Source organism: Camellia sinensis, chromosome 12 (genome assembly GCF_055761805.1).
Source record: "Camellia sinensis isolate YWXY chromosome 12, ASM5576180v1, whole genome shotgun sequence".
Taxonomy (NCBI): Eukaryota; Viridiplantae; Streptophyta; class Magnoliopsida; order Ericales; family Theaceae; genus Camellia; species Camellia sinensis.
The window spans coordinates 120,518,814-120,571,361 of NC_138972.1; the positions used below are offsets into that span (position 1 = coordinate 120,518,814).

General features: G+C 33.8%; 2 protein-coding genes and 1 pseudogene across 10 annotated transcripts; 1 reads left to right on the plus strand and 2 right to left on the minus strand.

Moving 5' to 3' along the window:
* Positions 1-253: 253 nt before the first annotated feature.
* LOC114302410 (putative pre-mRNA-splicing factor ATP-dependent RNA helicase DEAH2) lies at positions 254-18,462 on the plus strand (annotated as a pseudogene). Its single transcript, XR_014345571.1, has 9 exons — positions 254-399; positions 9,952-10,203; positions 10,828-10,988; positions 11,036-11,822; positions 12,226-12,350; positions 12,462-12,528; positions 16,196-16,368; positions 16,485-16,603; positions 17,934-18,462. The product of XR_014345571.1 is annotated as a putative pre-mRNA-splicing factor ATP-dependent RNA helicase DEAH2 (transcript).
* Positions 18,463-23,163: 4,701 nt separating this feature from the next.
* On the minus strand, positions 23,164-26,284 carry LOC114302408 (protein AGENET DOMAIN (AGD)-CONTAINING P1). Its single transcript, XM_028247423.2, has 2 exons — positions 25,619-26,284; positions 23,164-23,465 (listed from the first exon to the last, which is right to left on the minus strand). The coding sequence occupies exon 1, from the start codon at positions 26,107-26,109 to the stop codon at positions 25,645-25,647; it is 465 nt and encodes a 154-aa protein (XP_028103224.1). The 5' UTR covers positions 26,110-26,284; the 3' UTR covers positions 23,164-23,465; positions 25,619-25,644.
* Positions 26,285-34,109: 7,825 nt separating this feature from the next.
* LOC114302409 (DUF724 domain-containing protein 6) lies at positions 34,110-44,764 on the minus strand. Of its 8 annotated transcripts, none has more exons than XM_028247426.2 (9): positions 44,072-44,764; positions 40,954-41,370; positions 39,205-39,681; positions 37,979-38,099; positions 37,684-37,901; positions 36,375-36,471; positions 35,998-36,288; positions 35,715-35,849; positions 34,110-35,036 (listed from the first exon to the last, which is right to left on the minus strand). In XM_028247426.2, exons 1-9 carry the CDS (start codon positions 44,582-44,584, stop codon positions 34,348-34,350), a joined length of 2,958 nt encoding a protein of 985 aa, XP_028103227.2. In that variant the 5' UTR covers positions 44,585-44,764; the 3' UTR covers positions 34,110-34,347. The 8 variants fall into 8 exon arrangements, with proteins under 8 accessions (XP_028103227.2, XP_028103225.2, XP_082755851.1 ...); XM_028247424.2 differs by having other exon boundaries at positions 35,682-35,849; positions 44,072-44,763; XM_082899725.1 differs by having other exon boundaries at positions 35,998-36,225; positions 44,072-44,752.
* Positions 44,765-52,548: the final 7,784 nt, after the last annotated feature.

The window sequence follows — 52,548 nt, forward strand, 5'->3', positions numbered from 1 at the left end:
GAGGTGGTGGGATTTTTCCGTTTAAGAGAGAGAGAGAGAGAGAGAGTTAGGGTGGGCTTAGGGACTGAAATGAGACAGAGAGCTCTATTCTGTGAATAAGGAGAGAATGCATACATGCTTATACCATGTGCTTCCAATAAATATTGGAATTCAATTTTTTTAAAAATATTTTTTTATTTTTTTATATATTCTTATTTGGAAAAAGTATTCAAAAATTCCATTTCAGAAAATGTTGTTTCATTTAGTCAATTAAATGTACACAAGAGATTTCACAAAAGCTGTGGTGTATCATACCAATTTTGATTTGTTTAGTGCACCAGCTGCTAATAGGAGGGACACTTTCTATTGTCATATGGCTCCGAAACCTCCAAATCCAGAGGAATTGCCCCCTCCTTGCAGGTATGTTTTTAAAGGTTACTAGTACGGTTATAAATCGCAAGACATATAACGGTATTAGGATGGAAAATTAGCTGTTTAAATTGGCCATTATGCCCGAATTGACGGCTTTTTAATGGGATTTTTATTGATAAGTCCATTTTAGAAATGTTTTAACCCAAGAAGTCCATGAAGGAATTTTTTAACCCATTTAGTCCCATGTATGTATAGTTTTATTCCATAAAGTCCATTTTCTTGATTTACACTATTTTCTTGGACACTTATACCCTTATATTTAATTTTGATACCCTTATAAATATTTTTTCAACGATTAGCAATTTAATTATGTGAACATTCATATTTTAAAATTCACATTTGTAGGAATGTAAATTGGCCCGTGGGCGGCCCGAAACCCGCCCGCGAGCCAAGGCGGGCCGGGCCCGTTGACAATGTGAATATTCACATTGACATCTTAAAATTCACATTAAATGGAGTGTAAAATTGGCCCCCGTCCCATGGCGGCGCGAAACCCGCCCGCGGCCCATAGGCAGCCCGGGACGGGCCCGGTCCGGCCCGTTGACAATGTGAATATTCACATTGACATGTTAACATTCACATTGATAAGAGTATAAAATTGGGCCGCGGCCCATGGGCGGCCAAAAGCCCGCCTGCAGCTCGGGGCGGGCCCGGCCCGGCCCATTGTCGCGGCCCAAACCCGGCCCTATGGGTTTAGCACCGTAACCGGCCAGTAATCCGAGATTACCGAAGGCCTGCTGAACAGTAATACAGTAAAACAGAGTACAGGGCCTGGCGGAAGCCAAAACAGTAAATAAACAATGCCCAATGAGCTGCGACAGTCTATATGAAAAGATTTTTCATACATTTATACGTAAACAGTACAGAATGGTATGCACAATATTTACAATCATTCAGACTAGGGACTCAACCCTAGATAACAGTACGGTAAACATTCAGTCTAAACAAAACAGTGAAACAGTACAGAAGGGGGAATTGTAAAACACCCCTAAGCCCTAACACGTTAGGCTCGGAACCTCGCAGTGAGGCACAAAGGCTGGCTTGACAAAACTGGAGTAACCCTGACGCTCCTAACCGCGGTCTGGTGCCTGCACACCTACATATATATATGAGCAGTGAGCTAAAGCCCAGTGAATAACATAAAACGTAAAGGAGTTTAGAATGAAATGTCCTTACAGTATTGAAATCAATTCATTAAACAATACTTCAGTCGTTCAGTCAGAACAGTTATTCAGTCATATGTGGTACATCCATTAGCATAGCAGTAAACAGTAGGTCTTAAAGACCGAACAGTAATGATGGCCATCAGTCAGTAAACAGTGGTGGTCCCACGAGGGAACCGACAGAGATTTCTGTCACAGTAACAGTAAACAGTAGGTGCTAAGGATGCCACAATACAGTTCAGAATATAGGACATACATTCATTCAGTTAACAGTAATCAGTTCAGAAAACAGTACAGTTCAGTTGTTCAGAAGATAACCATTTGTGAACATATCGTTACACAATCGTTACTCACAGAGTTCGGGCTACAGTATGCTAGAGCGTGCCTCCCCAGTCGCCAACCCTACACAGTTAACAGATTGAACACACTAAGCTACACAGCTGGGAAAGATAATAACTTAACCCCTAATGCCTCGGTGTGTTCTACATCTATATCCTCAACAAGATGTCTACAACTAGGCCTAAGAATGCCTAGAATGAGATGAGGATGCAAAGATGCACATTTAAAAGCATTTTCAAAAAAACAGAGTTCCGCTCGAGCTCAGGTTTCCCCGCTTGAGCGGTAATGCAACAAAGGTACACGCTCGAGCGTAAACTTTCCCGCTCGAGCGTACTGTAAAAGTACTGGATGGGTGAAATCTCCGCTCGATGCCCGCTCGAGCTTGAGACCTGACTCTGCTCGAGCGCCCAATCCTCCGCTCGAGCAGACTGCAAAACAGTGCAGAGAGATGCTGGATGCTCGGATTCCACGCTCGAGCGCCACTTTCCCCGCTCGAGCTTAAGTGCAAAATCTGGGAATTCCAGATTGCACCTCCAAGCTCCCACTCACACTCAAATGCATCAAAACCGATCCTCTTGGGCCCATTTTCTGGAAAACCTTTATAAACACATAGTATAACATGGTTCAAAGCTCAATTTTGAGAAATCAAAGCCCAAGGGTGTTTAATTCAAACTCAATTTCAAATCATTTTCAAGAACAATCTTCAAACATGACATGCATGATCTTTAAATAACTTTCAAGCTTCAAAACATGCTCTAGTGAGCCAATTGATTCACAAACAAGATGAAAACATGGACCATTACAAAATTATGGACATGCATGTGACAATTTGCCATGAATTCAACTCAAAATCCAACAATTCAAACATGCATGCATGAATTATGTTCTATTTCAACATGTATGAACTAATACAAGACTTAGCTCCTCAATTTGACATGAATCATGCAAGAACAAGCTCAATTCATAAACAAGAGGGTAATTACTCTACCTTAGGTCTTGAATTAGAAGACTAGGAGCTCAATTTAGCAATCTACACTTCAATTCTCTTCAAATTCTAAGCAATATTGAGAGGAACTCAACTCCTCAAGTCTCTCTCTCTCTCTATGGTCGGCTAAGGGTCTCACACATAGGCTAAAAAAATGTTTGATTCAATGTATAAGGCTCAAGTGTGTGTGTGAGATAGTGGTCCACTAGGGGTAGTTCGGTAAATACGGCCAACTCTGCAATTGATCAATATTTAATCTAATTTAATCACACCTAATCAGTTTTCAGATACTTATACCATAAAATCATATTAATAATGACGATCATAATACACCAACCCATTTCCGGTTCGGCCGCTGATAAGGCCTTTAATTAATAGTTTAAACATAAAACACGAACAGATCAAACAAACAGTCAACAGATAAAATGCAATTCAAACAGATGTATTCATTCAATTCAGTTTCAATTTCGGTCAGGCAGTTCAGTACTTTAATTAGTTCAATTCTCAGTCAGTTATCAGTCATTATCAGTTCCGTTTAACAGTAATCGGTGATTATCGGTAATCAATCAGTCATTAATCAGTAAACAGTATGAGGGTTGTTACACCCGTTGACAATGTGAATATTCACATTGACATGTTAACATTCACATTGATAGGAGTGTAAAATTAGCCTGCGCCTCGTAGCTGTCCGAAACCCGTCCACGGCCCGTGGGCGGACCCAGCCCGGTCTGTTGACAATGTGAATGTTTACATTGACATGTTAACATTCATATTGATAAGATTATAAAACTAGACAGCAGCCCAGGGCGGGCCCGACTCGGCCCGGCCCAGCCCGTTGACAATGTGAATATTCACATTAACATGTTAACATTCACATTAATATGAGTGTAAAATTGGCCTCCGTCCCGTGGCGGCGCGAAACCCGCCCGCGGCCCATGGGCGGCCTGGGGCGGGCTCGGTCCGGCCCATTGACAATATGAATATTCACATTGACATGTTAACATTCACATTGATAAGAGTATAAAATTGGCCCGCGGTCCATAGACGGCCAAAAGCCTGCCCCGGGCGGGCTCGGCCCGGCCCGTTGACAATGTGAATATTCACATTGACATGTTAACATTCACATTGATAAGAGTGTAAAATTGGCCCGCAGCTCGTGGGCGGCCTGAAGCCCGATCGTAGCCCGAGGCGGGCTTGGCCCGACCCGTGACAATGTGAATATTCACATTGACATGTTAACATGCACATTGATAGGAGTGTAAAATTAGCCCGCGCTCCGTGGCTGCCTGAAACCCGTCCACGGCCCGTGGGCGGCCCGAGGCGGGCCCGGCCCGGCCTGTTGACAATGTGAATATTCACATTGACATGTTAATATTCACATTGATAAGAGTGTACAATTGGCCCGTGACCCGTGGGTAGCCCGAAGCCTGACCTCGGGCCAGGGCGGGCCCGGCCCGTTGGCAATGTGAATATTCACATTGACATGTTAACATTCACATTGATAGGAGTGTAAAATTGGCTCGCAGCCCGTGGGCAGCCCGAAACCCGATCGCAGCCCGAGATAGGCTTAGCCCAACCCTTGACAATGTGAATATTCACATTGACATGTTAACATTAACATTGATAGGAGTGTAAAACTTGTCCGCTGCCCGAAGCTCGCCCGCGGCCCGGGGTAGACCCAGACCCAAACCCGGGCCACCTCGGGCCGCCCATGGGACACGAGTCAATTTTACATTCTTATCAATGTGAATGTTAACATGTCAATGTGAATATTAACATGTCAATGTGAATATTCACATTGTCAATAGGCCGGGCCGGGCCCGCCTCGGGCCGCCCACGGGCCGTGGGCTTGTTTCGGGCAGCCACGGGGCACGGGCTAATGTTACACTCTTATCAATGTGAATGTTAACATGTCAATGTGAATATTCACGTTGTCAACGGGCCGGGCCCACGTCGGCCCAGGGCCGGGCTTCGGGCTGCCCACGGGTCACGGGCTAATTTTACACTCTTATCAATGTTAGTGTTAATATGTCAATGTGAATATTCACATTGTTAACGAGCCGGACCGGCCCCGCCCTGGGCAGCGGGCGGGCTTCGGGCCACCCACGGGCCACGGGTCAATTTTACACTCCTATCAATATGAATGTTAATATGTCAATATGAATATTCACATTGTCAACGGGCCGGACCGGGCTCGCCCCGGGCCGCCCATGGGACGCGAGTCAATTTTACACTCTTATCAATGTGAATGTTAATATGTCAATGTGAATATTTACATTGTCAACAGGCCGGGTCGGGCCCGCCCCGGGCCGCCTACGGGTCGTTGGCTAGTTTCGGGCAGCCACGGGGCGCGGGCTAATTTTATACTCTTATCAATGTGAATGTTAACATGTCAATGTGAATATTTGCATTATCAACGGGTCGGGCCGGGCCCGCCCAGGGCAGCCCACGAGCCGCAGGCGGGTTTCGGGCCGGCCACAGGTTGCGGGCTAATTTTACACTCCTATCAATATGAATGTTAACATGTCAATGTGAATATTCACATTGTCAACGGGCCAGGCCGGACCCGCCCCGACCCGGGCCTGGGCCGGGGCTTCGGGCTGCCCACGGGTCATGGGCCAATTTTACACTCTTGTCAATGTTAATGTTAATGTTAATATGTCAATGTGAATATTCATATTGTGAACGGGCCGGCCCGGGCCCGCTCCGGGCGACGAGCTGGTTTCGGGCCGCCCACGGGTCGCAGGCCAATTTTACACTCCTATCAATCTGAATGTTAACTTGTCAATGTGAATATTTATATTATCAACGGGCCGAGTCGGGCCTATTTTTTTTGGCTTGTGGGCCGGCCCGGCCCGGCCCGACTCGAATTTTTTCGGACACTCACGAAGATCGACCTGAGCTGGCCCCTACACATTAACGATATAAACATTTATATTGACGGTGTGAACATTCACATTAAGGGTATTTTGGTAATTATGTCACCCATAGGACTTATTGAAACATAAGAAAATAATGTGAATTAAATGGAACATAAGTAGATGAAAAGGGTATTTTGGTCTTCTTATCTCAAATTGGACCTAATGGAATAGTCAAAAAGAATATGGGTTGAATGGAATAAATCTCTAAGAAAATGGATTTATCAAAAAAGTTCCCGTTTTTAATTCTATGATTAAATTTCATAAATTATTTTTACTTCTTGTGACAATTAAGTTGGTCAATTCATGTTATGTTGGTGCCTCTCATTTCAAAAATTATAATTTTATTATTGCGTTTCATATCTACAAATAAAAATAATTTATGAGATTTGTATATATAGGATATTTTCTTATATATACTCAAACTGCGTATTATGGTTGTTATGGAGAGTCTCCATTAACAATTCTTAGTTGAAGGTTGGATCTCTATACCCAAACTTTTGTTCTCTTTCACACTCCTAATTGTGTGATATGATGAAAATATAAGGGAACAATTTTTCTCTAATATATGATCAGAGGACAATCATGCAAGAGAGTCTTAGCGTAAAAAAATTAAGTTTATCAAAAACCGATTAGTCATTTAATTGAATTGCATTAAAATATATATATATATATATATAGATAGATTATGTTCAAAATTATACTATCTAGCCATCCAAGAAGTTGCCCCCAAATAGATTATTTGTGAAATTTGGAAAATGTTGCCCTCTGAAAGTGAGGTGTACGCCGTGCGGTATAGATAATAAAAATAATTTGCTTTCTTGCTATGATGATTATGTTTTTTTTTTTTTTTTTTTTTTTTTTCAAGTAAAGAATTTGAGAGGAAGTGTTTACTTCAAGAAAATAGTTATGATAGGACCTATCTTTTCCTGCAACAACTGAACACAAGGATAGAAAATTAAAACGATTTTTGTTTTCCAGTTCCGGAACTGCAGGTGTTCCTCCAGTGTTGATTAGTATAGTTTTGTTGCAGAGATATTTATTTAGTCAATTAAATGTTTTTAATTTTTTACAAATAAAAAATTTTAAAATTTTGTTTAAGAAATTTTAAAAACAAAAATGATTCAGGCCTCGAATTTGAGGCTCGAATTTGCCTCGAAATCAAAATTTTTTTTTTTTTTCTTTTCTTTTCTTCCAAAGCTGTTTTAGTTGGTTTTTTTTTTTTTTAATTTTTTTTTTCTCTCTTTTCTTTATAGGGGTGATTATGTATAAGGATGTACTAAAAAATTAGACATTTTGTAAGTGAGTTGGGTTGGACTGATTGGATAATAAAATTGACTGATCAATTTTTTTTTAATTTAATTTAATTTTATTTGTTAGGTTGTGTTGGTTTTTTTTTTTTTAAAAGTGTTTATATGTAGGGGTGTGCCAAAAAACTAGACATCCTATTCTAACTCATCGTACAAAATTATATAGAATTAACGAATTTTAACCAACAGTCTAACTGATCAGTCAATTAAGTTGGATTGATTAAATGATAAAAATTAAAATTGACTGATTAGTTAAACTGTTGGTTAAATTTTGTTAATTTCATATAATTTTCTATGATGAGTTGGTGGAAAATGTATAATATTTTATATTAGACTTAAAAAAAAAAAAAAAAAAAAAAAAACTAACACAGAAGCCCCCAAAAAAAAACAAACAAACAAACAGCAGTCGAGCCAAATTCGAGGCCTCTATCACTATTGTTTTAAAAATGATCAAATCATAAGGAACAATATAAGATGCATTATTCTATAAATAAATAAATAATAAAAAAAAAACTCATAACTATATTATCAATTCACATATATCAAAAGAAATAATAACAATATAAAAAATACACAAACATCCACCAAAAAAAAAAAAAAACCTTCAAATCAACTCTCAAAACAAAGGTAGTTAACGTATATATATTTATTTTCAATTTAGTTGGAACTAGAAATACATTGGGAAAAAAAAGTCATGTAGAGAAAAAAAAAATACTCACACGAAAATATAAATTTGCAAAAAAAAAAAAAAAAATCACAAACAAACAAACAAAGTTGAAATAAATTTGGACTATTGGCAAAGAGAGAAAATAACCATTGCATCATTACATTTGGAGAGGAGTTGGCTGAGTTGGAAAAAAAATCAAATATTGAGTATTTTAAAGGGATAATAGTATTGAATTTCTAATTTGATTGGGTTTTTAAAATTTTAGATTTATATTATTTTCGGAAAAAGGTGACAGTGAGATTAAGGTGGCTTACCGTATTATTTTGAAGTTTGAAATTCAAAATCATAGATAATTAGCGTCTTTATTTATTTATTTTTATTTAATTGTTTTGATCAACATTGTTTTTGGAAAGAATAAATGTGACTTATCATATTGTTTTGAATTTTAAAATTCAAAATTGCAATTAGATCTTCTTTTTTTTTTTTGTTTTTGGATTTTTGACTTAAGGAATTAACCAATAGATTTTTTTTTATTTCTTTAAAAATTAATAAATTAACAAAATTAGTTTGGAAGTTTGGAACTTCTACAATCATTGTTCTTAAAAAGACCATTTTCCTTATATATATAGATTGGAAGTTTGAAGTTTTCACAATCATTGTTTTAAAAAAACCATTTTCCTTATATATATAGATTGGAAGTTTAGAGTTTCTACAATCATTGTTCTTAAAAAGGCTATTTTCCTTATAAACAAAAGAAATTATACAAAAAAATTGTACAAAATACGGTGATAAAAGTGCTTTTATTTAGTTCAAATCAAAAGATTCATTAAAAGGACTTACAATTTTTAAAATATTTCTATCACACCATTCTTATGAATTTTTTATTTGCAATTAATTTTCATTTAGTAAAATATGTTCTGCATGCTTTGTGTGGGAAATAAATTCAAAAATCAACATGCCTTTTGTAGAAAATTTGCAAAGATATGATTACAAGTTATTTAGGATGGTCTAAATAAGTGTAATTTTTTTATTTTTTTATAAAACAATGTGCAGAAAATTAAAAAGGTAATGCGATCTAAAAAAAGATAAAATGTTATGTTAAGTATCAATCAATCATTTTATTTCACAAAACTATTTATTAAACTAGATAAACATTTTAAGTAAATTAATTCTTTTCATCTCATAAAAAAATTAGACAATTAAAATATCACTAAAAAAATCAAATTTCCAAATGCACACTTAGGCCTCATTTATCAAAAATAAAAATAAAAAAGCCAAAACAATTTCAGCTCGTACAAAAAATATATATATTTCCATTTACTCTACCTCTTGTATTTTTTTTTGTGTAAAAAATTAAAAAGTTATTTTAAATATATTATTTTTTATCTCATATTTTAGTTTAAAAAAAAATATTTAAAAAAAAAATCATCTCCCAAAATAACCCTTTATAAAGTGTTTGGAATCACATAAAAAAGTCATATTATCTTTAGTAATTTTTTTTTTAGAAGAATGTCAAAAAAAAAAAAAAATTTTATATTCACCTCAAGTAAACGAACTCAAAAATTTTATTTTTTTATTTTTGAAAAGTTATATAAGAAAATTTTAAAAGTCAAAATAAGCCCCAAAAAATTCATTATTTTTATTTATATATTTTTTTTATAATAATTATTTAATTTTTTGATGTCTTTAAAAGGCTGATTTTTTATTAAAAAAAATTAAAAAGAAAATAACTTAAAGATGAAAATAAATCAAAAACAAAATCAAGTGAACCCCAACAAACATACAATTAGCATGGGCAACGCGAAACAAGTAAAATTGTTTTAAAAAGATAGTTAAAAATTAATTTTTTAATGTATTTTAAATATGTAAAAACATATGAGAAGCAATATAATCTAAATTAATTAAAAAATTAACCATAAATAATGTTCGAATAAACAATTAGAGAGAGAAAAGACATTTAGAAATGACAAAATTTATAAACTCACAGTACAATAATAACAAATAAAATTACCATCTAAAAAAAAAGAAAAAAAATAACTCGAAAATACAAAATTTATGAAGAAAAACAAGGACGGCGGAACGCGCAATCCGACGCCGTTCGCCGGTTTTTGTTTGGTTCGCTTTTGCATTTGCGATTCTTTTCCTTCTCGCAGTGTAGCCGACGGCGGAACCCTTCCGACGCCGTTCGCGATCTGCTATTGCTATTCTTTCCCTTCTCAGTGAGCGTGATCGATCGGAACGTGATCGATGACCTCATACCGGTCGGCGAGGACCCAGAAGAAGATTCCAAAGCAGACTCAGTTGAGAAGAATGAAGAATCAGAGTCGACGTTTGAAAACAGCACTATTGCTGTGACTTCGACAGCAGAAATTATGGAGGAACCCCCCAACAAGAAGACCCACATAGACAGGTCAGTGATGAGGGACAGGAGGAGCAAAAAAACCAAAAAGGACCATTTCCAATACATTGTCGTTTGAGAGAGAGAGAGAGAGAGTTGGGGTGGGCTTCTGACTTCGAGAGCAGAAATGCCAGACGACCCCCCCAACAACAACACCCACGTAGGGAGGTCAGTGACGAGGGACAGGAGGGCAAAAAAAATCAAAAGCAACGATTTCCAATACATTGTCGTTTGAGAGAGAGAGAGAGAGAGTTGGGAGGGACTGAAACGAGTTCCAATAGAGAGAGAGAGAGAGAGAGTTGGGATTGGGAGGGACTGAAACGAGTTCCAATAAATATTCGAGTTTGAGAAATTATTTCCATTTCACAAATTCGATATTCCTATTTGGACGTTTTCTTCCATAATATTATTGATCTGATCTTTAAATATAACAGCTAAACCCTTATGGCCCATGTCCAGTGGCCAGCCATCCAAGATTCCTAAATGCAATTACTGTGGTGGCCCTCGCTCGAGGGTTTGAATTCAAGGTATGAAATAATGTTCCTTCAATTTTTTATTTTTGTGTCATTGCTGCAGTCTTTCAATGTAATCTGTAGCACCATGTATCTGAAAATTTCCTTACATATATGAATGAAGAAAAATGAGGCTGTACATGAGTAACTGGCCAGAATGGGACACCAATCTTGAAGAGTCCAATGCACGATTTGAGAATGCTCAATCGATGAAAGATTCTGAATCTGCAACGTACAAGATGATTTATCCACTTGAATTCAAAGTGGAACCCAAGGAAGCATTTAGTCCCTCATCACTAGGATTAAATTACACCAATAAAATGTAGCTTAAGATCTTGGTATCATTCAGAAACGACAAAGTTTATGGAGAAAAACAAGCACGGGGTCTTCCGACAGACACCACGTATTTCTTACTGGAGAGGAGGAGATAGAAGATGCATGTAGGAAAATAACAAAAGAAAATGGAAATATGGGAGATGCCTGCGGGCCTGTGAAAGCAGTGCCGCTGTATTCTACGCTTCCTCCTGCTATGCAGCAGAAGATATTTGAACCTGCTCCTCCCCCCGACTGAGGGTGGCCCTCCTGAGAGGAAGATTGTAGTCTCAACAAACATTGCAGAAACCTCTTTGACCATAGATGGTATAGTTTATGTGATAGACCCTGCGTTTGCAAAACAACCTTGAATACGTGTTGAATCTTTGTTGGTCTCTCCGATATCAAAGGCCAGTGCTCACCAAAGATCAGGTCGTGCTGGAAGAACGCAACCAGGAAAATGTTTTAGACTCTACACTGACAAAAGTTTCAATAATGATCTTCAGCCACAGACATACCCAGAAATACTGCGATCAAACATTGCAAACACAGTTCTGACCTTGAAGAAACTAGGGATAGATGATCTGGTCCATTTTGATATTATGGATCCCTCTACCCCAGAGACATTGATGCGCCCACTGGAGGTTTTGAATTACTTGGGAGCGTTGGATGATGAAGGCAACTTGACCAAGCTGGGTGAGATCATGAGTGAGTTCCCCTTGGATCTGCAGATGTCAAAGATGCTTGTTGTCAGCCAGGAATTTAACTGTTCAAATGAGATTCTGTCTATTTTTGCCATGCTTTCAGGTTGTCGTCTGTTACCGGGTTTTCTTTGTGTCTGTGAGTCTAATTGTGGGTAGACCACGATGGACTGGGAATGCTGCTTCATTATTTGTGAATGCATGCCCATTTTGTATCATGTGCATAGACATGTATCTAGGCATATGATGTTACGTGTTTAATTGCATTTTTTGTACATGGTGTACATCTACATGCAGTTAAATGGGTGTCCACTTAGGTTCTCATCAGCAACTGTCTTGTCTGGGTTCCATGCCCCCTGTTGGCATGTACCATAGAATATCTAAGTAAGTGCTGATGCAGATAGTTGCAGTTTCTCAGTATTCTCTCATGAAGCACATGGTGTCGTCTCACCTCTATGCATCTGCTGACCTACCGTGGGCCTCCTCTGTGATAACCAATTTTTCTTTAGTACCCCATTGCTTTATCTGGCCTAAGGAGGCTCAAAAAGCAGCAGATGAAGCAAAGGCACGGTTTGGGCACATTGATGGGGATCACCTTACACTCTTGAATGTATACCATGCATACAAGCAGAATAGTAAGTATCTAACTGCATTCTCTATTTCTTTCCTTTTGCTTTGAGAATCAGAGAGGCTTTTATTAATGCCGTATGCATTTCTTATCCTGCTTACATGTGAATGGGTTTCAAACGAGGATCCATCTTGGTGTTACGAAAACTTTGTCAACCAAAGGGCATTGAAAGCTGCTGATAATGTGAGATGTTAACATATAATATACTTTCATATAATGCCTTAGTAGCTGTAAATGTACATCACAGTGCATTAGGAGCTGTAAAGCCAACACCCACTACCACTTTCAGCTTTAGATTCCACTTTGATATTATTGTAATATATTACCTTATGGCTTCGTACTCCATTGTATCCTTCTGCTCTCTATAAAGAGAGAGACCTAATTCTCTTGTAAACATAGAAATATATACAACAATCTTGTAACAACAAATCAATCAATAATACATATATTTTTACATGGTATCAGAGCCATAAGATTTAGGCCCATATTTTGTTTTCTCACCGGCGGGCAGCCGGCCGGCAACCTTGCCTTCGCTGCCCGCTGGAATTTGCTGCCCGCTGGAATTTGTTTACACATACCTTCAGTTTCCTTCCAACTCATCAACAAAAATCACCACCGCCTCTCTCGCTTCACACCACTCGAACCCCTGAGTTTCTCGGTCTCGACACCCAGATGGGTTTATGGGATGGTCCTCACACGGCGACCACAGCCGGAGGAGCCAATGTGGCTTTGGATGTACTTCAAATGCCTCAGGTCACATGTTCGAAGATTGGTAGAGAGAACAAAGGAAGGAAAGAGAACTCTTTGTCTCTCTCTCTACTCTGACTGAGAAGGATGCAGGCCATTACGGGGCACCAATCTTTGAAGCCCTCACCTGCGATTTCTTATCTCAAATCCATCTACCCTCTCTCTCATCATTACTATGGTGCTGATCATCCGCGGGACACCCACACACCGAAACAAGAGAGGGAAATGATCAAATCCAACTTCCAGAAAAATCAACAACGAAAAAGGGACGGAGAAGGAGGGTGCCTTCCCAGGAAAGTGGGACTCATTACATGAGCTTTTTTCGCAGCTTTTACAGACAATATGAAGAACATGTGCTTGAGCAGTGCCTTCTCTCTCTCCATAGACACACGCACACAGAACTCACACACACCCACGAGATTTCTGATGCCAACATTTTTTTTAATCATCACCACCCTCCACTTTCTCTTATTTTAACATATCTCTATATATATATATATATTTTATTACATTGACACACCCCTACTTTTCCATCTCTCCCCCACTCTCTAGTATATATATATTTATATAACTTCTGATTAAATTGCTCTTCTTTCTCTTCATAACTAGAAAGAGCCACAACTTCAACACTAAAAAATTCACACCACCACCCCCTGTTCCCCACTGTCTAGTATATATATATTTATATAAATAAAACCCACACTCTCTAGTATATATATATTTATATAAATAAAACCCATCTTGCACTGTCCATCTTGCACTGTGTGTGCGCACGCCAACCTTCGCCACTTTTTTATTTTATTATTATTTTTGTACAAACTCATATCTACTCATTTTTTTTTTTAAACGCATGCTGATTCATGCTACCTTTACTTTACCCACTTTACTTTTATTTATTTTATTTTATTTTATTTTTTCTTTAAAAAAAAAAAACAAAAAAAAAAACAAAAAAAAAAATCTTCTATTCATTCCATCTAATTTTTCTGCTCAGTTTTATCCCTTCAAACCATTCGGATTTGCACCATACATTCATTTTATTTCTATCGGGTCTTCGCCCTAATCACCATTTTACACCATAATAAAAAAAAAAAAAAAAAAAACATAAAACAATAAAAAAAAAAAAAAAAAAAACAACAAAAAAAACAACAAAAAAAAAACAAAAACACAACCAAACAAACACCAAACCACCACACCCACAGTGGGTTTTTTTCTTCTCTACTCTGCCGCCGGTCTCTTCTTCTTGCCTCCGTCCTGGACGGCCCTTGCCGGTGTTGCCTCCGTGTTTCCCACTCCACTGGGCACGATCACTCCACCATACTCCTCCACTGCAGCATTTGGTGGCCCTCCAAATCGGAACATCACGGTGGCCTTCCGCTTCAGCTCCTTGTTTTCTGCCCTTAGCACGCTTATCTCTGCTCGCGCATCCTTATACATGCGTTGGAGCAGAGCCAGCTGGGAGTTTAATTGCTGCACCTCATTTGTCCTACTCTGCAGCCGGTGCGACAAGTTTGTGACCGCCGTCATGGACTCCACACATGCCTTCAACGTATACTGATTAGCCTCCACATCCGTTTGCACTGCCATTTTTTGCTCCACCGACTGCATCGGAAAGTTCAACGGAGCAAACCCAGTGGTGTTTGGTTGAGGTTCACGGGACACCGCACCAGTTTTCTCTCTTGTTGACTCGTTGAGGTCTGGAAAGAGAGTAAGCAGACTCCGGGAAGACGAGGCCATTTTTTGGGCAACCGAGTATTACAGACTATCTCTCGCAACAGAGTGTTACAGACTCTCTCTCTCAGCACACTATCTCTCGCAACAGAGTGTTACAGACTCTCTCTCTCAGCACAACGAAGAGTTTTTTAGAGAAATTCGCAGGTTTTTTTGTCTCAGCCTCTGCCTCAGCCTCAGGTTCAGCCTTGGTTATATAGCCGAGGCCGCCACGCGCATCGCGCGCCTCTGACGCCAGACAAACGGGCACGCCAGCCAAGGCACTCACGTGCCTCGCCATCATATCTGGCACGCCTTTTGATGCATCGGGCACGCCTTTTGATGGCACGCCTTTTGACAGATTTGGCACACCTTTTGAGGGCACGACTTTTGAGGGCTCGATATCTACATCCATGTATATCTTTTGGGCAGCCTATCTACACACTCATATAGTGTCTTCTACACCGGTCAGCTTTATCAATCCCTTTGTTTCAACCTCAAATAGGTTTCTATCTTCACACCTATTTGAGTTTGAGGGGGGGTTATCCATATATCATGGTGAGCACGGTTACACACCCTGCGAACCACCCAAGCCACCTCATGGCGCACTCCCTAAGTCGCCCCCTTGGTGCACCACCACAAGATTCTACATCGGTCCGACATGACCCCGTAAACTGTCTTCTACAACGGTCCGACATGACCCCATAAACTGTCCCGACATTGATTCCGGTCAGCTGCTACATCGGTCCGACATGACCCCGTAAACTGTCCCGACATTGATTCCGGTCAGCTGCTACATCGGTCCGACATGACCCCGTAAACTGTCTTCTACAACGGTCCGACATGACCCCGTAAACTGTCCTGCTACACCGGTCCGACATGACCCCATAAACTGTCTTCTACATCGGTCTGACACGACCACACAGTGTCTGCTACAACGGTCCGACATGACCCCGTAAACTGTCTGCTACAACGGTCCGACATGACCCCATAAACTGTCTTCTACAACGGTCTGACACGACCATACCGTGTCTCCTATCCTGTTTTATTTATCCGTTTATTTTTCTGTTTTGTTACTCTCTCCAAACTCACGTTGGTTAGTTCCTACCCTCCTTGAGTTTGCGGGGGGCTGTTAACATATAATATACTTTCATATAATGCCTTAGTAGCTGTAAATGTACATCACAGTGCATTAGGAGCTGTAAAGCCAACACCCACTACCACTTTCAGCTTTAGATTCCACTTTGATATTATTGTAATATATTACCTTATGGCTTCGTACTCCATTGTATCCTTCTGCTCTCTATAAAGAGAGAGACCTAATTCTCTTGTAAACATAGAAATATATACAACAATCTTGTAACAACAAATCAATCAATAATACATATATTTTTACATGAGACAACAGCTAGTTTGGATCATGGCTAGGTTCAACCTCAAGCAATGCAGTACAGATTTTAACAGCCGTGACTACTACATCAACATCAAAAAAGCTATGCTGGATTGATATTTCATGCAGGTGGCTCATCTGGAGCGCACTGGACACTATTTAACTGTGAAGGACAACCAGGTACGTAGGTATGTTGATTCATCTCTTGTTTTAACCTTTAGGAGATTGTATATTTGACTCACACAGGACAAGATTTTTTCTTACATTTTTCTAATACTGTAATGTGGCATATGTAGGTGGTTCACTTGCACCCTTCAAATTGCCTGGATCATAAGCCAGAGTGGGTCATCTATAATGAGTTTGTCTTAACAAGCAGAAATTTCATCCGCACAGTAACAGGTGTTCGTGGGGAATGGTTAGTTTCTCTTTCTAATATGCGGTTCTATTGGTTCTTGTTCAATATAGTTGTCAGCAGAGTATTGTTCACTATGGAAATAGGGAATTTAATATATGAAACAGTGCAAAATTTATACACATTTTGTATGAGACAAAAATACCAAACTTTGATTAGTTTCTTACTGTTTATGCTAACTATGCATAATATGGAAGTAAAGATCTACAAATCTCCTGGACAAAAATTATGCATAATTCTACTACTAAGTTATAAGTGTCTGTTTTCTTGTTTGTCTCATAGCTGTCGAGTGTATGATGTCAAATTTAGTACTAAAAGAAGTGATAGGTAATGAGCTGTGGAGAAAAGAAGATTGAAATTTATGTTTATAGGAGTGTTCAGATGCGTTGCTACTGATGCATGTCTAATACAAATGTGTCTCTTTATAATAGTGTCAATGCCATTTGTATTGAGGATTCTTCCATAAAAATAAAGCTTGTTGCTGTTCTGTTTTGTAGAAGGCTTCTTTAATTTCTATCTCCATTCCTTCATAATAGTGATTTTATTATCACTAGTTCTATATTGGCTCAAAAAATTCTCATGAATTAGGTAGACGACTTAGAAGCAGTTTGGGGAAAATATCCACCCTTACATCATAGCTTGCTTGGACTATCTCTCTCTCTGTCTGCCTGATGAAAGGATGTTGGGGTTGACCTCATTTTGAGTTTTTAATGTATAGGCTTTGCTCTGTTGTTCTTGATTAACCCAGCTTTTGCTGAAAATCGGGGAGGTAAAAAAATAAAATAAAATAAAACTAGATGTCTCTTAGACCTGATGTCAGTAAAACTGAGGTTTGCCTTTCACAGACAGGAACAATTCCCACTCAAACCAGGTTTTTGCCGTTCCCAAACAAGCCCTTCCCTTCTCTCTCTGTCTCTGCCTCGTTTCTGTGACAGGTTGGATGTTAAAATCATCACAATTTTTTCAGTTGTCTGGGGTAAAGACAATTCGTCTTATGGATAGGCCTGAAGCTTCTCAATATCCATGTTGGTTGCTTGTTTGTTTTGTTGACCCCTTCTGTATGCATTTAAGGGTAATCGAAACAGATTAACAACACTTTTATTGCTATCATAAAGGATTATTAGTATTTTTGTTATGAATAAAGTCCTATTGTTCCTAACTGTTTTATATCTATATATATTTATTATTATTAATGACGGGACTGGGAATTTATATTTTAGTGGTGGACAGGAATGTGATTTGTTAAAGTAGTGTTTTTTTGTTGGATCGCATGCCTGCTTGACTTTCCACCTCTATTCACGTTTTGTGTTTTTGCTATTTTGGGTCGATTCAGGTTAGTTGATATAGCACCACACTACTTTGACCTTGCAAACTTTCCACCTTGCGTGTTCTTGAGAAGCTTTACAAGAAATGGGAAAAGGAGAGGGAAGAGAGCAGGAACAGAAAGTGAAGCTGTCTCCATGTTTATGCTCTCCTTGAGAATGTGTCTCAGGAGCTTTTTAGTGTACTTGAGAGCTGTGTTATCTGGATTTTATTAGCCCAGCAATACCTCTCAACAGATCCCAGTTTCAAGAAAAGCATAATGGACGACGTGGCCGAATTTCATGTACCATTATTGATGTAGGTTTTAGTCAAGTTAAAATTAAGAGCCGTACGAATCTGCTGTATGAACTCTCCCTTTTCTTTTTTTTCTTTTTTTTGTCTCTTTTGGATGTGGTCTATTCGCTTTTTATTTTTATTAGACAGATTTTTCAACTGAAGCAAGAAAGTGGAAAGACCATGGGCAAGAGAAGATAAATTCATGAGCTGTATGAACTCTCCTTATTTGTTTTTGATGATGTGGTTTTCTTGCATTTTATTGTTATAGATTTCTTTCTCTAATTTGACACAAGAAAGTGGGCCTTACCGTGCGAGGATAAAGACGTTCTCTCCTCTCGCTACTCGCTTCCCTCCCAACTTGACTGATTTTTCTGCTTGATTAAATGGAATTCCGAACCATATCACCATTTACTATGCATCTTTTTGCTTTTTGCTGGATATAAATTTTACAGAGGTGGTGTGTGCTTGTAGAATTTGATTCAGACCTCAAACGATAGTTGTGTTCACATTTGCATGATAACCCCCTTCAGCAACTGGGCCACAGGGATTTGAAACCACCCTTCCTTCAGCGGTGTTTGGTTTGTGGATATAAAACAAATAAAATTGACATTTTAAGGTTGGATTTGGTTAAAAAAAAAAAAAAAAAAAAAAAAGCAAAATTTTGGTTTTTCGTTGGTTTTCGTCTTAAATGAATCTTCTTTTTTTAATTTCAAATAACTTTTTCACATGTAGGTTTTATTAGACTTAAAAAAAAAAAAAAAAAAATAACTAGATATTTTTTTACTAATTTCAAAATACTTTTATTGAATTAAAAATTTATTTTAACTTTTTCACTATTTTTTGAATCGTTTTTTTACACAAATTTAATATTAAACAATGCTTTTGTTAGCATTTGTCATTAAAATGATGTGAGTATATATATAAATACATAAAAATGTATGGAATTATGTAAAATATATATTAAAATTTTAATTTAAATTTTTTTGATATTGTTTGAACCTTAACCAATGCTCATTGAGAGGTAGTTAGTAGGATCTATTTTTAAAATTAAAAAATTCATTAAATTAATTTAAGATTGCAAAAATTCTAAAATTCTAAAATTTAAGTTTGCAAGATTCTAAAACGTATGAGGAAATATAGAATATATATGAATAGCCAATAATTTACAAAGTTTATTAATGGGACTAATTTTTATTCATATTTGAAAGTTTACCTCAATTTCTTGTGTTTCATTTGTTGCTTTTCTTTTTTTTCTTCCAAACACAATATAAACCAAGTCAGTTACTGGTTTTCCAGGCACTTCATATACTCTACATTTATAATGTTTAAAAACTTTTAGGAAGTTATTTTAATTTGATCACAATAATATAATATGATGTGTCAAATTTTAGATTATCATACACCACATAATTATGAGTAAATTTATAAATTTAAAGTTACAAATCTATAACATTTCTCAAGAACTGGCAAACTTAAAAGCTCAACCGCATTTATAGAATTGAATAATATTAAGGATCATGGAAAAAATATCATAAAATGCTTCATGAAAATTTTTCATCATTTGATTAGTGTGTGGTATTTTATTATATGTGTAATCTAATGATGAAGAAACTTTCATGCTCATCTTCATAATATTACTCCACAGAATTATTACGGGGCCTAGGTCTCAATAGATAGGCTGGTACATCCTGAAACAAATTAATATGAATTTGGAACATTGACCCTTTCTTTCACCCAATTTTGCCTCATATTTTTTATGCTAATTTTGTCACATTGTAATAAGAGTGAGGTAAAATAAGTAATTGAAAATTTCATAAAATAATTGGATCAATATAAATTAAAGAAGAGATCAAATTAGGACCTTTTCTTTGAAAAGTCATTATTTCTTGTGAATTTAAAGTTTTCTCTTTATATATTCAAAATTCTTCATGTACTAGAATGCCATCTTATTTCGTGTAATATTTTTACTGCATCAAAGAAAGTATCGAACAAAGAATAAGATAAAAATTGAAAATAGAGACTAAGACCAAGTATAAGGATTAGAGGTGGGTTTGAGCTTGGTTATAAGCATTTTTCTATAAGCATATATCTTTAAAAAACCAGTATATCTAATTTATTGGTGGGGTATGAGAATGATAAATTAGGTACAAATTTAACATTTGGCATTATTTACACAATGTAATTGTTTTCAAATTCCAATCCACAATCTCAAATTTAAGGAAGCATTTCTCTCAAGTGCTCAGTCTGGCTTACTACAAGTCTATTGAAAGTCCGCATCAATGATTTTTTTTTTTTTTTTTTTTTTTTGAACAGTCACTTCAATGATTCAAATTTTTCATTTTGTTAAATATATTATTCATATAAAAAATCAAATTAATCAAATATAAGTAATTGTTTGATGTGATTTGATCAAATAATTATATCAATCAACTCAAATTTTTATATGAATAATATGTTCAATAAATCTCACAAAATAAATATTTTAAATCATTAAAATAGACCTGAAATAAACCCATAATGAGCCGGAATGAAGAGGAGCAACTTCTAAAATTTGAGAGACTGACGTTTAATTTCAAAATTTCATTAAGACATGAAACACCGAATCATAACTTCATTAATATCTGGGTCACATGGCCAGAACCCTTTTTTTTTTTTTCCTTTTTTTTTTCGGTAGAACATAGGAAATATTATATTAACAAAACAACAACATTACATAATGACAAATCATATTTTATATAATATCTGTGTTTTTATATAATAATGGCAATTTATATTTTTGAAGGAAAGTTAATTACATTTATAACAAAGATAAAAATGGTAACAATGACCTTTAGCAATAAATGAGAAATACATAATGTCACAACCGTAAGAATAATGCTATATATGTATCAATTAATTTACAAACTAATATATTTTTATAATATGTATAATAGGTAAAATCAATAATAATGACATAATACTAATTGATATACTAATATATACATTAATTCATGTATGAAGCACCACCACAACCATAATCGTGGCACAATACCACCACCACCTATCAAGCAGGAACACAACCATTAATTTTTGGATAAAAGCTAGTACTATTTTTCAATACACATTTAATATATTTTAACACTAACAACAATTCTAAAGACTAATTTGGGATTATCAATAGGAAGTATAGAAAATATTTATAATTTTAATACACATTTCATATATTTTTACATATTTTTATACTTTTTAATACATTGTTTACATATATTTTAACACTAATAACAACTATAAAGACTAATTTAAACATTTTCCTCATTATTATTATGTAACCATAATTGCCTGGTATCATAGTCGTTGGGTCTCGCTTCATTCAAGTTGGGGTGAAGACTTGACCCATCTAGTACTCGTTCAATTTGCTATAATTCTATTTTAATAATTTAAACTGTTCATTTTTAGGCAACTATACATAGATTATTCATGAAGAAAAAAAATATATAAATTCATCAATAATTGTAACCATATGATTTCATATATTTGTTCTAAATAATGGACAAGTATGATTTCAAAAATTAACCTTTCAATTTTTTCAAAATAAATATGATAAAATCATGTAATTACTATAACGAATTGATTTAATTTTTTTCATACATAATTTACACACACAAATTTCAATAAAGAACGAAATTAAATTTCAAAATAAAAACATGTATAAGATCTACAAGAGCATAGCTCCTCCTAGAGATAAGCCTTTCACATATTTCATCACTTGCTTGGTGTTATTTCCCTTTATTTCACCTTATCATTCCATTGCTGATTATAAAGAGACTGATTATAACAAATCTAAAGAAGGATCACTCTACTATCCACTCTCCCAATTATAACCAAACACTACTTTATACATAACCAAAGAGTTTTACGGTCGTGACCAAAATAACAATCATAATAGGTCATAACTACTATCATAATAAGTCATAACCAAAAATCATAACCACACACCATTTAAAGCATACCAAAGACCTCTTCATAATCAAAATAACCACCACAAAGATCATAACTAACACGTCAAGCATGTAGAATTTCCCCATCTTTCAAATATTTCACTCCAACAGCTTGTCATAGTTCATGTTAAATTTTACTGACACTCTTTCTTCTTCTACCTTTCTTTCATAATCAAGTCCACAAATAGCATCTCTATTTAGCATTGTATGAGAAAAATAAAAGAAATGCATCAACATCATTGGAACAAATGGCCCATTTATAAAATTCCAAATACTATAACTAGTCAAAGTATAAGTTTAACATCATCAAAAAGATAAATTACACCCAACACCTCCTGAGATTTGCTTTTAATACTTGGGGGTTTTACATTGGGTGATGGCTATGGAGTTTTAGGGAGGTTTGCAGTAGGAGATTTACATTGGGTGACTAGGGGGTGGTTTTGCACTAGGTGACCTGGGTTGTTTTACACTGGGTGTTTGATTAATTACTTCAAAGAAATAATTTTTCATGAATAGAGTCTTATGCAAATTACATGCTTGGCTAATTGTTCAAAAAACTACTTTTTGCTAAACAAAAAAGTTTTCTTTGATTTGTGGCATGGTTGAGTTGTGGCAGTGATGGGTTGGTAGGTGGTAGAAAGGAGAAGGTGCATTGATGTGTAATGGGGGGAGGTGGAGGGACCAACGAGTGATGGTTGTTTGTATGAAGTGAGAAAGGAAATACAGTAAAGAAGGGAGGGAATGTGAGGATAAATTTGGTATTTAAAAAAAGTAATCCACTTACATTAGCGAAAATTGGTAGTTGACTGTTAAGTTAACTAATGGCAGGGACAATTGATAATGCAACTTTAAACCTCAGGATGGGGGCTTTTGGCTGGGCTTGACCTCAGCACCATTGAATCATAAGAAGGAAACTAAAAAAAGTACAATGAAGAAAGCTAGTGATATTCAACAAACAGAAACAAATGTGAAGATCAAATGAAAGATGCAAAAACAAACATTTAAACATAATATTGAATTTGCAAACCAAAGCAGCTTTAATCACATTAGTAATAAGCCCATAAGTCGTGTACTAGAGTGCAATATTAAACTTTTTCACATCTTTTCTACATGAACTTGTAAACCAACAAAAGAAAACCTCACCACAATGTGTCTTTGTGAAGATCTAGATAAACCACACAGCAATGGAAGATGCGATGACAAGGATCATCAGAAATGGTTCTCCATGAAAATCCAATAAAAATGCCCCGAAATTCCATAGGCAGCCATGATTTTCGGTCCACAACAACCTGAGTAAAAAGCTTTATCAATCGAATGAATGCAAATAAGCAATAATACAACCTGACAAACTTGTGAACAGTGTAGCCAGTTTAAAGAAACTTCCTTATAAAACTAGTAAAACAATGCTTTCAGTCTAAAAACACTTCTATTACCTAACAAGGCCCTCTTTTATTTCCTAGAGTAGTTACATATCCATCATGCTTCCATCTATTTATATTAGTTTTCTCATAACACCATATATTTCTTCTAAATATAATGATAGAATACAAGCAAATCACCCACTTATAATTTAGAACCTTCAACCCACCAAAAATATAATTTAGAATCTTCCCCATCTATATAGGTGCCAGAGTCACGAAAAGGGAATTCACACACAAGACTGCAACGCACAAATTGCTAACTACATATAAACATACAAGTAAATTAACTGAATTCACAACTTGTTTATCCAATGCAGCCGCTTGTTTTGTTTCATTTAATGTCTAACTTTCCATTTTTGGAAGTCTCATTTTTATGCGTCTTAGTTTGAAAAGTGGAACATTTAGTATCATTTTATTTTTTATTTTATTTTTTTTTTGGAGGGGGGGAGGGAAACTCAAATGAAGAACTTATTTAGAAAACTGTTTCCGAAAACTAATTTTAGGAAATTTTTCTAAAATTAACTAATTTTTGTGAAAGCACTTAAGATTTTTATGGGAAGCACTTAGCCAAAACCAACGCACAAAAATGAAAGCGATGGATTTTTTTTAAAGTTTTTATTACCTGTCTTTACATTTATGTTTCAAATACAATCACAATCCCTAATAACACTACTTTTGTAAATTTATCATTCAAAGATGTTTCAACTAAACTTTGTGCATGGTCAATGGAACCAATAAAATGTGATGGGGGGATCATGTCATACTTCTTTACATTTATATGCAAATTCAATCACAATTCCCAATAAAACACATAAAATGGATGGAGGGACTATAAGGGTAGCAGATAAAAATAACATGGACAGTCAAACAAAAAATCAAAATAACCAGATTTACTCATTTGATGAACCCCACACTCCAGTTAAATACTATAACCACACCATTTCTATATTAGATAAGCACTTAGAAGTTCTTATTCCTTCTTTTTTGTTACATGTCATGTATTAAATTGAATTCCTTTCCTAGTTAAATTAATAAGGCTGGCCTAGCATCTCGGTTTCAACCCTCAAACTTGGGTTCTTGAGCACCATATTCAATTTATCACGTAAACATGTCCATGTTGTGACATGTGTCTGTGTTTCTTAGAGGCAATCATTAAGATAAATCAATGAAGTAGCATCAAGAGGAACAATTCAAACTCAACACCACGTGAGCTATAAATTGCATTCAATTTCAAGAAGAAATTCCTGATTAATTTTTCCTTTCTTTTTAAGACCCACAAATCCACCCACAATGGTGTGGCAACTGAGTTGAACCCTATATCATTGTGTAACAAATCAAAACTTAACACATGATACCACATCATTGAGGGTGTAATTGTGAGAGTTTTTGTGGGTCTTAAACATTTTTCATTTTTCTTTTTTGGTTCAATGGCAATGGGTCACAAAACTAGGTATAGCTCTTCCCCTCCCCCATAAACCCCCCAACGCGTATGAAGGCAAGTTTTGACACCTGCCCTTTGTTGCATTAATCAAGAAACTTTACCAGCTACTAAGCTATTGGCACTTTTGACATTGTCTTTCCTTTATTAATAGCAGGCTTTGAATTGGTCTACAGACAAGCAGCAGCTGATGAATGCAAACCCAAGTCCAATAAGTTGGGTCACCTAGATTGTTTGTTTTGCTTTAGGCTGTGTTTGGTTTATGAATTTGGGTAGGGATTTGGAAAGGAAAAGGAAAAAAAATGTAACTATATTTTATTTACATTTCATCCACATATTCCCTTTTCCTTTCCAAATCCTCACCAAATGGCTGAATGAACAGGAGGGAAAAAAAAGTTGAGAGTTCAAAATATTCTGAAATTGGGTTCGAAGAAAACACAGAACCAAAATTTCAAAAAATAAAGAAGATTGTTTAGGAAACTAAAACAATAGCAAAAAGCATAATCCATGAATTAACCCCTTTCTTGGTGCTGTTTGACAGCAATAAGATGGTTCCTAAAGTGGTTTGGGCCTCTTTCTTTACCTGAAATGAAACTAAGAAGACGGGGCTTATTCTTGCTCTTGAGGAGGAGGAGGTTGTTGTTCCAATGGGGGAACCCAAATCCCGTGGACCCACTCACGGTGCAAGCGCAGATCGGAATCAGGAAAATCAATCTGCTCCCTGGAACTTCTGAAGAAAACAGAGTACCTAGAATCTTGGAGAATGGCAGTGACAATACCCTCCCACCAACCGTCGTTGTGGAAAGCATCGACCTCTTCGCTGAGCTTGAAGGTCCGACTGAGCTCTCGAGGAGGGACTGGACGAACCAAGATTACATTCACGAACTCTCGGAGAGGTTTGGAACCACGATCGTCGGCCATGAGGCTGTGGAACTCCACGAAGATCTTGTTGTTCTTCTTGGAGACGGTTCGGAGGACAGTGGCTGTGTACCAGGACCCTCTGAAACCCTCGTCTTCGAAGCTCACTTCCACCTCCGCTCCTTTCTTCAACCACTCCTCCTCTGAATCTCCCATGGTGATGCTCGTGCTTTTGCTTTTCGTTTTACCTTTACAGTAGATGATTTTACAGAGTAAAGTACCTAGTTGTATTTGAAGAGAGAGAGAGAGAGAGATAGAGTAATGGTAAGAAGAAGGAAGGACACGTTTGCTCTTTTGTCTCTTCGTGGGATTTTTGAGTCATTTTATATGCACATAGATATCGTGATTGGAATCCGGATGGTCGGTCGCATTTCCCCGTCGCCTCAAAACGATGTTATTTTAGGGGTAAATTTTTTTTAAAAAAAAATACAGAGAAGAGGGAGGAAGGAGAGGAAGAGGGAGAGGGAGGAAGGAGGGAGGAGGGAGGAGGAGGAGGGGGGGAAGGGCCGGACTGGAGGGGGCCATAAATACAGGGGAGGAGGAGGTGGAGACGGGTCGGAAGGCGGAGGCGACGGCGGTCGCAGGTGTTTCGACTGCTGCGACCTGCGACGGCGGCTGCGACGGCGGCGAGGGACGAGGACGGTGAGCTCGCAGCCTCCTCCTCCTCTTCCTCTTCCTCCTCCTCCTCCCTCCTTCCTCCCTCTCCCTCTTCCTCTCCTTCCTCCCTCTTCTCTGCGTTTTTTTTTTTGGAAAATTTGCCTCCAAAACGACGTCGTTTTTGGGGCGACAGGGGAAGACGACGGGTGATCCGGATTCATCGTGATTGTATGTATAAATAAGCCTCCGTTTGGGTAGTAGGTTTGCTTTTTAGTTTTTTTTGCTTTTTTAATTATTTTAATTTGGGTTAAAAAATTTAATTTAGAAAGAATTTTTTGATTTTTTTGATTTTTTTGTGAGAAAAAAATGTAATAATTATGGATTGGATGTGATGTTTTGTTTGTTGTAGTTAAAACAGTCTATTTTGTCTTTTGTGACTAAAGTAATCCCAAATCTCATTGTCAAACGAAGTCTAAATAATTAAAAATTAAATAATAATTTAAAAAAATTATCTATAATATTTAGTAAAAATAACTTAGAATTAATTAAATTTTATTTATTTTTATCATAATTACGTATAAAAGAATTTTATCTATAATATTTAGTAAAAATAATTTAGAATTAATTAAATTTTATTTATTTTTATCATAATTACATATAAAATAATTTTTTTTATTCTTATATCATTAATTGTATGTTTTAAGTTCTTAATAACAAATATATGACATAATTTAAGTCATAAAAATTAAAAAGTAAATCACAGAAATTATATTTATGATAAAACATAAATACAATTCGTCTTTTGAGTTTCGTAAATTTAATTTATTATATGGTAATGATAAATTGCATTTGTCAATATAGTCATTTTTTCATGTTTTGTGAAGACAAATAATTATAATTTGTCTTATGTTTTAAGGTTTACGTAAAAATGAATTAGAATTCACTTGTGATATTAAATTTGAACTTAACATTAGATTTACTTCTACTTGCCATTCACCTAATCATTAAAAATTATACTGTTATGTTCCTAACTTATATAAATCATTTGACCTATCTATTTATTAAACTAGTAAATAAATATTTGTAAATATTTTTTTATAATAAAAATAAGAAATATGGAATTATTTTATGCATGCTTATTAAAAAGTTTGAACTATAGTTTAAAAAAAAAAAAACTATATATTTATGTTTAAAACAATTAAATGAATAGCTATATATATTTATGTATAAAAAAACTATTTAAGATAAAGTCACCCCAAACTGTAGGTCATATTCTAGTCCTAATAAATTTAAATTTTATATTTAAATTATATCATAGTTTATTAGTTCGTGACTCATATGAGCTAATTTGGAGTTTTAATATTGGATTAAACACTAAAAAGTAACTAAGAAAATTTAGTTTAAATCAATTTTTTTTGCCAATAATTCTTAATTTAAGTCTAATCCTTAAAGAATCGTCTAGTTCATGTCCAATCCATGAGCTAGTAGATCTACCTATTTATTTAACTTTTAATTAGTAAATATATATATTTTTTAAATGTACAACAAAAATAGGAAATATGTACATATTTGCTTGGTATATTTATTAACAATTTCAAAATTAATTAAGCAATTATGTACTTATTCTTAAAAGGATAAATTACATTAGTAATCCCTATATTTTAACTCTTGTGTTATTTTTATCCTTGCAATTTTAATTTGCTCAATTTTGACCTAAATTTATGATTTTGCCTCAATTTGGTCCAATTGTTATAATTGCTATTTTTAAAAAATAAAAAATACACCCATGAATAGCATATGTTATACTTTTCAACTCAATAAGTTATAAACAAAATTATAAACTTGTTCAACTCAATAAGTTAATCTCAACCAACTCAATAACTATTTTCTTTCAAAAATCTTAACTGGCATTATCAATTGGACCAAATTAATACAAAATCTAAAATTATGGGTAAAAATCAAACTAATTGAAATTACAGAGACCAAATTGACACAAGAGACAAAATATGGGGACTATCGATATAATTTATCCTTCTTAAAATATGTCTGATATTGATTGCATCAATATTAATATATATTTATATCTGAAAAACTATTTAAGTCCAAATCAAGCTAAACCTGAATAAAAAATTAATGGCTTAGTAAAAATATTTAATAATTATAAATTCAAATTTGATGAATTTTTCATTTAATTTTTTTTCATAGAATTAGGTTGTTTGATAATTTTAATTTATAGTTCCAATTTTTCCTTGTATTTTTTTAAAAATATTTTTAAATTATATATAATTATAATTTCTTTTGAAATTTCATTTTCAATCTCAAATTAGTTATAACTTGAATTTGGTTTTAAAAAAAAATTGATTTATCATCTACAAAAACTAACAATAAACATAAATTAATTTTTTGAACATTGTAAAAAGGTAAATAAAGAAATATATTATCAATAATAATAATAATAAAACATATTTTTATTTATCATGTAACGTCTTATCACTGCATTGATAATAGACATTAATAATAAAATTTATTACGATAATACAACAATAATATATCAAATGATAAGTAACATGTAATCACAATAATTTTTTATAGTTACCCAAAAGTACTCAAAATTATATATAAAAAAAATAATATATGATCCATATTCAATTTTTATATGGTAAAATTCACACTTAATCTCAACCACACATTAGTTTTTTAAACCAATTCATCATCCAAACTATCTACTATTCTTTTAATATTCACATTTTCAAAATCTACCCAAACAATACTTTGACCAAACTCATCATCACCCTTGTTGCCATGTTGACCACCTCCATTAACCATTATCAAGGCCGGCCCTGGCCTAAGGCCAGTAAGGCCTGGGCCTTAGGTCCCAAAATTTTGGCATAAAAATAGGGCCCCAAAATTGGTAAAATATTATAGGCTCAGTGTTTTTTTTTTTTTTTTTTTTTTAGGATCAATTTAAAGGGCCCCAAAATATTTTATTGGATCCATGTATGGTTTAGCCCATATTTATTTATAAGTGTAGTTTTTTGGCTTATATTTATTAAAATGAAAAAATATATATATAAAAAAAATGTTTGGCCCCAAGAAAAACAATACATACAATATATGGGCCCTATTTTTTTTTTTTTTAACCTTCTTTATCTATTAGATTTTAGTAGAATAAATAATTTTGCCCAAATTTTTTTACCTAGGTCTTTATCAGTTTTAATTGAATAATTTTTTCCTAATTTTTTTGCCATAATTTTGTTTCATTAAATTGTTTTGTTTATAATTTTAATGATTATATGTGCAAGTAAATTTTTTTTGTGACTACAAACAAATAAAAAAGTTATAACTTATCGTTTTATTCATAATTTTTTTTTTTCAATGTAAGAGGGGCGTCCATTTTCAAAGTTCGCCTTAGGCTCCTAAATCTCAGGGCCGGCTCTAACCATTAAGCAACTTTGATCTAACTTTTTTATCTTTGTAAATATAAAAAGACAATGTTGTGGAAATAAAAAGGTACTGGTAGAGTTTTAAAGAGTTAAAAATGAAAAATAAAAAAAATGCGTAATTTTATGTTTTTTTATTCTATATATAGGTGTTAATTTTTATTTTTATTTTAATCCATAAATTATAATTAAATGTTTTTTATTTTTTACAAGTAAAAAATTTGAAAATTTTGTTTAAGAAATTAAAAAAATGATCAAATCATAAAGAATAATATAAAACGCCTTATTCTATAAAAATAAAAAAACTCATAGCTATATTATTAATTCACATATATAAAAAAGAAATAACAACAACAATAAAAAATACACAAACATCCACCCCAAAAAAAAATTTCAAATCAACTCCCAAAATAAAGATAATTAACAGATATATATTTATTATCAATTTATTTGGAAAAAAATACATAGGAAAAAAAAAAGTCATATAGAGAAGAAAAAAAAATACTCACACGAAAATATAAATTTACAACAAAAAAAAAATCACAAACAAACAAACTAGAAATAAGTTTGGACTATTGGCAAAGAGAGATAATAACCATTGCATCATTACATTTGGGAAGGAGTTGGCCGGGCTGAAAAAAATATCAAATATTGAATATTTTAAAAAGAGAATTGTATTAAATTTTTAATTTGATTGGGTTTTTAAAATTTTAGATTTATATTATTTTTCAGAAAATGTGAGAGTGGGATAAAGGTGACTTATCATATTATTTTGAATTTTGAAATTCAAAATCATAGATAATTAGTGTCTTTATTTATTTTTTATTTGAATTGTTTTGATCAACATTATTTTTTGGAAGAGTGAGAGAGATTTATCATATTGTTTTGAATTTTAAAATTTAAAATTGTAGATAATTTAAACTTTTTTTATTTTTGAATTTTTGACTTAAGGAACTAACCAATAGATTTTTTTATTTATTTCTTTAAAAATTAACAAAATTAATTTGAGAGTTTAGAACTTACACAATCATTATTCTTAAAAGGACCATTTTCCTTATACATATAGATAATAGACGACTTATATATTTATGATTGATTGATGAAAATAATTCTAGGTGATATCTTATTGTATAATGCTATATGAACTAATTAGTGTACCACTTGATGATATGGCATAATTTAAAAGATTTTTGGTATTTGTAATATGGTTAATGAATAGGGTCAATAATAATGTCATAACTAGTGTAGATACACTAGTTAGTACACTAATTAGTGCATGTAGCACTACATTATCCTATTGAATAATGTTATATACACCAATTAGTGTACCAATTGATGATGTGGTATAATTTAAGAGGTTTTTTGTATTTGTAATGTGATTAATGAGTGAGGTCAATAATAATGTCATAACTAGTATTGATACACTAGTTAGTACATTAATTAGTACGTAACACCACCGTATCCTATTGAATAATGTTATATGCACCAATTAGTGTATCAATTGATGATGTGACATAATTTAAAAGGTTTTAAGTATTTGTAATGTGATTTATGAGTGGGGTTAATAATAATATCATAACTAGTGTTGATACAATAGTTAATACACTAATTGGTACATATAGCATCACTGTATCCTATTGGCACACAAAGTTTTTTGGAATTCACAAAATTGTATTTTATTTTATTTTATTTTTATTTTTTAGGAGTTAAAGAATTTTTTTGAAACAAAATTAAGATTTCAGTTTTTTAATAAAATAAAATATGGATAAAATATCTTTTTTATTAAATTTAATGATTAAATTACTTATTTTTTTATTCATTTTATTTAATAAAAATAGACAAATAATTTATTTTATGTAGGAGAATATATTTTTTTTTGTTTTACTCAATGAAAATAAGTGAATTATTTAAATTAAAAAAATAAAAATATTAGAGTTTAAATTAATAAAATTAAAAATTTATTTTGATATAAGACTAAAATCTTGAAAAAAAAATTATAATTGTTTCAAAATTTATTTGTGTCTAAAAAGTTGCTGTTTTATAAATAAATTAATGTAATATTTAATTTTTTTAATCTAATAACAAACAGTGTAATTATTTTTTAACTTTTTTTTACTAGGTTGCCAAACAAACCCCCCTGTTTTGCAATTTTCGTTCGGCATGAAGGTCTGGGTTGACTCGGGTTTGGCTATTTTAATCACAAAAAAAATAAAATAAGTTAAAAAGTCATTAAGATAAAATGTCACATCTAAACCGTAATTATTTTATTTTTTCTCTCACAAAAGTCAAAAAACCTATTTCAAACGAAACTTTTAGTGCCTAAACAAAATAAAAAGCCAACCCATATCCCAAATAAAGGTTTACTGTGGTCTTGGCTATTATACCACATCACTCTTTTTGGGACCAAACAAAGGTTTACTGTGGTCTTGGCTATTATACCACATCACTCTTTTTGGGACACTTATATTATAATTTGATAATTTTATTTTAATAATACAGAATAAAAAATGTTATTTTATGTACTTTTTCATAAAATATCAAATAAAAATATTATTTTTGAGTCAACGTGAGCTATAGAGAGAAACAACATTGCTAAGACCTAATTTAAGAATTGATTATTTTAATTAATTTTTTATATCTTTTATTAAAAAATATGTAGAAAATAAAAAATAAAAAACGTTTTGATTAAAAATCTATCATTCCAAACAAATCCTAAATTATATTTGGATTTTGCATTTTATTGGAAAAACAACTTTTCCATTTCAATTATTATTACTTAGAGAAGGAATGCAAAAATGGTTCGCAGCTCATAGGCAGCTCAAAGCTCGCCCGCGGTCCAAAGTGGGCCCAATCAATTTGGACTTGGACCCAAACCCAAGCCCAACCCAAGTCTCTGGGCCATCATTTTGAAGCCCGACCCAACCCAACCCAACCCAACCCGTGGCCCAGTCTATCGACCTCCATCAAGCCCACTCAAGGCCTGCCTTGCCCGAGACCAGTGTATTTTTTAATAAAAAATAATAAAATTTTAGTATAATTTTTTTTTTAAAAAAAAAAAGAAAAAAAATAGTTGGGCCTGCCCAAACCCAAAGCCAAGCCCAAGGCCCACCAACCCACCCAAGGCCCAAATACCCCTGAATTTAGGGGTAGACCTGGGCTTAATTTTTTAACTCTTGACCCAGCCCGGCCCAAAATTTTGATGAAAACCCACAAGTCTCAACATAGGCCGAACCAGGATTACACCCATTATCTTTACGCTAATAGTGTACTGATAAATTTAAAAATATAAATTTTAATTTTAATTTGAAAGAACACAAGTGGTAAAGGCGAGTATACCAAACTGAAGGTCTTGATCACTTTCTCCCTATAGAATTTTGTATTTTAAATAGGTTAGAAGAAAATTTTTAAAAATCAAATGTTATCAACATCTTAAGCCACAATTTAGATCCTTAAATTTATCTACAATGATATAACAAGAGAGATAAACCCTACATAATTAAGTATATGAAAAATTAAAAATTAAAATGTATCATTCCGCAATAAATCTTAAACATCTTCTTTCCTTTTATAACATCTTCTTTCCTTTTATAATAGTATAGATATAGATAGATTATTCTTATTTATTTGTCCAAAGTGATGAATTAGTGAAAACCTATAACCAAAACATCCAAACCCGAGTAGGTCAATTGAATGGTTTATCATTGTATATGGCTTAAATTCAATTTAATCAAGTCCATTAAATTAAGAGAATACATCAAGGTATAGGATATGCTGAAATTGATCTCTTTTCAGACTGCAATCAGCAATATGAATAGATAGATATGAACCAATACATGCCATGAAATTGCACAAAACTTTTTGCAATCAACCAATATGAATAGTATGTTCAACAGTTGTATCACAAACAAATAGAAAGTGTAACAGTGACACTATCCTGAGTGACACTAATAAAATACCACAAATGAGATTAGTTAAACCTCCCTTACTTTCCACTAACCCAATCATGTAATCCCCATTACCTCCTTTGTACCCAATCTTACGGTGGGTAGGGGGGGGCTACACTTCAATAAATCAATGAATCAATATGCTAAAGGATGAGAAAGCAAGAAAGGAGGGAGATTTGAAAACAGTAGAAATTAAGCTCAATCTTGAAACTCCCAATATAAACATTACACAAAAGTGCATCACAAAATAGGCTAATAAAATCCAACGGTAGTTTGTCCTAATTTACCAACTTCCATCACCATCCTCAGCAAAAAGAAGTGCAGGTACATCAACATCCATGATAACTCTGCCCCCTAAGCCCAGGAGTTCGATAACAATGAAATTAAAAGAGATTCACATGAAGTCCTACCACTTACCAATAGTCAGCTGCTAGTTCTTCAAAATCAAGCCGGATGGTCTCAATGCCTTCATTGATGTCGTTCATGGTTGACTGCAAGGAAACAATCTCAGAATCCTTAATCTTCATTGTCGACATAGCCAATGCACGCTTTTCTTTTAACTCCTTTATCTGCTTATTAATCTCATCAATCTCTTCGTCAATTTTGCTTTTCTCATGACTGTGCGCCATAATCCGACTTTCAAGTTCTTTCGACTGATCCTGAAGGAATTCCTGCTTGTCTTTTATCAGAAGCAGCCCAGTCAAACGATCTCGTAACATCTTAACATCAAATCCATGACCTTCCAAGTCCAGAAGAGTTTCCAAACAGTCCTCAATTGAGCTCCTTGGCCCATCAAATTGCAACTCGGTTGTCTTCTTTACCACACTGGAAAAGGTTACCATACAACCAATAGCTAATCCTTCACGAGCGCTTTCTTTACAACTTTCCAAAGGACGAAAATGTGGATTTTGTGGCATCGATTGAAACACATCCATAGATTCAATTGTTTCCCAAAGAGGAAAGGTCTTCACAAAAGGCAAGTTTTGATTTGGAACTGACAAAATGTTCCCATTGCCATCAACTGTAGCAGCTCGCACTGCAATTTCCATTTTTCTTTCACTTGTCACAGTACATTGCTGGGCCGTCCTACTAGGGGAAACTCCTGAACATTAAACAAATATTGTCAAACAAGCGCTAAGTCGCATAGACACGGACACGCAACATGAAACAAACATGTCAACACGGTGGTTTTCAAAAAAATGCAAGATATGCGAGGGATACACTAAAGTTTCATATTTTTATAAATTAATCATATGACAAATATATCAATAGTTTACCTAAAGGTAATCAGAGAAAAGTAACATAACACTAATCAAAATTAAAGTCATATATTCCTTAACTTAGATATCAATGAATTCACATAACAATTGAATTCTAAATAATGCAAAACAATTGTAGAACATTGAAATACACAAGATATGTTCACCTTATAAAATTTTCAAACCATATTTAGAGTGCACAAGTTGCAATCCAAAGAATGCACAACATTCTACCTATGAAGAGATTCATCACATAAGTTGTGTTCAGATGGTTCAATAAGTATCACCAAAATGTCTGAGAAGAGTCCGATAATATGAATTTAAAATTTTAATTCAGACATGTTGAAAAAGTGTCAAACACACTTTTAAGAGTGTCCAGACAGTGCCATATTGTCAGACGCAACACGCCTCCTCCATAGAAGTGTCCATGCATCTTAGAACAAGCAAATAACTGCAATAGAGTGCAGTAAAACCATACACTAGCTTACTTGAGCCATCAACAATCGTTGGAAAGTGCATACCCCCAAGCCACGTTGATAGAGGTTGATCATCAGACACATTGCTGGGTACTTGATCATTAGCCATTCCAACTTCTTTCATCCTGCTATCTGTTGGGATACCTTCATTGCTTTTCACCCTGGATGCCTCTTGAGAATCTATAAAATGCCACAAGGGGGGATTACTTCCAGACCACATAATTACACACAATACAGATTACATTTGTTAAGGTTACAATACCACGAGTAAACCCCATCATTTCCTATGCATGCACTGTCACTTTTACCTCGGGAACTCAATGCTTACCTTGAATCAGTGATTCAATATTTACAATTGTGTTCCGTCTTCTTCCCCTCTTTGATGAAGGCTTCTCAAGTAGCTCACTTGATGCTTGCATAACCTTTTCATTTGGCATTTTATCCTTTTTTACAGGGGGCGTTTTCATCATGCTGCTTGATATGTTTTGGCGCCTTGTTGGACTATTAGGAAGCTTCTTAGACTCTGCCTCCGTTATTGTAGGCAATTCAACTTCTTCTGTAATACAATCTTTCACAATCATTTCATCAACAGCAACTACATCTCCATTTTGCTTCTTATCTACAATTATAATGCACAGTTTCTCACCAAAAAATAAATGTCATATCTACAAAAGCATTGTATAATAGAGGGGTATTATGATATACCAGTCAATGAAGCATTGGGGCTTTCCCTCGGTAATTTAGGTGGTCTTCCCCTCTTCTTTTTTGGAATGTCCTCTCCACTTTTTAATTGATTAATCTCCTGCACCAGAAAGAACCAACGCCATCAGAACAATGCAAGTCAAGTACCAAACAAAATGAATAGAATATTAATTTTTCTGTAGCTGGACTCTCAATTGGTATTATCAGGTGGCGTCAAAGCCGTATGCATCAATTTAAATTGATCTACAAACAACTTGAGCTGATAACACAGATCCAATCAGCCAGTGGGGACAAAAAAAAAGTAACAAAGAATTGATAGTAAACTTGTAATTAACACAATAACTTTTTCTCAGTATAATATCAGTCCCAATCATATTTACACCATTACATACATAGTTTGAATCCTGGGATGCAATTTTCTTTTCTTGTTCACAGAGTCCTCCCATCCTCCTCTCCTAATTCCAGCTGTGATATTAGGACCCTGTAGATCCTTAGCCACAGAGTCCTCTGATCCTCTTTCCCAGGCCTGACTTTCTCCAACATTAAAAATGATTTTGCTAATGTAGATTCTAGCCACAGTGTCCTCCGATCCTACTCCTAAGCGTAACTTTCTCCGACACTAAGAATAATTTTGCTAATTAGCGAGCAAATCTATATAGGATGTCAACAAGGACAATGTTAATATGGTTCTTATGGTAGATTTCCTTTAAATAATTCATTTTTGCTTCAAGGAACATAAATCCACAGTTTAATAAGAGAAAACAACGAATAAAAGAAAAGGAAAAACAATATCTCAACAATTTTTCATGCCATTAACAGGTAATATGACCATGCAGCATCTACTTTTCATGAAAACAAAAAAGTTTCTCTCCCTTGGCATCTCATTGGCACGATCTACAAGCCAATCATAATTTCCCATTAATCTCTCCAGCCTCCAATGCTAATTGTAGTACTTTTCATGTGTTACAAACCTCTGTAACAAGGTAATAAGAACGGCATAGTTTTTGACACTGATACAAGGAGTCCTGCTTGGATACTGCAAAATAAAACAGAAACACCACGGAAAGTTGGCAACAACCAGGGCCATCCAAAACACATTGTTTGATTTCAGGTGTTATGGAAGGCTTAGAGTAACTGCATTGGCAGTGCAGTTACCATCTAGTCTATAAACAGTTCTCTGCTACAAAATGTAAATATTCTTGCCAAATTCAACAGCATCTTTGGCAGTCTTACCCTTGTGCCAAAGGCACCATGTTATCCACTATTATTTTATCCTTGTTCACAAAAGTGTCATTTTCATCACATTGCTCACCTCAATCTGTTCTCTTGCTGGATCATTTAATTGCTCCTTTTGATCAGTGATGGACTTCAGACATTCCCCACTTGCGAACTGATGATGATTTTCAGATTGTGGGCTTCTCATCCCATTACAGGGTAACCCTATGATGACAGGAATGTCAACTTCTTTTGTTATACACTCTTTTACATCAAATTCTTTGGCAGTTTCTACACCTGCTTTGCCCTTCTTACCTGCAGATCATTGTCCATATATGTACTTGAGAATAAATATATATAATCAACAAAGTATAAATGAAGCAGTTAGATACCTCCTGTTGAAGGTTGCGGGCTTTTGACTTGTAATTTTTGTGGTCTTCCCTTTTCTTTCACAGCTCCTGACGCACAATGGTCCAATTCAACAACTTTCTGTGGTTTATCCTGCTGCATCAGCTAAAGCAACATTCCTGATCATGTTGAGCAACAAACAAACAAAATTGGGAGAAAACAAGTACAATTACAACAATCACTCGGTTGAGTGTCCACGCACACAAGTGCACAGAGTTTCAACCATAAATTGGCCACTATTAGATAAAGTCATTCACATGTGAACAGTAGGTTTATTGTAAATTTATAATTTTCCAAACAAGTAAATATGATTGTTTCTGTGTACCAAGGCACTGACAGAAATATGCTTCCTCCAACCATGCACAAGTAACACTGGAGCTGGTGATGAATAATATAACATATAATAAATGATAGGAATAAATGGACTAATACAATTTTTGCTTAGCCTCAACGACAGTAGAAGCTGACCTTCCAAGTTCAAACAAGTGAATAAATGGACTAGTACAATTTTTGTGATGGATCTGCTATGTCAATTTTATTTCTTTCTATAGATCAAAGTTCAGATGTAAAGAAAGATCAAAGGCAAAAAATATAATGCGGGGCATTTTATCCCTTGAATTGAGGCGCAAGCCTTGAGGCATCAAGGCATAAGCACTTTGAATTTTTATATTTAACAAATAAATAAAATATTTTAAAATAGTAGAAAAAATAAATATTTTAAAATGGTAATATTAAGTGTGAATTTTTTTCTTCTCAAGACATCGAACATTTCATTGAAAAGAAAAAGGTTTACTCTTATCAAAGGTGAAATCGATATTCTTAACTTCAATTATTGAGTTTCTCACTTGAGACTTAGCTTTATGCTTTTTCTCGGTAGGTCATTTACTTGATTTTTCCCATCAAGTCTACAATTACAAAAGTTCTTTTTTTAAGTTTAAAAATTAAATCATGAATAAGATTAAAAAGTTTAACAACCACCGAAAGTAAGCTCTCTACATGTACTCCCCAAGTTATTACGCGCAAAAGACATACAAGATGCACGCTTCAAACTGTTATGTGCAAACCTTTGGGGAGTATAACCTTAAAATTAAAGCGTCAATGACTTTTTTCCTTAGCCTCGCCTTGAAGTGAGCCTTAATAGCACTTTTTAAAAAAAAATTGTGTAGGATCAAACATCTCATTAAGGATTTAGAGATGATATTTGACTCACAATTTTCTTTCCACGAGAACGGCTCCGAGGTTTAGTAAAAAGTTGATCACCATCCATGGATTGTTTTGAGCAATTGGTTCCAGCACCACCGGTGGATGGGCTTGAAAAACTAGGAAGATTTTCTTCACATGTTGCCTGTACCAACATTGTATTTAATTGATATGGGGTGAGAGATGGGGTCTCTGGTGCATTTCCTTCTTTCAGCTTCTTGGATGGCCGCGAATGTGAAACCTCAATATCAGGGTTCTTCTGCTTCGTCTTCTTTCTCAGTGATGCCATACCACGAGAAGATGGTGATCCATCGCAGGGAGTTGACTGCTCAGTTTGATTCTCTCTTGAGTTAATGGATGGGGTTTTCTCTTCAGATTTATCCTTTGTAACACCTGAACTAGCAAGTTGAACAGCCATCTGAGTGTTGTTAAGACCAATGCAGGCATTCCCTACGTGCTCTTCATAATCCGCTGGGATTAAGACATCCTGAAACAAAAATCCATTACTTCGCCTAGTGAACTGAACTTCTATATTCCCCAACTCAAATACTTTTTATGAACTAAACCATCTCAGCTAGTGAATCTAATTTTAGTAAAAACACCTAACAAACATAGGTGATGACCAAGTCAATCAGTCAGGCCACTGGTCTCTCACCCAATGTATCACACAAATTTTATTTCGATTTTACTCACAAGTATTATTTATAAATTTTTCATACTCTTCATTGTGAAAATCACTAATAATCATAAAGTTTTAAATAAAACTAAAATCAAGCATCCAATGATTAAAATTTAGCAAAGTACTCTATGAACCCTATAATCATTCTCAATGAAAGAAAAACAACATATTAATCTTTAAACTTTAAACTTAATATTGCAGTCAAGTGACTTCAAGATCCATGGCATCCTTATACTAATTGTCAAATCATTATCCCACTTGACCAACAAATGTTTCGCAAAGCTTTATGAAGTAGTGAGCCTTCGTACAAGGTGGAAAACTGAGGAAGCACAAATGTGAGACTGAATACAAGGTCACCAACCATTGATAGATAAAGCCTTTTTTAACTATGTTATATCAAAATAACAAACTTAGACATGAACAACCAAAATTGAAACTTATAATGTGTTATCAGGACATGTTAATGAATGATTCCACCAACTATACCTGTTCAACCTTCGAGATTTGTGGGCATAGAACAACAATATGCTAGTAAACACCATAATTTTGGTGGCAACTCTCCATATTTCCTCATATATGTCAAAATAAAGAGAATTAATTTTTAGGGCAAATTACATATACCCCCCTCGAGGTTTAACAAAATTACAGATACCCCCTGGAGTTTGAGAAATTACAGATACCACCCTGAAGGTTATATTTGTATAACAAATTAGGGAGCAAATTGTTATGAAAATACAAACCTCAGGAGGCAATTTGTTATGAAAATATAAACCTCAAGGGGGTATCTGTAATTTCCAAAACCTCAGGGGGTATCTGTAATTTAGCTAAACCTCAAGGGAGGTATATGTAATTTGCCCTAATTTTTTTAGGGCCATCCAGAAAGGTAAATCCAAAAAGAAATTTGCCAGTGGATAATATAAGGAGATTATAGATATCTATGACAATGTGCAACATGACAATCATGGCCCAATCCACAGACATTGTGGAAGAAGAAATTTTTTAGAACATAAAAGGAAGAATGAAACTTAACCCATAAAAGATATAAAAGCCTGGGTCCCCCAAAACAGAAAATGATCATACCTGAGAAGCAGCAATCCATTTGCCATCAATCCATTCCATGTGAGGTCTCAGGTCTGACTGATTGAGTTCCATGTCCTTGTTTGTATGCTTAAAATAGACAATATACCTTCTATCAGCAAGTTCTTTGGTAATCACTCCACTCTTCCAGCCAGAATTATAGAAAGCATCCACCTTTTCCAACAAAACAAAATTTCTTCCCTTGAGATCAGGAGGAGAAGGTCGAATATGCAGCAAATCAACAGTTGCTTTTTGAAGCTCAGCCTCACTCCCATTCCCTAAACTCCAGTACTCCACCACGAAAGAGTCATTCCCCAAGTCTTCAAGGACAGTTGCTGGGAACCAAAAATCACGATAATCTTCTTTGTCAAAAGATACTTCTACCCTTTTTCCTGCGCTAAACTTCAATCCTGTTGTTCTCTTTTGAGAATTTAAAATAAATAAAATAAAATAAAATAAATCAGAATCAAGGTTTTAAAGTTAAATTGATAGCATATACAAAGGTATCAGCATCAGCTCAATAATTTGTGTCAGAACAACGACTTTTGAGTGTTCCAAAATTGAAAAACGAAGATAATTGGAATAAGTTTGGGGTTCACCTTGCCCAAATTATAAATGGAATAGCTTAATATTAAACATGAGTCACAAAAGGTGTTACCATTGCAGTAATCTTTTTTCCTTTTTTTAGAAGGCTAGCAATAAAATAGAGCAACATACAACTCAAAGAGCAAATTACTACATGGGAATTTTCCTTCCCCTTCTGTCTTCCTCAATCCGATCAAAAATATATTTTTTTATCAGTAGAAAAGGTATAAAAATATCATTATAAAAAATAAAAAACTGATTTCCTATATCATTGACCAGCCCTGCCAATAAAAAAAAATCAGCTGCCCTATATCAAATGCCCAACCCTTTTGTTTAGAAGAATAGATGAGTAAGGTCCATTCTCCAGGCCCATCTCTAAATAAGAGAAACTTGATAAATAGATAGCTACTGTTGAAATTTCAACCAAAAAAAAAGGGGGAAAAAAAAACATGCTTCTTGGTTATAACTATGGTCTCTAACCCAACTCCATCATGACCACGAAAGGAAGCAATGAGACTATTGAACAAAGATAATACTCCTTAACTTGAAGAAAACCCCACACTATGATACCAATTCAAGCTGATGATAGGATACAATCCCCAATATGTTGTAACCAATGAGAAATCAGTATCAATCAAGTGATTAGTTTTAGTTGGTACTGGGTTGTTCTAGTGGGTCGAAAGTCTACTATATAAAATGCACAGAGCATTGTATCATATCATCCATGCTTTTGTAATTGAACCTTGTGAAGTTCTTAAACTAAAGCTACAATGCAGTTTTCTCTTATGTGTTCATATAGTTCACTACTCATGAAATTAAACTCGTGTATAACAAACACAGTTAACATCCTATTACAATAAGCGGATACCAACAATTACGAGATCAATGACCGTGTAGCATCTTAATAAGAACAATGCATGAGAATCATAACAAGATACTAACTAAGGTTTACAGGAATAAATGAATTCATAATTAATCAGGATAGCTAATCCTTCTATTTTTTTATCATCTATCACGTTGAATAAAAAGATTGGGAAAATATTGTTGATTCATAAATTAATGAACTCTCAAACAGCAAACGAAAACAAGATGAATTGAATGAAGCCAAGAACAAATAGAAAACTTATATATTTATCAATCAAGATTAATTTCACTTTTATCCCCTACACTATCAATTTCATCCATTTAGTCCCTAAAGTTTCTGATTTTTATCATATAATGCAATTGCAGACAATTTGAATTTGTCCAAATCACTAATAGTAAAACCCTACGTAATGGAGAAAAAGGTAATTTCACAATTTCAACAACCTAAATCATACAACCAAACACCCATCTTCTTACTCACACTATATATGACAACTTACACCACACAACCAAACACTCATCCTTTAATCCACCCTTCATTTCAAAATAATGATTTTATGACTTAAGTTGTTCAAATTTTGAAATAAACATTTTGTCCATCAAATTAGATTTAACTGGTACTGATTTGGACAACAGTCTCCAATTAAACTATAGTAGTTGAAATTAAAAACTTTCAAGGATTAAATAGATGAAAGTAATGCTTTAAACATGAAATAGATAGAAGAAATTAATACTTTAAACATAAAACAGATAAAATAGCGATAGTCTTGCAATACAAATGAAATTTATCCTTTAAATTACAGCAATTTTTTCTAATTCATACCTAAATTATTGATTTCATCCTATTAGTCTCTAAATTCCTGATTTCAGTTCATATGGTCCAACTGGAAACCATCCGACCAAATGAATAATGATGAAACCCAACTTGATGGGTAAAAATGTTGTTTTAAAATTCAACAGCTTAAACATTACAATTTGAACAATTTAAACTGCACAACCAAACACTTATCTTCTTCTTCTTCAACTCTCACTTTAAATTAGTGAACAAAACAAATGATTATTTGATCATATGGTTTAAGTTATTCAAATTTTAAAATGACCTTTTTGCATATCAAATTAGGCTTTAAGGATTAACTACTATCAAAACAAAAGGCAAAAATAAGAGATTAATGCTGTAATTGGTTCATGGATTTGAAAGACAAAGGAAAAATGTAGATGAAATGTAAATGAAATATAAGTTATAACTACATTTCACACCCCTTTTCCATTTCCCTTTGCAAATTCCTTGGCAAATCCATGAACCAAACACAGATTAAGTGAAATTAACCCAGAACAAAACGAATTGAATGAAGCCACATTTCACCAACATTTCACACGCATTTCCCCCTTACCTTTCCAAACTACTTCCCGAATCCATGAACCAAACACAGCAAGTAAAAACTAACCCCCAAAAAAAAAAACGAATTGAATGAAGCCACAGACAAAAAGAAAAATTTATACTATACATTATCAATCGTGAATAGCATATGTACGTAAGAACAAAAAGCATGCACGAATCAGAACCCAAAAAACCCTAGAAATCAAATCCCAGCATAGCATCACATAATGGCCAAAATCAAAGCGCATAGCATAAACCCCCAAAACACTAGAAAGCAAAACCCTAAATCCATACCTGCTTTTCGGGTAGGACCCATTTGCCGTCGACCCACTCCCGGTGAACCCGCAACTCCGAAACCCCAAACTCGATCTCGTCGGGAGGGTTCTGGAAAGTGACTATGAACCTGGAATTGTTGAGAACTAGGGTGATGACACCAGTCCACCATCCATCACGGTAAGACGCATCGACGACATCGTATAATTCGAAGGAGGGAACAAGGTCAGATTCTGAAGAAGGAGGAGGAGGTAAAGGCCTAACGAAGTCGGGTTTGACGTGTTCTCTCAAGGGGGTAGAGCCATCGTCGTCTAACAAGCTCTGATACTCGACGAAGAACAGGTCGTTCTTCTTCTTCGAAGAGGGAGAGGAAGACCTGTAAGAAGAAGAAGGGGTGTCGAGGATGGTGGCGACGTACCAGGCACCCTTGAAGCCCTCCTCGTCGCTGCCGATTTCGACCAGAGAGCCCTTGGGAAATAGCTGCTGTTTGCGCTGAACACCAGCACCACCACCAGCACCGCGAGAACCACCCATTTTTGCCTCTTCTTTTTCCTTTTTAGGGCATTAAAATGCTCCTATCACAAAACCCTAGCTCTTTTTTATTTTTTATTTTTTTTTCCCCACACTATGCAGTAACAAATCTGTTTGAATGCAGTAGTTTGGTGGGAAAATTAATGAAAACAAAAATAAAGAGGAAATTCTAATATTCACTCTTTTGAGATGGGTGTATTTTGAGAAGTTATGTAAATGATAAATTTTTTTGACCTTTTTATAATTTTTTGACTTTTTTTGGCCCCGTTTATTATAACATAAAAAGTTAAAAATGCATTAGTCTATTTGAGTTAAATCATCTTATTTAAGTCACATCACGCTCTATAACTTCACTTCAAACCTAACCCATATCCAATCCATATTTCATAAAAAATTAAAAAATACATTTATTTAGAACATCTCAAACAACCCCAAAAAAGTTAATTTTTTATGTTTTTTTTATGTAAAAAAACTAAAAAATCAAAAAACTAGTGTTTTTAGAAGTTTCCAAAACACCGTGCTTGGTTCTGTTTTTAAAAAAAAATTATTTTTTTTATTTTTTGTATTTTTTTGTTTTAATTGAATTTTTTTAATATTTTAAACAAAATTTTTTTATTTTTTAGACATACCTAACATAAATATACCTAAAAAGTAAAAAAATTGTGAAAAAAAACTTTTAAAATTCATTAAATACTAAAAATACAAAATAAAAAAAAATACGAGAATTCGGTACATTTTTTGTATTTTTATATTTTTATTAATTTTTTAAAATATTTTTTCATAAATTTTTTACTTTTTAGATACATCTAAGTAAGGTGCATCTAAAAAAGTAAAAAAAATGTTTAAAATTTTAAAAATATTCACTTAAAAAAACATGAAAATCAAAAAAACTCAATTTTTAAAAAATTTAATCCAAAAAACTCAAACTAAACACACTGATTCAGTAATTTTTTAGTAATTTTAGTAATTTTTAGTTATAATAATTTTAAATTTTTTAGTAATTTTTAAATTTTTTATTAAAAAATTAAAAAAAAAATTTAAAAAAAAATAATGTGATAATTTATAATAATTTTTTGACTAAAATACTTAGGCCAAGTTTGGGAAGTTCCAAATAATCCATCTTTTTATCTTTTTACCATCACATCACCTCTCTACTTTTCTGCACATATTTTCATAAAAAGATAAAAAGTGCACTTATTTAGGTCATCCCAAACAACCCCTTAGTCCAGTCTTTTTAGTTATGACATTATTTTTGTGTTTTCCAAATAAAAAGAAACATATTATTTTTTATATAGACAAAAATATTAAAGGTTTCAAAAGATTTACCAAATATTTTACATTGGTGTATGACTCACATGTGACCCACATTTGTGGGCCTCATACCCATATGAAATATTTAATAAAATTTTAATAAAATATTTGGAGCCTCTATCATTACTCTTATATAGATAATGAGTAATTATAAAAATTGTAATTACAAAGAGCAATTATGTCTTCGGTTGGGAAGCCAAGTTTGGGCTTTTTTGATATTTTAGCCACAAAAAATAAAATAGGTTTTTTAGTCCAATAAGGCAAAACATCACATCCAACTCATAATCATTACATTATTTCTCTCACAAAAAAACCAAAAGTCCTTATCAAACGAAATTTTTTAGCCCCGAATTAAAATAGTTAAAAAAATCAAAAAGTCAACCTACTTCCCAAACGAACATAAAGAATGTACTCGGTTTATGAATTTATATAGATATTTGGAAGAAGAAAAATATTTTTGAAACGTGTGCTAAATGTAACTATATTTTACTAACATTTTACCTACATTTTTTCTTTTATTTATAAATTCCTACTAAAATTCAAGAAATGGGCGTATTATATGGATTAAGGCCTCATTTAGTAATATATTATTTTAGTAATTTTTTAACTTTTTATGAAAAGATAAGTAAAAATTAAAGGGTGTTTGCGGTTCGGTTTTTGACGATTTGATTTGTGATTTGGACCTGCCCACATATGTGTGATTTGGGAAAAATTGAACCTACAATTGCCCGCAATGTAGGTTGCGGTTTGCACGGATAGGGTTGCGGGCAGTTTGTGGATTGGACTTTTTTCTTTAAAAATTTATTTTTGGGTCTTTTTTCTCATTTTATAAATATTTATTTTGAGCCTTTTTCCCCTTATTTTCTAAAATGCTGAACATTAATAATTAAAAAATTAAAACTTATAAAATTAAAAGTACAACAAAATCAATTCATAACACAAGGTAAATCATTCAAATAGAATAACACATTGATTTTTTTTATTTTTTAGCTATTTTAAGTTGGGGTTAAAAAGTTTGTTTAGGTTAGGTTTTTCTATTTTTATGTGATAAAAAATAAAATGATTATTGTTTGAATATGATATTTTATTTTATTAATTTTTTAGTCTATTTTAAGTCATGCCAAACAATGGCAACGAGTCCCATAAAGTTTGGATAGTTCTTTGGTTGGTAATTGTATTTTTAATTTTTTTTTGAGTAAATCATAAATACATTTCTTAAAATTTATTTAAAATACGATTTATCTTATATGATTCTAAAAATTACATCTTACCTCTTAAAGTTTTAATTTCATAACATATGACATTTTTTATTTATGAATTATCAAGTCAATTAACAATTTTTAATGATATCAGAAATTTATTTTAATTAGTAATTCAAGTAATTTTATAATTTTATATAAGAGCAGTTAGAAAATTTTGTTTTTTAATTAATTTTGCTAAATGTAAAATTCTAATAGGGGGATATGTGTAATTTTTTAAACTATATGAAGCAGTTTGTATTTTAAACAAATCTCAAAGGGTATACTTATAATTTACTCTCTCTTCTTCTTTGTTTTTTTTTTTTGTTAACTTCCTTTGTATTTAGTGAGTTTTAAAAGAAATTTTTTTCTTAAATTTTAAATTCTATTAAATTATATATATTTTAAAATTTACTATAAAAAATTCAAAAAAATAAAATAAAATTGTGATATTTTGAATCCCTCCCAAATCGATCAAAAAAACGATTAATTTGATTTGTCATTCCAAATTGGGAACTGGACCAAAAAGACAAAACATAAAAGAATCTCTCTCTTTAACATACCCTAGCTTTACATATATTTATTTATTATAAAAAATAGGGAGACTTATTTATAAGTTCTATTTCGGACACTTATGCTATGTTAAGTTTTGTGTAATTTTTTATAGAATTTAAAGTCCTATTTAAATAGAAATATATTCCACAAAATCCTATGAGTTGTAAATAAATGGTATTAATATACTATTAGAAAATTGAATGTTACTATAGATCATATCTATATGAATGTGAATTTCAAAATACATGAACAAGTAACATTTTCACATTCAATTTAAAAAATCAAAAACCTAGTAAGTTTACGAAACATAACGTGACATGTTACGTTACGTTTATGTAGGTGTCACGTTACGTTACGTTTATGTAATTCAATTTAAAAAATTAAAAACTTAGTAAGTTTGTGAAACGTAACGTGACACGTTACGTTACGTTTATGTAGGTGTCACGTTACGTTTCGCAAACTTAATCTATGGTAACATTCAATTTCCTATATATAGTTTTACCATTATTTATGATATTAACAACTAATATTGAGGGTAAATGTGTCAACAAACTTCACACTAGACTTATGGGAACATAAGTTTTTTAGTATGAGCATATGTAGCATAAGTCTCCCTAATAGGACTTATAAATAATTTTCCTTAAAAAATAAAACAATTCCACATCAAGCATTTTGCTTCTACAGGAAATTAATTCAATCAATTGAAGTAGTAATAGAGTAGCATATAGATATATCCCATTTAATTTTTGTTAAGACACAAATTTAAACCAAAGGCTTAAAAGTATTAACCTCGTATACCATTCAGTATAATCACCAACATCCTATTTACTTAGAGGGTTACTATATGTCCGGACCTTTCTTCTTAAGATCTCTCACTTCTTTGAACGCCTACCACTAAAATTATTCCATTCCTTATTTTTCTTTGGACCCTTACCATTATTCCAAATATACCCCTAACCCTCATTTTTATCCATTTCCTCTATTTACAAACTCTCATTGCTACTGGCACCCCCCTCCAGTGCCACTCCTTTCCTACCACCGCCATTCTCTTCTCCACTATTTTCCTATCACCCCAATCCTTTCTCGTTCCTCTGTTTTCATCTTCTTCACACACATACACACATACATACACTCTCTCTCTCTCTCTCTCTCTCTCTCTCTCTCTCTCTCTCTCTCTCTCTCTCTCTCATATGTAGGCAGCTAGGATTTGAGATCTCAACGGAGATCTCTATGTTTGAGATCATAGATCGCGACGGCGGCGGCGGCAAGGTTTGAGATCTCAAATTGTGACAATGACAGAGGCGACTAGGGTTTGAGGAAAAAGAGGTCACCTCCCCCTCTCTCTCTCTCTCGCGGTGGCTAGAGTTTCATGAAGAAGTTGTGGTCGACAGTCTGAGTTGTAGTAGTAGCGAAATCACCAAGAATAAAAATAGAGGTCGCCTCTCTCACAGTCGACGATGGTGGTAGGCAGTGATGGAATTAGGGTTAGGGTTAGACTTGGGAGTATAGGGATGGGGACAAAATTGAAATTTGATGTTAGGACAAAATTGTAATAAAATAAAATAAAATAAACGAGGGGTCCAAAGAAAAAAGTTATGCATTTAGCAATCCTCTTTACTTATTGCCAACCTATAGGCTCGATTTGTTTTGAGTGAGGAATAATACAATTGGATTAGTAATGAATGGGTCCACAAACAATCATACTTATTTTTGAAATGTGCCATGGGATTGAGAGTCCCATGAGATTATGAAACCCTTCCACAGAGATCAAGTTTGTTTAGACATACTGAATAAGGAGGAATTGTAATCTATCAGACTATTAATCTTGAGATATATAGTTCTCAAACTATTGGGTTGGAAAGAATATGCATCCCGTGTTTGTTTTATCATGAGATTAGATATTTGGAAATGACTATTCCATTGAATTTAATGTTTAATTGAAATATTACGAAGAAAGATAAATACTTAATAGACTATTTTATCATTTTCAATTATTTACTAAGTAATAGCAATACTAAATTTGTCTTTAATATTTTAATTGTTTTTGTGTAGATTAAATAAAAAATTAAATAAATAAAACATCAATAAAAAAATTATGTTATTATTAAAATAAATATATTTTTTAAATATTAAATATTAAATAATCAGTTTAAATAAAAAATCAATAAAAATTAAATAATGAAATGAAATAAAATATCAACAAAAACTTAAAATAAAACATCAATAAAAAATCTATAAAAATTTGTTTAAAAAATTAAGTAAATAAACATCATTAAAAATTAAATTAAATTATTTTATTTTATTTTTTAATTGAGATTTTTATATATTATTTTATTTTACTAAATACAATACATAATGAAATCAAATACTTGGAGGGCAAATGTGTCATTTTACAACTTAGTCCCATGAGATTCCAATCCCACCATTTTTATTCTACATCTCTCTAGGACACAATAATCCAACATATATGGGATTGATAGTCCAACATATATGGAATTAATAATCTGGTGGGACCCTTAATTTGGCCTATAAATTATCACCAAATAATGGACTCTATAGTAGATTGGACATGGAGTCAAATCTCTCCTCCAATGCTTCCAAACAAACATCCCCTAGTAATTCCATGGAGAGGTAGTATTGTAAAACGAATATTTTGCCCTTCATTTTATAAAACCACTAAGTCACCTTCCCTATAACAAGAATATTTATGGAATTTTAAAAAAATTTCATTAAACTAATATTACTATAAAATGCACAAATAAACACAATTTATGCTATATCTCCAACATCAAACTAGTAATCCCCTCTTATGTTCTTTCTTTTTTTTGTTTTTTGTTTTTCGGTGCATGTTAATGTAAAAAATTAATTAATTTTTAATTTGAGTGGTGTCATATTGTTCAGTGAAAAAAGAAGGGGTAATTACCATTTAGTGGTAATTTATAAAAATAATTACATATTAATGAAAAAAATTATAATTATAATTATAATTTTAATATTTATTATTTTTTGTAATTATTTTCTCTGACATTCATTGTTAGATAATTTTCTCAAAAAAAAAAGGTGTAACTGTTGAGTAGTACGATACGGAACTCTAATGGGTTATGCTACAAATGAAGATTAGACAATATGGTACCGTTTGGTAACACTTATGCTTTCAGTTTTCTATTTATATTTATAAAAATTTTAAAAATTCAAATAAAAACTTGTTTGGTAAAATTTTTGATTTATTAATCAGTGGTCTCAGTTTATGAATTTGGCCAAAAAATGAAAACACAAAAAATGTGTTTCCATTTTGAGTTTTCAGTTTTTTTTTTTTACCACCCAACACTAGCCACCACCTACCACCATTTTCCACCACCGTCTTCCGCCACTACCACCCACCACCCACCTCCACCACCACCTGCTACCACTACTCACCACCCACCCATCTACCACCACCACCCACCACTCGCCACTACCACCACCACCACCCACCACCCACCTGCCATCCACTCGCCACCATCCACCGCCCGCCACTATCCATCACTACCATCCACCGCCCGCCACCACCACCCGCCACCTACTTGCCACCACCACTCACCACCAATCTACCACCACCATCCACCACCTGCTACCACTAGCCACCCACCACCACCAGCCACCTGCTACTCACCCACCGCCACCACTACCCACCACCCACTATCACTACCACCACCACCATTGTCACGACCCCAAACCGTCCCTAGTAATTTGGTGCCGTGATGGCCAGTAATCTGAGATTACCGAAGGCCAACTTTCAAAATTCACACACAATCAGAGTATAAATATATAGGACTCACAAGTGCGGAAGCAATAATTTAAAATACAAGTGGTCCATAAGAGCAGTGTATAAGTCGAATGGAATGGCATACAACATTACATAGCTTTACAATTTGAATGCAAATAGAAATGAAGTACAAAAATACATATTACATCTTGGTAAAAGGCTTCTCAAGCCGACATAACAAAAAACATAAAATACAAGTCAAGAAACATAATCTTCAGGATTGCCGACATAAATATTGCCGACATAACATGCATCCAAAACATCTTGCAAAACACATATCTCGGCGTAGCCGACTTCTTGCTTGTTACCTACATATATATATAGGGAGGGTAAGCTTGGATACTCAGTGAATGGTATAAGTAATAAAGGGGTTAAATGAATGATACCCGAGATCTTTTCAAAACAATACATAACATAGCTTAACTTGGCTTGAAATAAAATATTATTCGAAACTTGGTCTTTCAAAACTTACTTACATACTTAACATACGTCAATTCAAAACATGGGGTGATGACATTCCAAACAAAACAAATCCACCCGTTCATAGACCGTCGGTGGCAAAACAAGACAAAACAAGGGAATAATCGACCCGAAATCGATTAGACAAATCCACCCGTACACCAGACCGTCAGTGAGGCCATCCGTTCATAGACCGTCGATGACAAATCCACTCGTTCACAGACCGTCGGTGGGGCCATCCGTTCATAGACCGTCGATGACAGATATCTCTCAAACGTGATACTACATGGGCTTAAAGTCCCCTAGCATAGGAGGACTTTCCAAGAATGTCATCAAAACAAGATAATGCTTGATACAAAAACTAGGGATAATCATTCTTGCTTGACAAATACTTTCAAAACAAATCAAAGCAAAGCAAAGCCTTTATCAAAACGTATAACATAGCTTTATTAAAAATACCACTCACATAGTTCTTGGGATGTCGGGATCAAGGCAAAGGTCCAAGTCCTACAAACACATGGCAAAGTCTACTGAACATACATCTCAAAACAAGTCTTATATGCATGCAAATGATCTCGGAAAACATGCTGGTAGTCAAA

Bases quoted from the DNA above. Each gene is read 5' to 3' on its own strand.
- LOC114302408 (XM_028247423.2), bottom strand. From the start codon at position 26,109: ATGGGAGATTCAGAGGAGGAGTGGTTGAAGAAAGGAGCGGAGGTGGAA.
- LOC114302409 (XM_028247424.2), bottom strand. From the start codon at position 44,584: ATGGGTGGTTCTCGCGGTGCTGGTGGTGGTGCTGGTGTTCAGCGCAAA. The intron at 41,371-44,071 runs GTATGGATTTAG...AATTCTCAAAAG, and splicing joins GGGTCCTACCCGAAAAGCAG to AGAACAACAGGATTGAAGTT. The intron at 35,037-35,681 runs GTAAGCTAGTGT...TTTAATGTTCAG, and splicing joins AACGATTGTTGATGGCTCAA to GAGTTTCCCCTAGTAGGACG.